The sequence below is a fragment of the Pleurodeles waltl genome, chromosome 4_2, assembly GCF_031143425.1.
Source record: "Pleurodeles waltl isolate 20211129_DDA chromosome 4_2, aPleWal1.hap1.20221129, whole genome shotgun sequence".
Lineage (NCBI taxonomy): Eukaryota > Metazoa > Chordata > Amphibia > Caudata > Salamandridae > Pleurodeles > Pleurodeles waltl.
In genome coordinates this window covers 917173958-917246046 of record NC_090443.1, presented here as the reverse complement: position 1 = coordinate 917246046, position 72089 = coordinate 917173958, and positions in this window count along the sequence as shown.

Sequence of the window (72089 nt, the reverse complement as noted above, 5' to 3'; positions counted from 1 at the left end):
GGCTGGTGAGGAGTAGCCTCCCCCAGCCTCTGGAAATGCTTTGATGGGCACAGATGGTGCCCATCTCTGCATAAGCCAGTCTACACCGGCTCAGGGATCCCCCAGCCCTGCTCTGGCCCGAAACTGGACAAAGGAAAGGGGAGTGACCACTCCCCTGACAAGTACCTCCCAGGGGAGGTACCCAGAGCTCCTCCAGTGTGTCCCAGACCTCTGCCATCTTGGATTCAGAGGTGTTGGGGCACAATGGACTGCTCTGAGTGGCCAGTGCCAGCAGGTGATGTCAGAGACCCCTCCTGATAGGTGCTTACCTCTTTCAGTAGCCAAGCCTCCTTTCTCAGTAGCCAAACCTCCTTTTCTGGCTATTTAGGATCTCTCCTCTGGGCTATTCCTCAGAAAACAAATGCAAGAGCTCACCAGAGTTCCTCTGCACTTCCCTCTTCGACTTCTGCCAAGGATCGACCGCTGACTGCTCCAGGATGCCTGCAAAACCGCAACAAAGTAGCAAGATGACTACCAGCAACATTGTAGCGCCTCATCCTGCCAGCTTTCTCGACTATTTCCTGGTGCTGCATGCTCTGAGGGTTGTCTGCCTTCACCCTGCACTGGAAGCCAAGAAGAAATCTCCCGTGGGTCGACGGAATCTTCCCCCTGCTAACGCAGGCACCAAACTTCTGCATCACCAGTCCTCTGGGTCCCCTCTCATCCTGACGAGCGTGGTCCCTGGAACACAGGAGCTGGGTCCACGTGTCTCAAACAGTCCAGTGGCCCTTCTGTCCAAATTTGGTGGAGGTAAGTCCTTGCCTCCCCATGCCAGACAGTAATCCTGTGCACTGCGTGATCTGCAGCTGCTCCGGCTTCTGTGCACTTTTCCAAGGAGTCCTTTGTGCACAGCCTAGCCTGGGTCCCCAGCACTCCGTCCTGCATTGCCCAACTCGCTGAGTTGGACTCCGATGTCGTGGGACTCTCCTTTGTGACTCTGAGTTGACCGCTGTCCTCAGATCTTCTAAGTGCCTGTTCTGGTAATTCTGCGGGTGCTGCCTGCTTCTGTGGGGGCTATCTGAGCTGCTGAGTGCCTCTTCTGTCTCCTCCTCTAAGGGGCGACATCCTGGTTCTTTCTGGTCCCCAGCAGCACCCAAAATCCTCAACCGCAACTCTTGCAGCTAGCAAGGCTTGATTGGGGTCTTTCTGCAAAGAAACAACTCTGCATCCTCCAGCACACCGTGGGACATCTTCTGACCAAAGGAGAAGTTCCTGACACCTTATGTTGTTGCAAAATCTTTGGCTTCTTCCACCCAGAGGCAGCCCTTTTGCACCTTCATCCGGGGTTTAGTGGGCTCCTGCCCCCCCGGACACTTGTGTGACTCATGGACTTGGTCCCCCTCCTTTACAGTTCCTCAGGTCCAGGAATCCATCTTCAGTGTTTTGCTGGTACTTGTGGTTCTTGCAGAATCCCCTATCACGACTATTCTGTCTTTCTGGGGTAGTAGGGTAAATTTACTCCTACTTTTCAGGGTCCTGGGGTGGGGTATCTTGGACACCGTTACTGTTTTCTTACAGTCCCAGCGACCCTCTACAACCTCCCATAGGTCTGGGGTCCATTTGTGATTCGCATTCCACTTTTGGAGTATATGGTTTGTGTTGCCCCTAGACCTATGTCTACCCATTGCATCCTATTGTGATTCAACATTGTTTGCACTACTTTTCTTACTGTTACTTACCTGTTTTGGGTTTGTGTACATTTAATTTGTGTATATTACTTACCTCCTAAGTGAGGGTATCCTCAGATACTTTTGGCATATTGTCACTAAATAAAGTACCTTTATTTTTAGTAACTCTGAGTGTTGTGTTTTCTTATGATATTGTGCTATATGATATAAGTGGTATAGTAGGAGCTTTGCATGTCTCCTAGTTCAGCCTAAGCTGGTTTGCCATAGCTACCTCTATCAGCCTAAGCTGCTAGAAACAGCTCTATTCTACTAATAAGGGATAACTGGACCTCGCACAAGGTGTAAGTACCACAAGGTACCCACTATAAGCCAGGCCAGCCTCCTACACTTAGGAATAGAATCCCTTGCCACCTGGATGTGAGAAAGCTGCCTAAAGCTCAACTCCGACAAGACTGAGCTCATCATCTTTGGAAAAGCCACCTCAGCTTGGGATGACACCTGGTGGCCCACATCCCTCAGCGCCACCACTGCACTGACTGAGTTTGCCCGCAACTTAGGAATCATCCTCGACTCCTCCCTATACATGACCCGACAGGTAAACTCTGTCACCTCCTCCTGGTGGCACACACTCCGCAAACTTTGGAAGATCTTCAGATGGATCCCAGCAGACTGTCACAGTATAGTCACTCACGCCTTAGTCACTAGCAAGCTTGACTATGGCAACACCCTCTACACCGGCACCTCAACTAGGAACATCAAAAAACTTCAACTCATCCAGAACGCTGCCACCAGACTCATTCTGCACCTCCCTCGCTGAGAACACATCTCCCAACACGTGAGGACCCTCACCTTGCTATCGGTCAAGAAGCAAATCACCTTCACGCTTCTCACCCACACGTACAAGCCCATACACAACACAGGACCAGCCTACCTGAACCACTGCATCTCCTTCCACACCCCCGTCAAATCCCTCTGCTCTGCCCAGATGGCCCTGGCCACTGTCCCTCGCATCTGCAAAACCACCGCCAGAGGACGATCTTTCACCTACACTGCAGCAAAGAGCTGGTACAACCTCCCCCTGCACCTCAGACAAAGCCTGTCACTCACCATATTCAGAAAGAACCTCAAGACGTGGCTCTTCGGATGAGGGCCCTCCCTTCCCCCCAGCACCTCAAGACCCTCACACGTGATTAGCCAAGCATTCCTGCCCTTTTCCTTTGAGGCAGGGCAGTGTACCAAGGTGACTTGCTGCACTGCCCTATGTCAGAAGCCCACAAATCTGGGCCTAAGACTTTGGTTTGCTCACAACCAAGGCCCAGATCTAAGAGGGCTTAGCACCATTCCAACACCACATTAGTATCATTTTGTTTATGCTAATGTGGCATTGGAATGCCAAAAAGGCGAAGCCATATTTGCAAAGTGGCACAATGCATGCATTGCGCCACTTTGTAATCCCTTGCGCCACATTATGCCTGCGCCAGGCATAATGTATGCAAGAGGGGTGTTCCCTCCTTAGGGGGGCCTGAAAAAATGGCACAAAGAAATCTAAAATATTTCTTTTCATAACTTTTTCTTGGATTTTTAACACCTGCTCAGAGCAGGCTTTAAAAGGAGGCATGCCATTGTTTTCAATGGGCCTCTGGGTGCTTTGCAGGATTAGCGACAAAACCTTTGACGCTAGTCCTGCAAAGCACTGAACTAGCGTAAAAAATTATGACTCTAGTTCCCTAATAACTGCCATGGTGCACCGTATTTTAAATATGGCACACACATGGCGACGCTAGGGGGCACTAAGGGGCACAAGAAAAGTGGCGCTACACTATTTCATAAATCTGCCCCTAAGAGCCTTTCCTAGAAATGGTATGGAGCAATCTTCAGGATTTCCTATAAACTTTGGATCCACAAGGAGTGTGAGGCTGAGTGGATGTGGAGGGTGATCCTTTAGAAATCAACATAAATTAAAATTTCTTCTGAGGGATGAGAAATGTCTTCAAATGGTGAGCTCACTGAAGTTGATAGGAGGGATGCTACTTGTATGGAGTGTAATGGTGAGTCTGAGGAGGGTCACACCCTCCAAAAGACGGTATGTTGGTATCTCAGATACTTGCAATGCACCTGTCCAACTCCCATTAACAAACATGCCGTAAGGCTGCCTCACAGATGCACAAAAACACCAGTCTGAGCAGGCGTGGGTAGTAAGCAAGTGATTCCTTGGGATGCGTGACACCTTTCCACATGCATCGACTCTCTGGCACCACACACACTGCAGTTTCATTTTAAATACTGTCCATATGAACTCATAAATTCCAGCATAGAAAATAAGAAGACGAGCTGAAGTAATGTTCCTGTGCCTTACCACTATCCTGCGAATTTTTCCAAAGCTAAAATCATGAAGCAAAAACAGCTCTTAAGCATCCACATTCTCCGAGCTCTAATGGACAATCCAGGTAGCTGCAGTGAGGTAGTACAAAACGATGGGCCCCGCCTGAAAAATGTGATGGGAGTCTTGGAGCTTCGCATATCTCGCAGGTTTTTATTGGTCCTGGGCAGAATGCAGGCTCCCTGAATGTCTAGGTGCCTCTGTAGGGCTGGGTCTGCGTTAGGGACCCTACATGGCTGTTGAAATGTGCAGCAAGCATGTTGGCCGTGGCTGGCAACTATGTTCGGTGGTATTCTTTGGATATAGCAAGTCCATATTTTCAAGACCCATAAATCACGGGTAAGGAGCTAGACTGATAAAGAGGGTGATTATTCAAAGGACCGGCAGTCAGAGCGAAAAAAAAAACCACAATCTGTTATGTCAAAGGGAAGCCAGGCCTGATTTACTCCAAGGCTTCCAAGTACTTCAAAGCGAGTCAAGTAGATGAAGAAATATATGGCAAGGCAAGCTTCAGCATTATCAGTGAAGCTAAGTAATGACGTGCCGTGTGTCACGGGCAAAGGGGATCTTAATGCTTGCGTAAATATTTCCCAAATGCCTGCTTGGCATATTGGCCTTGGACTGTAAATAACGCCCGCCTTGGCATTTATTTGAACGCTGCCTCCTCGCTGCGCCTTCCAGCAGATCTGGGTTACTGAGGGGTTGTTTGGAGTTTATCAGACAGAGTTGCACTCTGAGATGCAATAGAAATAAACTGTTTATGTCTTCAGCTGCTAGCGTGCCATGATGTCCGCAGCCCAGACTGCAGCTCGGCAGTAGCTTTTTATGGAGTACACGTCGAAACATCAAACCGAACTAAAGACAATAGAAAAACCCATGTTTACACAAATCTGCGGCCTTTTGTATTTAAAGACGTGATGAGATTTGAGACATAACTGTTTTCATTACGCTGGAGCCTTTTTAACCGATTTATAGAAAATAGATGAAAGTAAAAGAAAATATATATATTATATATCTTTTATAGCCTAAATGGCTGCATTCACAAGTGCAATTTGGCAAAAGAAATATCCTCTGAAATGGTGTACTTTATGGCTGCAGTAATTTCCGCTCTCCCTCCCCTCCGCCCCAACAAAAGCAAAATGATCAAAAGCAGCTGTAAGGAATCTCTTTAGTTCACAACCATGAAGTAATCTTACTGACTAGGCTCATTTTCTAGGATTGCATAAATAATGTTGTTTCTGTTTAAATAATTAGTGTCAGTTACCTAAATCTCCCAATCAGTACTTATAGAGCATGGCTATTATACCCTTGGGGTATCCAGGCCCAGAGGTCTCGCTGGTCTCAGACGAAAAGCCATGTCTTGTATCCTTTTGTGAAATCCGGGAGTGACAGTGATTTTGGCAGGTGGAGGAGTAGGTGGTTCCAGGACATGGGTGCGAGGTAGGAGAAGGAATGACCTCCACTGTATATTAGGTGAATGCGGGGAACGTGTGCAAGGGTGGAGGCAGATTGCAGTTGTCTGGCGGTTTGGTGGAAGTTCAGGTGGTGGTTAATCTATGCAGGATCCTGGTCGTTAGGGCCCTGCAGGCATGTGTCAGCATCTTGAAATGGCATCTCTTCTGGATGGAGAGCCAGTGGAGGTTCCTGACATGGGGGTGATGTGTGTCCATTTGCGGACACTGAGGATGATTCTGGACACTGCATTCTGTATGGTCTGGAGTTTCTTGAGGAGCTGGGTGGTGGTTCCGGCGTGGAGTGCATTTCCGTAGTCCAGCTAACTGGTGACGAGGGCTTGCATGACAGTTTTCCTAGTGTTAACAGGGATCGATCTGAATATTTTCCAAAGGTATGTAAGCAGAGATTTTAGCAGGTATGCTGAAGGTATGGAAACACACAGGTAAGACTGTTTTGACCTGGCACTAAAGCGTTTTACTCTATCTCAGGTGTAATTTCACCAACATTATGGGGCAGTGGATGTGATGTTGGATCAGCTTGACCTGGTGACATCAAAGGAAATGTATTGACCAGATAATTGAATGCCCATGCCATTGTAATTGTTTAAACAATTACATAGTATGCTAATGTTTGACAAAGCTAAAGGCACTGTTTTAAATGCTGAACAGTGATCATGTACAAATTACAGTAAGAGCAGCGCAGTTAAAAGGAGTTGCTAAAACCACCTGGGTGTAACAGGTACTGCTCCCATTTGGTGCCTTTGTGCTTCAGGGTTCAAATGGCATTGCACCGCATTAATCTGAAAATATCACATGTTGCAGGGTACTCATTTTACAACCTTAAACTCTGAGGTTATGGTTGTGATGGTGGTGGTAGCCTAGGCCACATTTTCCTGCATTCATTTGAGATATAGAGGTCCAGTGGGCTGAATGAACCATGGGCTGAGCCAGCCATGCCTCAGTAGAAGATTGTGTTGCACACTCAACTATAAAACCAAGTACAGGACACAAGATGGCTGCTGGTTACAGTTTTTATAAATACTAGTGCAAAGTGACCCCTTGTTTGTGGACTAAACCCTAATAAACACCAAGCACCAGTATTAATACTTAGCTAGAACTTGCCAGGGATTAAGGCAAAACTAGGGGACAAGGAGTGGGGGAAATGTGTCGATGATAATGGGTTCTGTCTCTTCTGAGACGTGGGCATTGGAAAATGTGTATAGGAATGGCTATTTAAGCTTTTTCTGTTCCAGCAAGAAGTTCTTCTGCAAGGGGACTCTCGGGAGGCTTATTAATCTGGTTGAATATTACATTGCAATTCACTAGTTTAGAGCTGTCATTTCCCTACCCTGGTATACAGGCTTGCTAAAACGCAAACTACCAGCACTCCAATTTTGTTAATCAACATTTACAATAGAAGTACGTGGAACCAGGAAAAATCGAGAGCTATCTTCCTACTAGACAAGGTATTGAGTTTGCACCCAGCCATCCACATTGTCATAATTGCAGGGGTTTCAGCCTAATATTTAAACCCAATAAAACAGCACAAGACCTGTTTGCAGAGTGTTAGACTTTTCATCCTTGGTGTGGTCTCCCTTAACTTTTTGCCTCTGTTCCCCAGGTTGTTGATGTGTGCTGGACTCTGATTTTGCAGTTTTTATTACTCTGGGCATTTTACCACTGCTAACCAGTGCTAAAGTGCAAGTGCTCCTGTTTAAAATGTGTATGTAATTGGTTCTCCATGATTGGCATATTTGTTTTACTGCTAAGTCCCTAGTAAAGTGCACCAGAGGTGCCCAGGGCCTGTAAAACAAATGTTACTAGTGGGCCTGCAGCACTGGTTGTGCCACCCACACAAGCAACCCTGTAATCATGTCTCCGACCTGCCACTGCAGTGTCTGTGTGTGTATATTTTTACACTGTAAATTCGACTTGGCAAGTGTACCTACTTGCCAGGCCTTAACTTTCCCTTTTATTACATGTAAGGCACCCCTAAGGTAGGCCCTAGGTAGCCCCAAGGGCAGGGTGCAGTGTATGGATAAGGTAGGACATATAGTAATGTGGTTTATATGTCCTGACAGTGAAATACTGCCAATTTCGTTTTTCACTGTTGCAAGGCCTGTCTCTCTCATAGGATAATATGGGGGCTACCTTTAAATATGATTAAAGCGTAGATTCCCCTAGAGAGTAGATGGACATGTGGAGTTTGGGGTCCCTGAACTCACAATTTAAAAATACATATTTTAGTAAAGTTGGTTTTGAGATTGTGGGCCTTATTTATACTTTTTGGTGCAAAACTGCACTAAGGCAGTTTTGCCCCAAAAAGTTTTGCACCGGCTTGCACCATTTTTTAGCACCAGCTGGGCACCATATTTATGGAATGGTGCAAGCCGGTGCAAAGGGTAGGCTAGCTTAAAAAAAAATAACGTTAGACAGTTTTGAGTCAAAATAAATGATTCTGACCAGATTAGCATCATTTATTGACACTAAGGGGCATATTTATACTCTGTTTGCACTGAATTAGCGTCATTTTTTTTACTCTAATTCAGTGCAAAACTAACTCCATATTTATACTTTGGTGCTAGACCCGTCTAGCGCCAAATTTATGGAGTTAAAGTCATTTTTTGGAAGTGGAAACCTACCTTGCCTTAATGAGATGTAAGGTAGGTGTTCCTGTGCAAAAAAATGACTCTATGGCCTTAACACCATATTTATACTCCCATGTAAAAATGGTGCAAGGGAGGGAGGTGGGGTCAAAAAATGGGGCAAAGCTTGCTTTGCCACATTTTTTAAGACCTGGGTCAGGGCAGGCCTTAGGGGACCTGTGGCACTATTTCCATGGTGGAACACCATGGAATAAGCCCAGAGGTGACCTCCCTAGGCCCTAGGGGCACCCCCACCCACACTAGAGGGACTGCGAGGATGGGGGACCTCATCCCAGGTAAGTAGAGGTAAGTGCATTTTATTTTTTAAAGTGCCATAGGGGGCCCTGAAATGGGCCCCCATACATGGAACAGGGTGCAATGGCCATGCCCAGGGGACCCCTGTCCTCTGTGCTGGCCATTGGGGTGGTGGACATGACTCCTGCCTTTTCTAAGGCAGGAGTCATGTGGCATGGTAGGTTTAGCAAAATAAAATGACGCTAATCTGGTTAGAGTCATTTTTTTTTACTCTAACCTGCCTAAAGCCATTTTTTGGTGCTAAACCCTCTTCTTCTATACTGCCAGCCCCACCCGACTAAAGTAATTTTTTAAAACTCTAGCCTACCCTTTGCACCGGCTTGCACCATTCCATAAATATGGTGCCCGGCTGGTGCACAGAAATGGTGCAAGCCAGTGCTAAACTTTTTGGTGCAAAACTGAGTTGGTGCAGTTTTGCAGCTAAAAGTATAAATAAGGGCCAATATTTTGTAAGTTCGCGCCACTTTTGCGTCATAAAATGACATTAATGCGGTGCAAAAAAAGTTTAAATCAGGGCCTTGGTGCTAGATGGGTCTAGCACCAAAGTATAAATATGGAGTTAGATTTGCACCGAATTAGAGTAAAAAAAAATGACGCTAATTCGGTGCAAACAGAGAATTAAAAATATGCCGCAGAGTATAAATATGCCCCTAAATATGGCGTTAAGGCCATAGAGTCATTTTTTGCACAGGAACGCCTACCTTGCATCTCATTAAGGCAAAGTAGGCCTCCACTTTCAAAAAATGACTTTAACTCCATAAATTTGGTGCTAGAGGGGTCTAGCACCAAAGTATAAATATGGAGTTAGTTTTGCACCGAATTAGAGTAAAAAAAATGACACTAATTCGGTGCAAACAGAGTATAAATATGCCCCTGTGTGTTTGAAAATGACACTTTTAGAAAGTGAGCATTTTCTTGCTTAAACCATTCTGTGACTCTGCCTTGTTTGTGGATTCCCTGTCTGGGTCAGTGTAGGAAAGTACCATCTTGCCTGGCATGTTACCCCCATATTTCACTGTATATATGTTGTTTTAGTTGTATGTATCACTGGGACCCTGCCAGCCAGGGCCCCAGTGCTCATAAGTGTGCCCTGTATGTGTTACCTGTGTTATGACTAACTGTCTCACTGAGGCTCTGCTAATCAGAACCTCAGTGGTTATGCTCTCTCATTTCTTTCAAATTGTCACTAACAGGCTAGTGACCAATTTTACCAATTTACATTGGCATACTGGAACACCCTTATAATTCCCTAGTATATGGTACTGAGGTACCCAGGGTATAGGGGTTCCAGGAGATCCCTATGGGCTGCAGCATTTCTTTTGCCACCCATAGGGAGCTCTGACAATTCTTACACAGGCCTGCCACTGCAGCCTGAGTGAAATAACGTCCACGTTATTTCACAGCCATTTTACACTGCACTTAAGTAACTTATAAGTCACCTATATGTCTAACCTTTACCTGGTAAAGGTTGGGTGCTAAGTTACTTAGTGTGTGGGCACCCTGGCACTAGCCAAGGTGCCCCCACATTGTTCAAGGCCAATTCCCCGGACTTTGTGAGTGCGGGGACACCATTACACGCGTGCACTACATATAGGTCACTACCTATGTGTAGCTTCACAATGGTAACTCCGAATATGGCCATGTAACATGTCTAAGATCATGGAATTGCCCCCTCTATGCCATCCTGGCATTGTTGGTACAATCCCATGATCCCACGGGTCTGTAGTACAGACCCGGGTACTGCCAAACTGCCTTTCCCGGGGTTTCAATGCAGCTGCTGCTGCTGCCAACCCCTCAGACAGGTTTCTGCCCTCCTGGGGTCCAGCCAGGCTTGGCCCAGGAAGGCAGAACAAAGGACTTCCTCAGAGAGAGGGTGTTACACCCTCTCCCTTTGGAAAATGGTGTAAAGGCAGGGGAGGAGTAGCCTCCCCCAGCCTCTGGAAATGCTTTCATGGGCACACATGGTGCCCATTTCTGCACAAGCCAGTCTACACCAGTTCAGGGATCCCTCAGCCCTGCTCTGGCGTGAAACTGGACAAAGGAAAGGGGAGTGACCACTCCCCTGACCTGCACCTCCCCTGGGAGGTGCCCAGAGCTCCTCCAGTGTGCTCCAGACCTCTGCCATCTTGGAAACAGAGGTGCTGCTGGCACACTGGACTGCTCTGAGTGGCCAGGGCCAGCAGGTGACGTCAGAGACTCCTTCTGATAGGCTCCTTCAGGTGTTGCTAGCCCATCTTCTCTCCTAAGTAGCCAAACCCTCTTTTCTGGCTATTTAGGGTCTCTGCTTTGGGGAATTCCTTAGATAACGAATGCAAGAGCTCATCAGAGTTCCTCTGCATCTCTCTCTTCACCTTCTGCCAAGGAATCGACTGCTGACCGCGCTGGAAGCCTGCAAAACTGCAACAAAGTAGCAAAGACGACTACTGCAACTCTGTAACGCTGATGCTGCCGCCTTCTCGACTGCTTTCCTGGTGGTGCATGCTGTGGGGGTAGTCTGCCTCCTCTCTGCACTGGAAGCTCCGAAGAAATCTCCCGTGGGTCGACGGAATCGTCCCCCTGCAACCGCAGGCACCAAAGAACTGCATCACCGGTCCCCTGGGTCTCTTCTCAGCACGACGAGCGAGGTCCCTTGAATCCAGCAACTCTGTCCAAGTGACTCCCACAGTCCAGTGACTCTTCAGTCCAAGTTTGGTGGAGGTAAGTCCTTGCCTTCCCACACCAGACTGCATTGCTGGGAATCGCGACTTTTGCAGCTACTCCGGCCTCTGTGCACTTCCGGTGGAAATCCTTTGTGCACAGCCAAGCCTGGGTCCACGGCACTCTAACCTGCATTGCACAGCCTCCTGAGTTGTCCTCTGGCGACGTGGGACTCCTTTGTGTAACTTCGGGTGAGCACTGTTTCACTCCTCTTTGTAGTGCCTGTTCTGGCAGTTCTGCGGGGGCTGCCTGCTTCTGAGAGGGCTCCTCATCCTGCTGGGCGTGCCCTCTGTCCCCTGACGCAATTGGCGACATCCTGGTCCCTCCTGGGCCAAAACAGCATCCAAAAACCCTAACCGCACGACTTGCAGCTAGCAAGGCTTGTTTGCGGTCTTTCTTCAGGAAAACACTTCTGCACGACTCTCCACGGCGTGGGGCATCCATCCTCCAAAGGGGAAGTTTCTAGCCCTTGTCATTCCTGCAGAATCCTCAGCTTCTACTGTCCAGTAGCAGCTTCTTTGCACCCACAGCTGGCATTTCCTGGGCATCTGCCCATCTCCGACTTGCTTGTGACTTTTGGACTTGGTCCCCTTGTTCCACAGGTACCCTCGTTTGGAAATCCATCGTTGTTGCATTGCTGGTTTGTGTCTTTCCTGCAGAATTCCCCTATCACGACTTCTGTGCTCTTTGGGGAACTTTAGTGCACTTTGCACTCACTTTTCAGGGTCTTGGGGTGGGCTATTTTTCTAACCCTCACTGTTTTCTTACAGTCCCAGTGACCCTCTACGAGGTCACATAGGTTTGGGGTCCATTCGTGGTTCGCATTCCACTTTTGGAGTATATGGTTTGTGTTGCTCCTATCCCTATGTGTCCCCATTGCATCCTATTGTAACTATACATTGGTTGCACTGTTTTCTAATACTATACTGCATATTTTTGGTATTGTGTACATATATCTTGTGTATATTTGCTATCCTCATACTGAGGGTACTCACTGAGATACTTTTGGCATATTGTCATAAAAATAAAGTACCTTTATTTTTAGTATATCTGTGTATTGTGTTTTCTTATGATATTGTGCATATGACACTAGTGGTACTGTAGGAGCTTCACTCGTCTCCTAGTTCAGCCTAAGCTGCTCTGCTAAGCTACCATTATCTATCAGCCTAAGCTGCTAGACACCCTATACACTAATAAGGGATACCTGGGCCTGGTGCAAGGTGTAAGTCCCCCTTGGCACTCACTACAAGCCAGTCCAGCCTCCTACAGTCAGTTTGACAGTTGGGTTGTTTTTCACCTCACACTAGACAGTGACACAAAGGGAGCTGGGGTGTAGCCTGCATTTCCTAATTAGCCATCTCTGCTAGGAGGGAGGGGTGGAGTGGTCCCTCTCATCTGAAAGGACTGTGCCTGTCTCTGACAATGCAGACTCCAACCCCCTGGTGTGTGTCTGAGGCCTTGCCTGGGCAAGGCAGGATTTCACAAGTAGGTGTGAGTCCCCTTTGAAGAAAGGTGACTTCAAAGACTAAAATGGGTATAAGAAGGGCACCCAAATCTACAGACTTTAGAAACACTTCTGGAACCAAGAGGAACCTCTGCCTGGAGAAGAGCTGATAGCTGAGGAAGAAGTGCTGCCCTGCCTGTGAATGTGCGTTGTGGAGCTTTCCTGCAGTGCTGCCTCTGCCAGAGTGAGAGGGCAAAGGCTGGACTTTGTGTGCCTTCCATCTTGTGAAGAAATCTCCAAGGGCTTGAGTTAGCGCTTGCCTCCTGTTGTTTGAAGTCTCAGGGACAGCAAAGACTTCTCTCTGCCAGCACCTGGAGTCTCTGGAGAGACTCCTGCTCTGACAAGTGGTGCCCTATCCAGTCCCTTGGCCCTTGAAAGGAAAGCTGGTGGAAATCCAAGGAAATCGACTTCGGACGACTCCGCACCGACGCCGCTGCTGAATCCGGTAACGCCGCCTGCACCCGACGCCGTGACCTTCGCTGGAACGCGACGCTCTTCACAGGCCCGACGCCGCTGCAGCCCCGCTGAAGTCCGCGACTCCGTGGAAGTCGCCGCATCACGTCGTGACCGACGCCGCTCGAAGTGCACGGATTCAACGTTTCGCACAGACGCCGTGATCCCCGACTTCGCGCATCGGCTTGTTTTCACTCTTCACCAAAGGTACTGTACTTGGGGGTCTACACGACTCCGTGTCCGGCGCCGCTGGTGTCGGCTTGTTGGGAACGACTCCGTCACAACGCTGTGTTAACATCTCATCGAAGCATTTTTGTTTCTAAGTGCTATTTTTAAGTTTAATCTTTAAAAATTCATAACTTGACTTGTGTATGTTGGATTTTTGTCGTTTTGGTCTCGTTTTGTTTAGATACATATTTCCTGTTTTTCTAAACTGGTGTTGTGTCATTTTGTAGTGTTTTCCATTAAGTTACTGTGTGTGTTGGTACAAATACTTTACACCTAGCACTCTGAAGTTAAGCCTACTGCTCTGCCAAGCTACCAAGGGGGTGAGCAGGGGTTAGCTGAGGGTGATTCTCTCTTACCCTGACTAGAGTGAGGGTCCTTGCTTGAACCGGGGGCTAACCTGACTGTCAACCAAAGACCCCATTTCTAACACAGAGCAATATGAGGTATGGAATATCCCTTAGTTAACGTCTCGCTCAAGGAATTATGGGCCAGATGTAGGAAAGTTTTGCGAGTCGCAAATGGCCCGAATCGCTATTTGCGACTGTGCAAAATCGTAAATGGGATGCAAAAACCCAATTTCCGACTTGCAAAAAGCGATGCGAGCCGTTAGCGACTCGCAAAATGTGCGACCCCATTTTGCGACCCGCAAATAGCAAATAGCAAGTCGCTATTTGCGAGTAGCAAACCATATGCAATTGCAACTCGCAAATTGCGACTAGTCGCAAAAAGCCCATTTTGCACTTGCAATTTACCACTAACTCAGAGCAGGTGGTAACCATAACCAAAGTATAAAAGGAGACCCCGAAGGCATCTGGGTTACTCAAGATGTCGGAGATATACCTGATAGCAGTGAGAAGGAGAGTCCACGCAGCCCAGCAGAGGAGGAGGAGGGCCACAGACAGGAGAAGATATATAGAACAAGGCAGACTCTTTTTCAGCAAACTGAGGAAGAGATATACGATAAATACCGAATTAGCAGCGCAGCCATACTAGAATTAACTGATTTACTAAAACCACAGCTAGAACACCAGACTCTGCGCGGCTGTGCCATCCCTACGCATGTGCAAGTGCTATGCTCACTGCACCTCTTGGCCTCAGGGAGCTATCAGGGGGTCATTGCTGTGGCAGGTGGGGTATCTCAAAGTGCAGTGTCAAGGTTCCTCAGGGCATTCCTAGATGCCATACTCACACACAGGTCTCACTTCATATACCTACCCAAGAATGAGGCAGAAATCAACAGCACCAAGCTGGACTTTTACCGGATTGCCAACTTTCCCCATGTCATAGGATGTGTAGATGGGACACATATTCAAATATGCCCCCCTGCAAACCTGGAACATCTTTTCCGCAACAGAAAGTGTACCCACTCACTCAATATTCAGGTTGTTTGTGATGCCCATTATGTCATCACTGACATTGTAGCTAAGTTTCCAGGCAGTACCCATGACTCCTACATTTTTAGGCACAGTGGGATACACCAAAGCCTGGAACGTGGGGAGTTTGGAGATGGATACCTCCTAGGTAGAGCTGCATACACCTCGTAGACATACAGACAGGTCACTGTGCACACCAACCAGGACTTTCTAACAGTGTAATGTTTGTGCCCAACAGGTGACAGTGCATATGCTCCACGGCCATGGATTATGACTCCATTCTTAACACCCAGCAATGAATGTGAGAGGCGATACAACAATGCACATAAGAGGACCAGGAACCTTATTGAACGCACCTTTGGATTACTGAAAGCAAGATTCAGATGCCTCCACCGCAGTGGAGGTGCCCTCCAGTATACCCCCATTACAGCATTCAAAATTGTTGTCGCATGCGACATCCTTCACAATATAGCCACCCGACGTGGGCTACCTCTCACCCCTGCAGACCCAGATCCTGAGGATGAAGAGCAAGAGCAACCACATCGCCATCATGGGGATCGGAGTATAGCTAATCAAGGCAGACTGAAAAGGGAACACATCGCAAACCAATACTTTGGAAGGTACGTGTCAACTCCAACCATACTCACCTATTGACCAAAAACTCCATTTGTTAAGTGGAACAAAAAACTGTTTAATTTGTGCAGAAATACAACTATTTACAAATAATAACTGTTCATGGTCATCTAAATGCAAACCATGCATGGGGCACATTGATGTCATGTGCCACATCATCAGGGACAGGGTTATGTCTATGTCCTACGGCGGCCCCTGCCAGCCTGGCTGGTCCCTGGTGGTTCTGCAGTGCTCTGCCTGGTACTCCCACTCCGGAGCACCCTAGTGTCACTGGCAGAGACACTGCTCACTGTAGAGCCCTCCTCGCTGTCCTGGGGTGTGTCCCCTGTGCCCCTGGACAGATGCAGTGCCTCCATTAAGTCAATCACGTGTGTGATACGGCCCAGGCCCCTAGCCACATCTCCAGCAAAATGGCCCATTTCGACCTGGAGGCCAACTGTCCTTCTCAACAGGCCAGTGGTGTTCACAGCCAGTCTGCCGATTGATGTGGCCATCCTGTCAAGCCTCTGTAGGAGCTGACGGTCCCTGCGCCGCCCACCCTCGCCCTGTGCCAGTAGTCCTGCCACCAGATCCCTCATGGACAGGGCTAGGTCCCCAGTGTTTGGGGCAATAACGTCAATTCTGGAATTTAGATGCTGCATGCTGGCCTCGTGGTTTCTGACAAAGCGGTGCAGCACACCACTAATCTGCCCTAATATATTGTTTTGCAGGCGCTGACCACGCAGCAGCTGTGCCTCACTGTTGGTGGTAGGTTGACGGCCGGACGCAGCCTGCAGCCCTGATCTCCTGTACCTGCGTCGCCTGCGCAGCGGTGGCTGCCCTGTGTGCTCAACTGTGGCACTCCTGCCTGTTGCCGGCGCAGCCTCCTGGAACACAGTTGCAGCAGGTGTGGACATAACAGGGATGGTGTTGGTCGTGCAGGTGGGAGTGGTGGCAGCTCCTGTGCTGTCCTCATGGGGCTGGCTGCTGTGGGTTGTGGTGGTGTCTTGTGGGAGACCTGTGGGACATGGGGAACACACTGTCAGTGTCTACTATCTGTTGCACACTTCCTTATAAACATTTGCCTATGAACTGCCTACTTGACTACATTTCCCATAATGCATCATTCTGGTGTTTGCAACCCTGAAATGGAGCTATCTCGGTTGAGCATGCCCCTGTGTACATGGTGGGTGGGGGTATGGCATTGAGAGGGGTACAGGCATATCACATGGTACTCACCGGTTGATGTAGTGGGCTCAGAGGTGTCCAGATCTCCAAATCCTGACACTGCCTCCTGCTCCAGGGTCTCCTCCACCCTTTCTTCCAGGGGTGTGGGTGGTGGTACTGATGATGGTCCCCCTCCTGTGCCTCCCATCTCCCGGAGCCTTTCAGCCACCCTCTCCTTGGTCCGGGAGCGGAGGTCATACCACTGTTTTTTAATCTCTTCCACACTCCTGTGGCTCACCCCCAGGGAGTTGATTTTTTCCTGGATCTCCTGCCAGAGTTGGCTTTTGGTGGCTTCTGGCACATTGAGGGCTGCCTTTCCAAATAGTTCATCATAGTGCTGACAGCATTCGTCTGTCAGCACCTCCAGCTCCAGAATTTTAGTTTTCTTTTTCTAGGAGTTTCTTCCATTGCAGCTGCTGTTCCTCCTGTGTGCAGTTCAGCAGTTTAAATGGGTGTGGTCCTCCCTCCTCCCAGGTGTATTAGTTAACTTCCTGGCTGTGATGTCATCATCATGTGCCAGGAAGTGTTTCCAGAGTGTTCTGCAGTGGTTTCTGGAGTGTTCTGCAGCACCTGCAATCAATTTACATGGTACTCGCATTTTGCGACACCCACTCGCAAATTGCGAGTTCGTTTTTTGCATGGACGCAAAAAGCGACCTCGCAAACAGCGGACTCGCTCTCTGCGTTGCGACTCCGGGTGCGAGTCGCAATTTCTACACTGACATTGTACCTGCATTTCTATTAGCGACACGCAATTTGCGAGTCGCACTTACTCGCAAATTGCGAGTCGCTAATTTTTTCGTACCTACATCTGGCCCTAAGTGTCTAGGGCTGCTCTGCATATGGTTGATGTCTCCCTTACTCTTGGATTAAATGCATGTCAAGGCTGTTCCAATTCATATTTAAACCCTTCCCCAAAATTCTGTAGGAGGCAATTGCATTATTTCTATAGATTAGATAGCTTTAGATTTGCTTATTTGGGGGACCATGGTGGACACAGTGGTACACCATAGAGTGGAGAGCGAATGCCCCCTTGATTTTAACAGCATGCAATCTCATGTCCTATATAATGTCAGAGGGACCGACTCTTAGAGCTAACAACTTGGCAGTGGTAAACAATAGTACGAATGCTACGTGGAACACACTTTGCTCCACTGAGGACGTGATCTCTACCATCTATGATAATGTGACTACCCACATGAATAAGATGTTTGATAATTGAGATCTTCCTGATTCCATCCTTGAAGACCATAGTTCTTTCTTTTTTCAAAGTAAAAAACATTTTACGAAGGATTCAGGCAGTCAAAAACCTCAAATCTCAAGAGTGGTTTTCTACCGCTTGAAGGGAGGCAATAACAATCTAATAACCACCTTAAACCAAGGCAATCGGACTGACATTAGGAAGTCTCTGGCAGCATGAAGGGAGACAATTAGATTGCACAAGACAAAGATCTTCCAGAGGCCTCATTTACAATAGGCTCAAAGACATTGTGGCATTTAGTTACCCAAGGTGCTAAAGTTCGAGTTAAAGATCCTGAATCATCCATACAGTCAAGGTAATGGAACAAACAGTTTAAATTGCTCTATTGTAATTCTGCTCAGTCACCTAAGGGTCAGTCTCCCACCCTTGATGGGCACACAGCAGCTCCACACTGTGACAGCGTGACATTTAGGGGCATATTTGCAAGCCCCTAGCACCACCGTAGTTTCACTTTTAGTAATGCTCCAGTGGCGCTGTGCACTGCACAATATTCACAAGGCAACCCTAAGCCACTTTTTATGGCTTAACCCCACCTTGTAAATATGGGCCCCTCCGGCCCAGCTTTCTGCATAAGAGGGGCTTGCAATGGTTATTGTTGTAGGCCTTCCACTGCAACACCCATTGCTTTTGACGCTGCCCCAGATTTACAAGGAATCATAAATCTGAGGCAGCGCCAAAAGCGAATACCACCCGAGGGGTGGCGTTCACATGGAGCAACGAGGCAAAATACTTTTATTTCTCCTCATTTTTGCTTTTTCTACGTGTGCTGCATTCTGCAGCACACATGGAAAGAGCAAAAGGCCATTCATGATTGTTTATGTGCAGGAAGGTGTCCCTCCTGAAGCACACATAGAGGTGCCAAATTGCCATTGTAGATTGTTTATGTGTAGGAAGGGACACCTTCTTGCACATAAACAATCATTCCCTTCAATGCAGACACCCTTGCACTACAGTGCAAGGATGCCTGCATTGGTGCTAGGCAGCTAAATTTAGCAGCAGCACTGGGGGAAACACAGAGGTGTGCCATATGTTTGTAAGTACAGAAGATCACTGCATTTCAGAACTGATGCAGCGCTGCTCTGCTAATTTTGGTGCAGCGCTGCGGTGCACCAGTTCTATGTAAATATGCCTCTTATTTTCTCCCTAAAAGACATATCAGCAGCAATCTGCTCCCAAAAGCAGAGAAAAGCCCCAGTGCTGGTCACAATCCCTTCCAATATGTTTTGTTCCAACCTTCCAATCTGGGTGCCATAAATTAATACTGTAGCAAATGTCATAGCCACAGGCACACTCATGCTATCTATTTTGAAAGGTGCAGAAATTGTGCCAATCTACAAAAAAGATTGCCCAAGTAACTGCTGCCATATTAGCTTGCTCATTAATTTTCAGAACATTTTGTGCAAACAAGTTCTGGGTCAATTTACATCTTGGATAGAGGACAACAAAGCCATTTCCCATATTCCAATAAGGATTTAGGCCAAATACTAGCTCCCTTCGACCAGACCTTCAGGCCTGCAAGAAAGTGGATGTTGGAGGTGGCAGACATTAGGTTGCCTCCATTGAATTATGAGCAACATTCAATTTGGTTCAAAGGGCAAAACTGTGGTAGGTTTTAGGTAATATGAAACTCCTGGATAACTTGTTGAATATAATTATAAATCTGCATGAAGGAACTTAACTCTAGAATTAGGTGGGACCCAAATGAGAAACTAATGTATAAGATTATTGTAGCCAAATGAGCTCATTAAGGCTGTGTCTTTGCCTATTATTTGGTATACTATGTTAACGGCTCCCCTTCTTTGACAAGCAAAAATATGTCAGTTCTGTTTTTGTCTGATGACACCTTGCTGCATTCCAAAACACGCTCTGGCCTCCATACACTTATCGATACGTTTTAGGTTTTTTTGTGACATCTATGGACTAGAGATGAACATTCAAATGACCAAGTTCATGTTTTTTTTCCACCAAAAAGAGATTGGGTGGCACTATTAGAGTAGACATCACTTCACTAGCAAAAATAACAGAATTTGATTACCTGGGGATTAGCTTGTCGAGTAACGAGTCTTGGAGATCTAAAAACCAAAAGAGACATTCACTAATCGACGACAGACCATCTGCTAATGTGAGGTTTACCAAAATAATTTCAACTTGTTTCCATTCAGTGTAGGTGAAACCACCTTTGTAAGGGTCAGTGCCACTAAATCAAACATCCTGCACCAACGCAGGCATCCTTGCACCATAGTGCAAGGGTGTCGTCGCTGAGGGGTGTGATTGTTTATGTTCAGGAAGGTGGCCCTTTCCTGCACATAAACAATCATCCACATAGAAAAAGCAAAATATGAGGATGAATAAAAGTACTCCTCCTCATTGCGTCATGCTAACACCACCCCTGGGGTGGTGTTAGTTTTCAGCGCTGCTACAGATTTACCCCTTCTTATAAATCCGGGGAAGCTTTAAAAGCAAAGGGTGTTGCAGTGGAACGCCTACAGCAACACCCATTGCACGCCCCTCTGACGGAGAAAACTGCATCGGAAGGGCCCATATTTACAAGGAGACATAAAGCCATAAAAAGTGGCATTACACCTCCTTGTAAATATGGAGAAGTGGTTAGCGCCAACGGAGCCTTGCAAAAAGAAATACTCCAGTGGAACAAGGGTCTTGTAAATCTGGTCCATAGTGAGCTCTCCGATTCTGCAGGCAGTAGTACCAAAGGTTTTCTCATGCATAAAAATGTATTTAAACTAGAGGACGCCTTGGATACATTAACCCGATTCAGGCACTTCGTTTTAGCTGCAGTTTTGATACAGTGTTCTTCCCCTGGCCACTTCCACGTCTTCTTGCCATTTGTGGACTGACAAGTCTTAGCTCTGTTGGGCCTGTTGCTCTACAGATACATTTGAGGTACATTTTCCATTTTTCTGCGGGGCAAATTCCAGATAAAGATCTAGGTGAGTCACACCAATGTGTTGGTCCTTGAGGTTGTCGGACCGCATCAATTCACTCAGAATATGCAAAAGTGACACTAGAGCGACTGTAGTGTTTGCAGTGGTCAAATTTACATGTTGGTGTGGTCGGTGTGCCAGAAGACCTCAGGCTCTTATAGATTTAAGTGTTAGGCTGCAGTGAAGGGTGTACCTATTTACTTACTATTGCTGTTGATGAATTAAATGCACGGTTGCTGCTAGAGGGTTACCGCTGCTTGGAATATTTTTTCCATTTTACTGTTATAGATCCTTTATTTGTTACCACTTTATTGATGGATATATTTTGCTTGCCGCCACTTTTAGAATTTGAACTTGTATATTAATTGATACATTTTAAGTTTTGTAATTGTCCATGAATTTCTAAGTTCGAACTGACAATAAGTGTGCATGTAGTTCCATGTCACATTGCTATGCAGCAACAGGTTTTCATCCAATACCATACTCCTCTAAGCACTCAAATTTTTTGGAAAATACAGTACAATGATGTAGAATACAATCCCGAACAGTTTTTTAATTTCTCAGCTATGATTTTTTTTTGGGTTGGAATGTTGGAGGGATAGCTCACTTAGGGCCAGAAGTATACTTTTATCCAATAGCGATTACCTAATTGCGATTTTTCGTGAATCGCAATTAGGTAATCACTATTGGAATGTATGAAACGCCAGGAGTTTCATACTGCGATTCGCAAGGGCTTGCAAATGGACCTACCTCATCAATACTCATGAGGTAGGTCGCAATTTGTGAGCCATGGAGAATGGCTACAATCACAGAGATGGTGGCCTGCTGAGCTCAGCAGACCACCATGTCTGTGATTGCTTTTCAATAAAGCAATTTTTTTTATTTTTTTTATGCAGACAGTTTTCCTTAAAGAAAACGGGATACATTTAAGAATGAAAAATTAAAAGTTTTCTTTTAAAAAACGTTTTTGAATGCATTCACAAAAGGGGAAGGGGTCACTTAGGGACCCCTTCCCTTTTGCGAATGGGTTACCACCAACTTGAAGAAGGTGGTAACTGCGATTGTTTTGAAACCGCATTCACAGTAACAAAACAATCATACATACCTCTGCGATTCGGTATTGGGAAAGGACGCCCTTGTACGCCCCTTCCTAAAACCGAATCAGTATGTAGTCGCAAATCCAATTTGCGAATCGGTAACAAGTTGCCGAGTCACAAATTGGACTTGTTACATACCAAAACCCATTTTTGCGATTGCAAATGGCCCGTTCGCCCAAAGGGGGCACATTACTGATGACCATTTCTGACACCCTTGTGGGCGAATTGACCTATTTATTTTAGGCCCACAAATAGACCCCAGGGATTTTTTTTTTTTCCCAATTTGTTTTTTTGTGTGCTTGGGGGCACCCACTTTGGCAATAGTCGCCCCCCAAAGAGGGCACAGAACTGTTGGCCATTTCTGCCGCCCTTGGGGGCAGATCGGCCCATTTTTTTTAGACCGATCTGCCCCCAAGGGGAGGCAGAAGCCACTTAGGCACCAGGGAAAATGTGTAAATTCTTGGTGGCGGGGTGTTTATCAACTGGCAAAGTATTTGTATTTGTGATTATAACAGTTTATTTCTTATTTTTGTTCTAGTTCAAAGCTTTTGCTTCCTTTGCTTTGGATCCCTGCGGTTTTGGCAGTAGTTGACCTGTGCTTTGCATAGTTGCATGTTTTAGGTCAGTAAAAGCAATTTACTACAAATGATTATTGTTGACATGCATGAATGACATGTTTGTAGGTGATGTACTAAATGCAGGATTGTGTGTGAAATTGTCCTTAGATTTGTGCACAAAGTGTGTTTTCTTATGTCTAATTTGCTTTTCTTTTTTTCTTTTTACAGGGATATCATTGGTGATTGCTGTGTCTGTGCAGAGTAGTTGCTGGTAAGTCTAGCTTTTTCAGGCAAGTGTTTAACAAAGGTCACCATTTGTATGTAGATAATGTCTACACTGGAGTGCAGTTGTTCAAGGAGTTGTTCAGAGTGGACACTGTTGCTTGTGGCACAATCTGTTCTAACCATAAAGGCTATCCAAGGGAGCTTGTCTGTAAAAAACCTGAGAGGGGACAGAGCAGTACCTTGCAGAATGATAAGCTGCTAGCTCTGAAATTTTCAGACAGGAAGGATGTGTACATGCTAACTACCATCTGTGATTAGAGTACTTCCCCTGTGACTGTTTGGGGTCAGGGTACCGAAGTGCACAAACCTGCATGCATTTTGAACTACAATATGCACATGGGTGGTGTTGATAGAGTAGATCAGAGGTTGGAGCCTTACACTGCTCTTCGTAAGTCTTACTTGTGGTATAAAAAGTTGGCCATACACTTATTTCAGTTGGCAACTTTTAATGATTTTATTGTGTTTGAGGATTGTTCACCTGAGTCAAGGATAAAATTAGTTAAATTTCAGGAGTCAGTGATAGAGATCCTTATTGTGGTGGAACAGGCAAGAGTTCCTAGAGTAGCAGTGGTGGAGGATGTGGCTAGATTGAAAGATCGCCACTTTCCTGATCACATTCCTCCCACTCCCATAAAAGACTTGCCCACTAAGAAATGTGGAGTCTGTGCCCAAAGACATATCCGGAGGGAGAGCAGGATGTACTGCCCCGATTGCCCTTCAAGGCCTGGGCTGTGTGTGGCCGGCTGTTTTAGGAGTTACCACACCAAAAAAAGTTTCTGGGAAATACCGTCAGCATAAACTGCCTGTTTTATATTTTCATATGCTCAGTTTCACATTTCTGTCATGTTTTCAGTTACAGCTTTTGTGTTTGTAGTTTTGTACTTATTTATAATAAGTTAGTGGTTTCTTTGTTGTTTAAAAACAAAAAGAAAGTGATTGCGGTGTGTGTGGGGTGGCATTTGGCTAGAGGTGTGCGTGGAGTGGCACTTGGCTGGCGGTGTGTGTGGAGGTGCGCTTTGCTGGGGGTGTGCGTGGAGTGGCGCCTGGCTGGCGGTGTATGTGTAGTGCTGCTTGGCTGGTGGTGTGCATGGGGTGGTGCTTGGCTGGCAGTGTGCGTGAAGTGGCGCTTGGCTGGCGGTGCCAGCCAAACATCAGTCAATATATTCACATCACCTATTGTGATTGCTGTATCAGGCATGTGGGTGTATGAAAGTGATGGGCCCTTGAGTGGCACGTCTGTCGATGAGAGTGTTGTAATGTGCTGGGCCCGTGGCTGGCGGCGTGAATGGTCTTGTGCATGTCATATATGAAAGGTGTGTGAATGGACTGTGAAGCGGTTGGTGCCTTGTCGTGGCTTTACAGCTCACGAGTTGTGAGTCATTGGTTCAGTTTTTTGGCCTTTCAGTTATTAACAGTGCATTTCATTTTTGTTAAATCTCTTGTTAATAAAATTTGATCTAGTGAACCATCACTCACCCTCGTGCCAAATCCAACCAGCATGTGTGGTAAAAATGACAAAACCTGCTCCGCTGTAATTAGGTGTCTCAGCACACCCGTGACACGCTAGGTGTCTCAGCTGGTACCCCGATGATGAAGCATGCCACCAACTTGGTTGGTGGGTGGAGGGTCTTTTTAACATAACCTAAGTGCATTTCTTTTCACAATTTTAGTGTTTGGAACATCACAGAAGTACGTGGACACATCAAAATGATCTATTACAAAACTACCTGTGTTTGGAGTGAAGGGGCACCTATTGTTTTGGTCCTGGGTGCGGCCTTCATCTAGGGAAACCTACCAAACCCAGATATTTTTTTAAACAAGAAACCCCAAGGAGTCTAGGGAGGTGTGGCTTGCATGGATTCCCCCAAACGTTTCTTACCCAGGCTCCTCTGCAAACCTCAAAATTTGCTTAAAAAAGCATTTTTCCTCACTTTTCTTTGTAGGATCACTGCTCCGGCACAAATTTCCTACCCCCCAGCATTCCCGCCAGCCTCCTAAGTGAAATGATACCTCACTTGTGTGGGTCCCCAATGCAGAGTCAGCCTAAAGATGTATAAAAGAAAAATATGTGCTTATCAACTCGCTGTGCTATCCCCTCAATCTCTACAGGTTTTAGGCCTTTTTCTGTTGCAGGCACCTGGACCACCCACACAACTGAGGTACCATTTTTATTGGGAGACTTCGGGGAATGCTGGGTGGAAGGACATTTGTGGCTCCTCTCAGATTCCAGAACTTTCTGTCCCCGAAATATGAGGAAAAAGTGTTTTTCCCCCCACATTTTGATGTTTGCAAAGGATTCTGGGTAACAGAACCTGGTGAGAGCCCTACAAGTCACCCCATCTTGGATTCCCCTAGGTGTCCAGTTTTCAAAAATGCACAGGTTTGGTAGGTTTCCCTAGGTGCCGGCTGAGCTAGAGGTCAAAACCCACAGGTAGGCACTTTGCAAAAACAGCTTTGTTTTTTGGGGGAAAATGTGATGTGGCCATGTTGTGTTTTGGGGCACTTCCTGTTGCGGGCACTAGACCCACCCACACAAGTGAGGTACCATGTTTATCAGGAGACTTGGGGGAACGCTGGGTGGAAGGAAATTTGGGGCTCCTCTCAGATTCCAGAACTTTCTGTCACTGAAACACGAGGAAAAGGTGTTTTTTATTTGCCAAATTTTGACGTTTGCAAGGGATTCTGGGTAACAGAACCTGGTGAGAGCCCCACAGGTCACCCCATCTTGGATTTCCCTAGATGTATAGGTTACAAAAATGCACAGGTTTGGTAGGTTTCCCTAGGTGCCGGCTGAGGTAGAAGCCAAAATCCACAGCTAGGCACTTTGCAAAAAACAGCTCTGTTTTCTTTGGGAAAATGTGATGTGTCCATGTTGTGTTTTGGGGCATTTCCTGTCACGGGCACGAGGCCTACCCACACAAGTGAGGTACCATATTTATCAGGAGACTTGGGGAAATGGTGGGTGGACATAAATTTGTGGCTCCTCTCAGATTCCAGAACTTTCTGTCACCGAAACTTGAGGAAAAAGTGTTTTTTTAGCCGAATTTTGAAGTTTGCAGAGGATTCTGGGTAACATAACCTTGTGAGAGCCCCACAGGTCACCCCATCCCGGATTCCCATATGTGTCTAGGTTTAAAAAATACACAGGTTTGGTAGGTTTCCCTAGGTGCCGGCTAAGCTAGAGGCCAAAATCTACCGCTAGGCACTTTGCAAAAAACATGTCAGATTTCGATGTAAAAATGTGATGTGTCCATGCTGCATTTCTGGTCGCAAGCATTAGGCCTATGCACGTAAGTGAGGTACCATTTTTATAGGGAGACTTAGGGGAACACAGAATAGCAAAACAAGTGTAATTGCCCCTTGTCTTTCTCTGCATTTCTTCCTTCCAAATGTAAGACAGTGTGTAAAAAAGATGTCTTTTTGAGAAATGCCCTGTAATTCACATGCTAGTATGGGGACCCCAAAATTCAGTGATGTGCAAATAACCACTGCTTCTCCACACCTTATCTTGTGCCCATTTTGGAAATACAAAGGTTTCCTTGATACCTATTGTCCAGTCTTTATATTTCACCAAATGAATTGCTGTATACCCGTATAGAATGAAAACCCATTGCAAGGTGCAGCTCATTTATTACATATACTTAGGGTTCTTGATGAACCTATAAGCCGTATATATTCCTGCAACCACAAGAGTCCAGCAGACATAACGGTATATTGCTTTAAAACATTTGACATCACAGGAAAAAGTTACAGAGTAAAACATTGAGAAAAATGGCTGTTAATTTTCACCTAAATTTCAATATTGTTTTATTTCTGCTGTTATTTTCTGTGGGAAAACCTTGTAGGATCTACACATGTGACCCCTTGCTGAATTCATAATTCTGTCTACTTTTCGGAAATGGTTAGCTTTCAGGGACCCAGCATTGGTTTCACACCCATTTCTGTCACTAACTGAAAGTACCCTGAAAGCGCAAAAAATAGTAAAAATGGTGTGTGTCCCAGTAAAATGCCAAAATTGTGTTGAAAAATTGGGTTTTCTGATTCAAGTCTGTCTGTTCCTGAAACCTGGGAAACTGGTGATTTGAGCACCACAAACCCTCTGTTGATGCCATTTTCAGGGGAAAAACAAAAGCCTTCTCCTGCAGCCCTTTTTCCCAATTTTTCTGAAAAAAACAAAACTTTTGCTGTATTTTGGCTAATTTCTTGGTCTCCTTCAGGGGAACCAACAAACTCTGGGTACCTCTAGAATCTCTAGGATGTGGGGAAAAAAAGGATGCAAATTTGGCGTGGGTCGCTTATGTGGACAAAAAGTTATGAGGATCTAAGCACGAACTGCTCCAAATAGCCAAAAAATGGCCTTGCACTTCAGGAGGAAAAGGCCTGGCAGCGAAGGTGTTACACTGCCATGTTGATCTGGCAAAGTAAATATTTTGCCAGCCCCAAACCTTCTTTTTACAGGCCCCAGGGGAAGGGTGCACTGCATTTAAAAAGTTGGACATTTTAAGTTTTACATGTCTTAGTAGTGAGAAACTCTTTCTTTACTGCAAGGCCTATCTCGTACTTAGGGTAACACTGGAGTTACCTTATTACACTTTATAAGCATAATTTCCAAAAGGGAAGAGATACCCTCCCCCCAAGATTTGGCTCTGGAATCACAATTTAAAATCCTAACAAATGGTGAAGTCGGATTTTAAGTTCCATTTCTGAAAATGCAACTTTTAGAAAGTTGGCATTTTCTTTCCTTAGCCAATTGGTGCCTGCAGCATGTCTCTGAAAATTTGTCCAGAGTGGATGACAGCTGGGCTTTGTGTATTCCTCCCTAGACAACCACACACAATGGGAGCTTAGATGTGACTTGATGGGGCTTGATGGGCCATCCTTGGCCACACTTACACCTAAATAGGCTGTGTCTTGCCCACACACAAATGGTTACATACTTGCCATAGTGAGTCTGTAGCCAGGGTAGGCCATCTCTGTGCTTCAAAATCAAGTCTTAGGAGTCTCCATCACATCAAAGGCACCAGTGGGTATAAGAAATTGACCTCAGACACCAACACTACAGTACACTTCTGGACTTGTGGATCCACGCCATACTCTGTAACCAGAATTTAAGGTGCTTTGGTTCAGCAGGCATAACTGGGACTCTGTAGTTGGCCCATGCTCCATCTCAGTCGGCCTTAACCTTTGACTTTTTCCTGGTCTGACATGACCAGATATCCCTGGCTGGTGCTTCTAGATTCTAAGCGCTATTTTATAGTTAAAAATTCATAGCTCTAGTTCTACTCATTGGATTGGATTTTTTGGCCTTGTTTTATTCATTAAATTAAGTTCTATTTATGTAACCTGGGATGGGATCCTTGTTGTGGGGTGTTTTTACTGTTTTATTGTTTGTGCAAATACTTTACACATTGCCCTCAAGTTAAGCCTTCCTGTTCTGTGCCAGGCTATCGGAGAGTGAGCAAATGTTAATTTGGGGTTCGCTTGTGCCTTTCCTTGACAAGGATTTTGGTTGCAGCTTGACCAGGGTTAACCACTCAGTCAAACAACAGCCCTACTTGTCATAGAAGGATAGAAAGAAAGAAAGGAAGAAACAAAGGAAGAAAGAAAGAATGAAAGAAAGAAGAAAGAAACAAAGAAACAAAGAATGCAAGAAAGAAGGAAAAGGGAAGAAAGCAGCTAAGAGAGAAAGAAAGCAAGACAGAAAGAAATAAGGAACAGAAGACAATAGAAAGCAAGAAAGAAAGAATAAAAGACTAGAAGAAAAGGAAAGGAAGAAAGAAGGCATACATAAAAAGGTAAATCAAGAAAGACGGAATAATGAAAAGAAAGGAAAAAGGAAAGCATGCAAGAAAGAAAGAAGAAAGAAAGAAATAAAGAAGAATGAATGAAAGAAAGAAAGTAAGAAAGAAAGAAAGTAAGAAAGAAAGAAAGAAGAATGAAAGAAACAAAGGAGTAAAGTTGGAAGTTAATTATCAAAGAAAGAGTTACACGTTGTTATACTTGGCATTGTTAGGATGGTCTTACCCCAGACCTTTTCTCTTTCGCCTCCTGTTTTTTGCTGTATCTTTTTGTTGTCCTTAGGACTCTGAGCAATTTACCACTGCTAACCAGTGCTAAACTTTTCCACTGAACATGGTAATGTTGGTGCATCCACAATTGGTATATTTAATTTACTTGTAAGTCCCATGTAAGGTGGTATACCAAATACCCAGGACACATAAATTAAATGCTACTATTGGGCCTGCAGCACTGATTGTGCCACCCAATCAAGTAGCCCTGTAAACATGTCTCAGGCCTGCTATTGCAGAGCCTGCTTGTGCAGTTTTACTGCCACTACGATTTGTCATTTAAAACCTCTTGACACGTTTTAAGCTCCTCTTTTATTATGTATGTCACCCCTAAGGTAGTCCCTAGGTAGTCCGTAGTTCAGGGTGCTATGACATGTACTTTTAAGTTTCACATGTCCTGATAATGAGAAACCCCACAGTTGTTTTTTATTACTGAGATAGCTACTCCTCTCACAGGGCAGCATTGGAAATTCCTTTATATACTTTTAAGCTGTAATTCCTGATCATAAAGGAGTAGTAACATTATGTTTCATATCGTTGGAATGGTAATAATAACTCCTGTTTACTCGTGAAGTCAGATTTATTATTGCTATTTTAGTAATTCCATTTGAAAAAGTGGTCTTTTATCTGCTCTTACGGCTCTGTGTGTCTGACAGCCTGTACCCAATACACATCTAGACTGGGCTGGGTGATTGCTACATGTGTGTATTCTCTCCATACAGCCACAACATAGGACTCTCAACTGCATCTGCATTAATCTACACACTAATGGGTCTTCCTGGGCAGGAAGGATGGGAAGGGCTCACATTTACACTTCAAAGGTAGTGACCTCAGCCCCACACAAAGGGTTGATTACCCCATTGATAGAATGGGGCCAGGTCTGGGATGAAAGGGGGCACTGTGCTCTTCAAGGAGCTACTTGTGAAGTCACCCCCACTTCAAAGGCACTTTTTGGTAAAGGTACTGGGGCTCTGACCCCTGAAATTAGATCACTGCTGGACTTGGGAAGAACCATGGCAGAGTAAAGACTGGTGTGCTGCAAAGATTACCACTCTGCCTGGGCTGACTGTTCCAAGGAACTGCTTCTCTCCTTTGCTGTGATGCCCTTCTGATCTCTGCCCTGCTGAGGATAAGGACTGGATCCATCCTACTGTCTCAGAATTACTCCAAGGGCTTGCTGGCTTCCCCAGTTGTCCTTCAGTTTCAAGGACTTCAAAGACTATCTGCAACTCTCCTGGTGGTGCTGGTCCCCGCCATCTGTGAGTCATACCCTTGCCTGAGGTGCCTCTCTTCAGTGCTGGTTCTCAGAAGTGGGTTCTGCAGCTGATTCCTGCAAAAACCGACTCATCACCTCAAGTGCATGTAAAATGTCACCACATCCCTCGATGCAGAGGCTGCTTGACAACATTGTAACCACAGTCTGCACAGCTTGATGGTGCTGCTCAGTGCAGCTCGATAATGACGCATTGTATTGACTTCCATGGAGCTCGACGATGACCCAGGACCCCCTTTGCGAGGCTGGACGGTGATGCAATGTAATCTCGAATTTGAACAAAGCTCCATCAAAGGTACTTTGTTAGCAGGACCGGTCTGGGTACTGTCTGGGTCCTACCTTTCATCGAAGTTAGCCTGAACTTTGGATTTGCAGTGGTCTCTCATGAATGACCTCAAGTAATCTTTTGACCGCTAATGACTTCGAAGCACTATTTCACATTTAGGGCCTCATTATGACCCTGGCGGCCGGCGGTAAACTGGTGGTAACACCACTACCAGGCGGGCGGTATTCCGCCAGCTATTATGACTGTGGTGCAATAGCCACGGCCATACCGCCGGCCCCTCCGCTATACCACCAGGCTTTCGCCTGGCGGTCATAATCCCCAGGGCAGTGGTGCAAGCACCGCTGCCATGGGGGTTATGAGTCCCCGACCGCCAGCCTGGCTATGGTGGTAAACACCGCCATGGAAAGGCTGGCAGTAAGGGGGACTTGGGGTGCCCCTGGGGGCCCCTGCACTGCCCATGCACTTGGCATGAGCAGTGGAGGGGCTCCCAGGCATAGCCCCGTCGCGCATTTCACTGCCGAAATGCGCGACGGGTGCTACTGTACCCGCTGCATATCAACATTGCTGCCGGCTCTATTCTGAGCGGGCAGCAATGTTGATGTGACTTTTCTGCTGGGCCAGCGGATGGTTTACTGTCCACTGGCCCAGCGGAAAACTCATAATAGGGAGCCAGAAATACCGCCGGCACTGGCGGTATTCTGGCTCCCGCAGCCTCGGCTGTCTTTTCAAAAGTTGGAATGAGGGCCTTAATCTTTAAAAAATAATATCTCAACTTCTACCAATTGAATTTTTGCTGTTTTGGGCTTGTTTTACTCAGATACATATTCTCTATTTTCTTAGCATGTGGGGAGTCTTATTGTGGTGTTTTCATTGTGTTACTGTGTTAGCCTCTTAAGTTAAGCCTGCCGGCTCTGTGCCAAGCTACCAGAGGGTGAGCACAGGTTAATTTAGGTTGTGTAACTGACTTACCATGACCAGGATTGTGGTTTCTTCTTGGACAGGGTGCACACCTCTGCCAAATAGAAATCCAATTCCTAACGCACATGCTGCAAATTAAACATGATAAAGGCTGGTTTTCTTCCTCTGCAAAGTATATGACAGAATCATTAGTGAAATTGAGTCCAGCATAAATGTGTTCTGAAGAGTAGTCTGCTTATGAATTCACCTGTCTAATATTGAAGCTTTTAATAATTTAATACAGAACAGTTTCAAATGCAAAATGTCCTAAGCTCAAAATACCAGCAGTTAGATAAAAACACTACAAAAGGAATTTACAACATCATTGGCACAGAATGGAATTGACTTGGTGCAGATGTGTTCCTTGTGAAAGAGCATAGTGCAGTCACTCAAAGAGAAGTTATCTAGTTGCTGAAAGAGGCTGATCCCCTGCCTCATGCTGCATGCTGTATGGTACAGTGGGCTGAAGCTAAATGTAAATGATACACTAACATTTCAATGGATTAAGAAAGCTATCTGAAAGCTCCTTTAAATATGTATATTTTAAATATGTGTTTTAAGAACCAAAAGGTCTTAGTTACTACCAGACCTAAAAAGCCCTGTCTTAATGAAATCCAACATGTGAGGTTCCATAAGGATGCAGGAGTCAACAAAGACTCCAATATGTTTTAACTTTATGGGTGACAGTTGGACCGGTGACCCATTTTCCTAGCCAAAGATTTTGCAAAGATCAGAAACTATTCTGTTAACCTTGTGCTGAAGCATGTTAGTTTAGGGTGGAGAAATTAATTTTCAGTGCTGCACCCAGTTATTTATGACAAGCCTGTAATATTTAAACTTGATTCCAGAGGTGAAATGCCTGGAAGACAAACTAAGCATCAATCAGTACCTTCTGCATAATTACACACTGTTAAACCAAAGGAGTAGGTTCAACATCCATTCATACATGGTAAAGCAAATGGGACAAGATATCATAGCATGAAGTGTCAAACAAATTTCTTTAAGGAGAGCGATTTATGATAGATAAATCTCTCACTGGGAATGAACAGCAACTATAAATACACCAAACAGCTGGCCAGATTTTCAACCTGCATTCAGTGTTCGACTGTGTCATATAGAACAGGCAATCAAACGCAGACCAAGACCAGAGATTGGATGCTGCCATGATCAAGTTCCATTCATTTGCCTTATAAGTAGACCATCCAAGTCACTGACCTCACATCCCTTTTTTGGCTAAAGTCAACCTGGCAATGTTCCAGTAAGTTCATTTTTACTTAGAAAATAAATGGTTGCAGCTAATATAAACATATACCTGTCCTCCCACAGCTTTTATGGGTATGATCAAAAACAACATCATAACTAACAGTAACTTATCTATAATTCTATGTAGTAATGATAGGTTGTGGGTATGAATTTGTTTCTGAAATGTATGATATAAAAGACTGTCCTGGTCAGAGAGACTCAATTCTTCTTCAATCCTTTAGGTTTTCTGGCCTTTGCCATATATGCTATTCTTATTTTTTTCTATAGCACTGGTTTCATTGCAGGATGATTTGCTGCCACCAGGTTTTTTAAACATAAAAATGTGGACAAATACATTTTAAAGGTAATCCTAATTGATCATGCACATGCCTCCAAGAGCACAATCTAAGGTTTTCTTTCATCTAATAAACCACATTTTTATCTCTTCACCTCACACTAGTAGCCTTCAAACTGCTTGTGATTCATTTGCTTATGATAATGATATTGCAATAATCAGTCCACCATCTGCTTTAACATTGGCACCATCCACTATATCAGGTGATATTTAAAGAGGAGATAAGCCCTGTGTCCAGCATAAGGACAATGAATGTCCTTAGCGGATAAGGGGAGGCTTCTATCTGTGTGTCAGTGTCTTGTCTACTCTTTTCTTGCCTGAGTCTGCCATGCCAGGAATCATGGACCTAGGCAGGAGAAGTGAATGTGAAAAGGCCTTTTTAATACTCAGAAGCAAGAGACCATGTGGTGGATGGGATACCAGGCAAACTTTTCTAAGAGTGGAACCCGAGGAGGCACCACCTTTGGAAACAGAGTGATTCCCTGTTACTGATGAGGGTGTGATGGGAAAGGGGTGGTTGTACAGAGAAAGAACCACTGCTGTCATCAAACCAAAAAGTGGAATCAGAACTATGGCTCTTCCCCACAGCACAGATCTACTGGGCACTACTTTCAAAAGAGGTCTTGAAATAAAGTCTCTTCTCCACCAAATTCTAAATGATCGCATTACTCTCTGTCTATGCATAGCAAATTGTGAATTGTTTTCAATTAACCACTACAAAATGTGGGACTTTGTGGTCAAAACTGTCTGCATTCCTTTAGTGTTTTTTTTCATGGCTGTTGAATTTTGAAAGTTTCAGCATTAATGCAATTTTCCCTAGAAGTGCTTTTTCATCTATGTCACTGTCTTAGTGATCTGATCTTCCTGTGTATTACAGCATTCTCCACCATTCATGCTTATTACACCAGCAAAGCCTAGCCACTAACCACTATCTTCCTTTAAAATATGCAATAAGAATATAACTTCAGACATTAGATGCACATGCACCACATATGCAGCAGCTTTACATTTTTCTAAACCACTGCTGTCATTAAACCAAATCGGACTCAGAACTGTGGCACTCTTCAAAGCTTAGATCTGCATGGCACCAGTTTCCTCAGCAGTCTTCACATACATTCTTTCCTCCATGAAATTCTAAATGATCACATTTCTCTCTGTCTATTAGCAAGAAAAGAAAGATGCCAGCCTATGGTCATCTCTTAGGCATTAGCATCCATTGCCAAATGCTGAAGAAGTGTACTGTGGGCCACTCTGGATAACACGTTTTGTTGCCCAAGGAGTGGCATATGTGTCTTTATTTCTGATAAACCTAGGGGCTAAATTATGGGGAATTGGCATAGGGCAGCACCACAAGTCTTATTACTGCACAGCCCTACACCAATGTGAAAGGACAGGATAGCTCCATATTTATGGAATATGGTGTTTCCCTGCCCTTTCCTGCATGCTGGCACACAATTTTCTGCCTAGCACCAATTCAGACACCCTTGCATCATGGTGCAGGGGTAGCTATGTTGCATGCTGGATTGTTTTTGTGTAGGAAGGGTACCTCCTGCACAAAAACAATCCAAAGAGGTGATTTCCTCTTTCTATGTGTGCTGAAGAATGCATCACAGATAGAAAGACGAAAAAAGAATGAAAAATACAAATATTTTTACCTGTTACGCCTCCCCTCAGGAGGCATAAAGATTTGGCGCTTCCCCAGATTTACATAATTAAGTAAATCTGTGGTAGTGTGAAAATCCATGAGTTTTACATAGGAAACCCCACTGCAACGGTCATGGAATCCCTCCCAGGTGAGGGAGGCAACCAGAGGACTCGTACTGCTTTATCGTACTCCATATCTATGAAGCCATTCAAATCCACATAAAGTGGATTCCCATGACCTCATAGATAAGTTTGAGAGATTTGTGCCACCGGAGCATCACAAAAAGTCAAAGTTTGAGGCCTCAGTCTGCGGGTCTCCTCCTCAGGCCAGATTGCGATGTGACAGTGGTGGCTTGGCTCAGCATGATGCCCCGGTCAACTCCTGGGGGTCTTAATGATGGAAAAATGCTCCAGAGCCCTGAAATTCAGGCTGGGTTGTGGTTTCACTTTGCAGGCTTGAAAGCCAGTGAGGCAGATCTGTCTTTAATTAAAATTACATCAGATACCACAGCAGTTCACCCATAGGTCCCTTAACTTCACTGGGGTCTCTAAACCTGCATTCTCTAGGGACTTACAGACAGGTTGTCAGAGCCCATTATAATTGCGCCTAATTACCATATACCTTTTAATCAGAGCACTGGGCCTGGTTAGCAGGGTCTAGGGCACAATCAGAGTCATAAAACACCAGTATCAGTCAAAAATGTGGGCAAAAAGTGATGTAAAAAAAACTGTTTTCTCACAGTAAGAAAATGCCAACTTTCTAAATGACATTTTCAGACTTACAATGTAAAATCTGACCTCACCATAAGTTGTCCAGAGACATTGAACTCCAACTTTCTATCTTTTCCCAATTGGAAGTTACACTTAAAGGTTGCTTTGAGTTAACCCCAATGTTAACCTATGAGAGAGATAAGTCTTGCAGTAGTGAGAAACATATGTAAAAGTTTTTCACTTCCAGGGCATGTTAAACTTAAAAGTACATGTCCATCTTTTTAAATACACTGCACCATGCCATTGGGGCTAACCAGGGCCTACCTCTGGGGTAACATATGTGTAATAAACGTGAAGGTTTGGGCTTGGCAAGTGGGCACAGTGGCCAGGCAGTTTAAACTGCACATACAGTGGCAGGCCTGTGGCATGTAAAAAGGGATACTGTATTCGGTGGCACAATCAGTGCAGCAGGATCATCAGTAGTATTTAAATTACAGGCCCTAGTATTATGTACTGCACTTTACTAGGGACTTACAAGTTAATTAAAAATGTCAGTTGTGGATAAGCCTATAAGTCCATGTTTTAGACTACAGAGCACCTGCACTTCAGCACTGGTTATCAGTGCTAAAGTGCTCAGAATCTTTAAACCAGCAACAATGAAGTTAGGAAAACAGGAGGTTAGGGGGAAACACACCAAGGATGCCAGGCCTAACAATAATAACAAGTGTTTGAGGTCCCACATTTCTCCTGATTAAAAGAGTAAACAACTTGTGTCAGTGGGCTAATTGCTTGCGACCGGAAGGACACCCAAATGCAGAATGGAGAAATCAAGACTTTTCCTTCATATTTCAGTCTTTCCAGTTATGTTGGTAGTTGGGGTACTTGAGTCCAGGGTATTCAGCCTCCCAGGGAAACCTACCAAAGCCAGATATTTCTGAATACTAGGCACCTAGGGATATCTAGGGGGGTCTGGCTTATGTGGAACCCACAACCTGTTTTTTACCCAGAATGCACTGGAATCTTAAAACTTTGGCTAAAATTACAGATTTTCCTCATATTTCTGAGGGGAAAAGTTTGCGAATCTTTGGGGATAGACAAAAGTCAAACTACCCACCGTTCTCAAGCTTATATCAATAAGAACTTAGCTGTGTGGCTGGGCAAATCACGCACTACAAGAAAAGCACCCACAAACTACATGGAGAGATCAAGCATTTTCCTTGGGCTTTCACTTTTACTTGTGATGTGGATAGCTGCAGTATTTTGGCACTGGGCCGTCGGGTACCCAGTGAAAGTTACATACTCCAAGCATTTCTGAAAACTAGACACCCAGGGAAGGCCAGGGTCATCTGTCTTATGTGAATCACACCCCTTTTTCTTATCTTGAACATGCTGCAAATATCAGACTTCGGCTAATATTACACATTTTTCTCACGTTTCTGACAGGCAAAGTTCTAGAATACACAAGGATCCACAAAAGTCCTACCACCCAATATTCCTTCATCCCTCCAATGAAAATGGCATCCTTCTTGTGTTGCTGGCCAATCAGCAGCAACAGGCAAGGCCCCTATTGCAACATGGAGACATCATAATTTTTCCTGTGAATTTCAATTGTTCTCAAGTGTTGTTTGCAGTGGTATTTGGGCCCTGGGACTGTCCAGTACCAAGGGAAACTTACCAACCTCAGACATTTCTCAAAACTAGACACCTGAGGGTGTCCAAAGTTCTTTGTTTTATGTGGATTCCACTACTTTTTCTAATTTGGAATGCCCTGCAAACTTCAAACTGTGGCTACAATTCCAGAGTTTTCCTCCTGTTTCCAACAGAGGCAACTGGAAATCTGTAGGGATCCACAAAAATGGTGTCACCCAGTTCACCCAATGCTTCATCACCATTAGGACTATGTGATATATTCCAATCTGCCAGCAGAATTGGTGGAATATTGGGCAAATTCCTCCAATAGCCACACGGTGGAGCTGTTTCTCATGTGTGGCGCAAAAATAACAAGTTGCTGAGCGCATGCAAGATTTGGCATCAAATAGCGTGATTTTCAGCTCCTCGGGGGCACCAGGTGAGATTCCTCTAGTGCTGGCGGTTGCAACAGTTCATGCTCACAAAGCTGCTACTTGAGCAGAAAATCTATTTGAGCAGCAGCAAAATCAAGTTGAGATGCTTTGCTCTCTGGCATGCCACATGGTGCCATTGACACTGATTCTTCAGTGTGGAACGAGCTCCAGGCTTTAAATCACAGCTTCAGCAGTGGAAAGTGTCTATTTCCACCCATTTGAAGAACTCTGCAGAATCTTGCAGAGTTTTTTTGCAACTCTGCTGAATTCTGTGGAGTAAAACTCCCAAGTGTAATCACCATCTGATCATCCCACCTTTTGCTGGTCATCTTCCTCTTGTTGGGTATGAGCCATGAGCATAGCAGGTTTCTAAGCAGAAATGTATGTGTGATAGGAGAAGTGTGTTTGAAGTATGACCGATCTGAGCAGTGGTTAGTGTAGAGATCAGTGTGCTACTCTCACCATGACCATCTGCCTCCTATCTATGCAAGATGCACATTAAAATAAGTCTAGGCTAAGCTTTAACTATCTTTTGATGTCCCTGTTGCACTCTGAGTACTGATTAATATTGTACGGGTGATCATGCTAACTCTACTAACTCCTCCCCATGGCTGGTTGCTTTGGCTTAGGAAGACTTGTCTTTCTTGCACCTTTTGCCCACTCATTGTGTTTGCCTGGTGCCTTCCTATTTGGTAACATGACTCCTGACCACAGTGTGTCTGCCATGTGACTGCCAAACATACAGCCTACAACAACCAAATCAAATCCTTCCACGGTGTGGCAGTAAGTTGGGGGCTTTAGAAGATGTCTTTTTGGCCCATTCCCCGGACAGTTTAGCATAGTTACTTTTGAAAATTCTAGGACAGATTCCCTAAAAAGTATTTCCAGAAAGATTTAGCAGCTTAGCCTTTGGCGGGCAGGGTACTACATCAAAATGTGATGGCTGCTCTTGTATCGCAAACAGAATATTTGCCATTATATGACAGCGTATAAGGATAGCAAGCAGACCACAAGCATGACTAATGTGTTGCATATGAATGTCTTCAATCAAGACACAGTTTCTAAAACCCAACTTAGGACGAAAAAAGAAAAACAGCATGGATTTTGGTAATTCTTTGGGTGAGAAATCTTTGAAAGATTTTCCATTTTAGATGGAACAATTTGAAAGGATGCATAGACAAACCAAACAATGGACCATGAAAGTTATGTTTATATGGGCATCTTTTTCAAGTGACATGCTAAATCTTAATGTGACTGGTCCCTTTTGTTTCCAGAACCTCACTCTTATGTGGTATAAAGTGAAGTTGATGGCACACACCAGGGCAGAAAGGTCAGTAGTAACAATCTCCTGCCTCATTCAGTGCTGAGTACTAACTATGTATTTATGATGTGTTTGACTCTTCTTATCTGTTGCAGGAATGCTGTCTGCAAAGTGTCAACCCTCCAGCTTTGCAAAGTACACCATAATAGATGAAGTAGAGGCTAGTAAACAGTAGAATGCTTCAAAAGCAGAGAGACTATTAATGACCAATTTAAATTCAACGAAGGACACCTGTCTTCTCACAAAAAAATGAAAATACAATACAGTGCAAGTGAGACTAGGGTACAAAAATATTCAAGGTAAAAGCACTGGAAAAATACATAAAATGCTGTTGGGTTTCTGTGGAAACATTTTAAATATGTTGGTGATTTTATCATTAAAATAATTTCAACAAATAGTTGCATATTTTTTGGGATGGTCTGATATTGTTACTATCAGCCTGAAGACAGGCCATACCTTTGTATAACAGAAAACTCTCTCTGGTAGGATTCCTAGAATTTGGAATGCATTTTTGAAAACTAGGCAGCTTCAGAATTTTTGGCCTGTTTACAATAAAAGTTAATTCGTTTTTTTAATATTAGTATGTCCACTAAGTTGTAGTTTTTTTCTCAATTTTTCCAGAGGGTAGGATGAGCTGCAGAAGAGGTCGTCATTTTGTGCAAATCATATCACAATATATTTCAAAACCTAATCTGACGTAAACAAAAGAGCATTCTAGAACAGTGGATCCCAACCTGTGGTCCGGGGACCCCTGGGGGTCCGCGAAGCCTTCTCAGGGGGTCCGCGAGAGCCTAGGAAATTAAAAGATATTTACAAATATTGACAAATTAGGTCCCCAGCTTCCAGTAATGACTCAGGTGGGGGTCCCCGGATTCCCATGACGATTCAGTGGGGGTCCCTGGGTTCCATTAATGTTAAAGTGGGGGTCCACAGAAATCAAAAGGTTGGGAACCACTGTTCTAGAACTCTTATTGTTTCTGATTGATAGTGATGCAGGACTGGATAAAGGTAATTGTTCTTTCCTCAACAGTGGTTGGCCCCTTTAAAATTTAGAGATGTGAATTTGTTTCTTGAGTTGAGAAAGGGGTAGTGTAGGTTTGTGGTTTATGCTGTTGTGGATGTTTTCTTGTTTTGAGGAAACCAGCAAAACATTTTGCAACATGAAAAAAGACTGAGTAAATGGCAAATTCAGAACTAAGCCCTCATTGTACTCCTAAGACTGATGCATCTCCTACATCAAGTGCCATACATTTTTGTAATATCAAAGTAGTTCAATTATTAAATAACACAAAATTATATTTTCTCAAAGCAAGATATGGAACAATATACATCCTTGTACAAGCCAGGAGGATTATTCAGCAATTAGTTTCTCTGTGTTGTATCTAATGTCTCTTTTGTGGACTACCCACAAAAGCAATCCAGTCCTGTCAATCATCAATGACAGCTGAGCGTAAGAATGAAAACTGAGACATTAAGCCATTCAGTTCTTTCAGGAAATGACAAAGTCCTTTTCAAATTTAGTTTCTATTGCTCATTGCAAAGCTTATGGCAGACTCTAATATTGAATTAGTTGCCTTTTGTTGTCACCACTCAGTCACCAGGCCAAAATGGCTGTGTCCTTGATAATCTGTACTCTAATACTTTTTTGTTTATTTACATCTCCTGGCAAACCAAAAGTAACACAAACTAGTACTGTACTTTATTTATGACAGACTTTGCATTTTGAGATATATGTCATCAACAAAGGGCAATGCTTCTGGATCAATATCATACAACATTGATGTTACAAGGCCAGGACTATTCTTGTACTCTTCTAGTAGCCGACAAAAATGACAGTGCGGGTTGAACGTGGAGAAAGCAGCCAAATCTTTGCTTTCATGCACTATATTTTGTCAGAAAAATGCGTTGGAAATTACTAGATTTATTTTGTATTTTGCACTGACAATATTGTCCATTAAAGTCATACTGTGTGAGTTTTATATTACAAATGGGCGTGTATGACTGTTTAAGTGTCTGTAAACTAAGACAAGGCAGTAGGAATGGTCTGGTATAGCTACCGGGAATAAACAGTAACTCATAGGAGATACACAGGGTTCAATTACCCCCTGGTACTCGAGCTGTGACAGAAATCCCCTCACAGGTATTTTTGCTTCATATTTTACTGGGTATTGTTGTTGCGGTTACAGGCCTGACCTTATGAGTATAATGTGATAAAACGAATCCTTATCCCAGCCTACGTGGTTGCAGTAAAGTTCTGGGACTTGTGCAAGAGCACATTCTGTGGCATACACTTGTTTAATCTCTTCAGGAACAAGAACGGAGAAAGACTGTAGTATCACACCTTCCCCCATTGGGATTGTTTTAACAAATTCCAGTGGCCAATCGCTTTCAGCCAAGATAATATCATAGCTAAGTGCTAAATTTTCTCAGAAAATTTCTTCAATTGTCAGCATTATGTCAGCCTCAATTTGTATGTTTAATTTGTACAGTGTGTCTGGAGGGATGACAATGTAGTAATTAGTTACTTTCACATCAAGAAACTGTTGAAGATTCTGGTGGACTATCATGACCTCTACCATGCTATCCAGCAGAGTCACTGTTCTGAAGGAAAGTTCTCAATATATGTGGTCTATTTAGCCAAAATTTCTGGAACCTTCTTCTTTTAAATTGGGGGTTTTGTTGAGGAAGTGTCTCTTCATTTTTTATGATGATGTCAGTTGAGCATTGTGAGTCCTTTTTCAGTTTCACCTACACTTCCTGTCTGCGCTCTGACCACGCTGCCCTCTCAGACCCTTTGTCAGATGAGTCCTGAGAGGAACGAGAAGGGCATGTCTCAGTATACTGATACCTGTCAGGCTGCTTTATTGTATCATGGCTACATAAATTATAACATTTACCCAGGTCCCCGGTTGCAGAGATCTAACCGGTGATGTTGTTTTTTCTTTATTTCTTAGTTTCTCCCAGCATTTTGTAGAAGATTCTGGTGCTTGTTTGGTTTTGTCCTTGTCAGGACTACCTTTAACCCCTACGGTGCCTTGGACGAGGTCATCTTGTCCTGCACCTGGGAACTGGGGGGACCGCTAGCGCTTCCCCCATGGGCCCCCCACCCACACCCCCTGGTCGTGTATGGAAGGGGAATCCCTTCCCCTTCCTCCCCCGAAACCCCCCTGTGACTTGTCACAGAGGCCTCCTCCTTCGCGCTGGAAGCTCAGCTTTCAGCGAGCTCGGAAGAGAAATGCTTTGCATTTCTCTTCCGATCACGTGGAGGAGGCCCAGAGAGGCTTCAAATGTATTTCCTTCCCTTTGAAGTCTCTCTCAGCGTTTCAAAAGCCGGATAATAAAGCAATCCGGCTTTTGAAACGCCCACTAGACACCAGGGATTTTATTTTTATTTGGATATTGGCATAAGGGAGCTACCCCTTGGGCAAACCTCTAGGCACCAGGGATCATTTTGTTTTTTTTTAGAGGTGGGGAACAACCCCTTAGGCAAGGGTCGCTCCCCTAGGGGACAAATTACATTTGAGCCATTTCTGCCCCCCTTGGGGGCGGATTGGCCTATTTTTATGAGGCCGATCTGCCCCCAAGGCGGACAGAAACCACTAGACACCAAGGAGTTATTTTTTTCTTCGTGAATTTCACGCAAGGGGAGCGACCCCTTAGGCAAGTGTCGTTCCCCAGGGGGGCACATTTATTTTAGGCCATTTCTGCCCCCCTGGGGGCAGATCGGCCTATTGTTATTAGGCCGATCTGCCCCCAGGGGGGGCAGAAACCTCTAGGCACCAGGGCAAAAAAAGTTTTGTGTTTTTTTTTTTTTTTTTTTTTAGAGATGGGGAGCGACCCATTAGGCAAGGGTTGCTTCCCTCCGGGGCAACTTGTATTTAGACCATTTCTGCCCCCTTGGGGGCAGATGGACCGATTTTAGGTCAGTTAGGCACCAGGGATTTTCTTTTTACACCAATGTCACGAAAGGGGAGCGGCCCCGCAGGCAAGGGTGCGTCCTGGTTGGGTGTCAAACTTATTTTAGCCCATTTCTGCCCCCCCTGGGGGCAGATCGGCCTATTGTTATTAGGCCGATGTGCCCCCAGGGGGGGCAGAAACCTCTAGGCGCCAGGGCAAATTTGTTTGTTTTGTTTTTCTTTTGTTTGTTTGTTTTTTTAGAGATGGGGAGCGACCCATTAGGCAAGGGTCGCTCCCCTGGGGGGCAAATTGTATTTAGACCATTTCTGCCCCCCTTGGGGGCAGATCAGCCAATTTTAGGTCAATCTGCCCCCAAGGGGGCAGAAACCACTAGGCACTGGGGATTTTTGTTTTTTGCGTCAATGTCACGCAAGGGGAGCGACCCCGTAGGCAAGGGTCGCTCCCGGGGGGAGTTGGGGGGGGCAAATTTATTTTAGGCCATTTCTGCCCCCCTGGGGGCAGATCGGCCTATTGTTATTAGGCCGATCTGCCCCTAGGGGGGGCAGAAACCTCCAGGCGCCAGGGCAATTTTTATTTCTTTTTCAGAGATGGGGAGCGACCCATTGTACCAGCTGAGCTAGAGGCCAAAATCCACAGGTAGGCCCTTTGTAAAAAACACCTCTGTTTTCTGTGAAAAAATGTGATGTGTCCACGTTGTGTTTTGGGCCATTTCCTTTCGTGGGCACTAGGCCTATCCACACAAGTGAGGTATCATTTTTATCGGGAGACTTGGGGGAACACTGGGTGGAAGGAAATTTGTGGCTCCTCTCAGATTCCAGAACTTTCTGTCACCGAAATGTGAGGAAAACGTGATTTTTTTGCCAAATTTTGAGGTTTGCAAAGGATTCTGGGTAACATAACCTGGTCAGAGCCCCACAAGTCACCCCATCTTGGATTCACCTAGGTCTCTAGTTTTATAATATGCACAGGTTTGGTAGGTTTCCCTAGGTGCCGGCTGAGCTAGAGAGCCAAAATCTACAGGTAGGCACTTTGCAAAAAACACCTCTGTTTTCTGTCAAAAAATGGGATGTGTCCACGTTGTGTTTTGGGGCATTTCCTGTCGCGGGCGCTAGGCCTACCCACACAAGTGAGGTATCATTTTTATCGGGAGACTTGGGGGAACATAGAATAGCAAAACAAGTGTTATTGCCCCTTGTCTTTCTCTACATTTTTTCCTTCCAAATATAAGAGACTTTGTAAAAAAGACGTCTATTTGAGAACTGCCCTGTAATTCACATGCTAGTATGGGCACCACGGAATTTAGAGATGCACAAATAACCACTGCTCCTCAACACCTTATCTTGTGCCCATTTTGGAAATACAAAGGTTTTCTTGAATTAATTAGAAATTAATTAATTGCTGTATACCCGGTATAGAATGAAAACCCACTGCCGGGTGCAGCTCATTTATTGGCTCTGGGTACCTAGGGTTCTTGTTGAACCTACAAGCCCTATATATCCCCGCAACCAGAAGAGTCCAGCAGATGTAACGGTATATTGCTTTAAAAAATCTGACATTGCAGGAAAAAGTTACAGAGTAAAACGTAGAGAAAAATTGCTGTTTTTTTCACCTCAATTTTAATATTTTTTTTTTTCAGTTGTTATTTTCTGTAGGAAACCCTTGTAGGATCTACACAAATTACCTCTTGCTGAATTCATAATTACGTCTACTTTTCAGAAATGTTTAGGTTTCTGGGATCCAGCATTGGTTTCATGCCCATTTCTGTCACTGACTGAAAGGAGGCTGAAAGCACAAAAAATCGTAAAAATGGGGTATGTCCCAGTAAAATGCCAAAATTATGTTGAAAAATTTGGTTTTCTGATTCAAGTCTGCCTGTTCCTATAAGCTGAGAAGCAGGTGGTTTTAGCACTGCAAACCCTTTGTTGATGCCATTTTCAGGGAAAAAACCACAAGCCTTCTTCTGCAGCCCCATTTTCCCATTTTTTTGAAAAAAATGAAATTTTCACTGTATTTTGGCTAATTTCTTGGCCTCCTTCAGGGGAACCCACAAAGTCCGGGTACCTCTAGAATCCCTAGGATGTTGGAAAAAAAGGACGCAAATTTGGCTTGGCTAGCTTATGTGGACAAAAAGTTATGAGGGCCTAAGTGCGAACTGCCCCAAATAGTCAAAAAAAGGCCTGGCACAGGAGGGGGAAAAGGCCTGGCAGCGAAGGGGTTAAGCTGTGCTTATTTGGTCTGGCCCCCAAAATATTGTGGCCTATAGATGTATAGGTGTCAGCAATACCTTTTGGTAGTTTGCGCTCCTGGTCTGCAATCTCGACCTGCACAAGGCACTTGTGAAATGAAATTGCTGCTGCTTCCCCTTTATCATTGCTCAAAATAATTGAGGAAACTGTGGCAAAGTTGCATATTAATTTCATCTCCAAATCCAGGGAAGGGGCAGCTCTGTACTCATTTTGGATCTTTTTCAGCACTTCAGGCAAAACAGCAAGTGATTGTGTACCATGTGCTTTAGTATATACTGCAGCAAAGACTGTACCTCAAGTTGCACAAACTTCTATATTGGGTAAAATCTGAAGTGGAAAGCACATTATACAAATTCTATGTTTTTCCTGGGGTCCCGTATAGGGAAACATTGCTTCAAGCTTGGTTTTTTGTGCAATCCAAAACAGAATTTACTCCCGTCTGATGGATATTTTACCAACAATAGGATTGATAGCTAAAGGGCTAATTGCATACACAGATAACTGTGCCTGAATAGCTTTAACAGCCGTTACTGGGGCAGTTGTTATTTTATGCACAGCCAACTGCGTTAGATGCGCATATATTGTCTCACTAGATCATTATCTAATTTGTGTATTTCAGCCACATTTATTTGTTGCATATTGTCTAATGGTGCATAGCTTGCTAGGACTGGCAATGTAGCCCGTTCATTGCTGAGGGGACCCAGTCTAATGTTTTGTAATATATGTTATAGTGCACCTCAGAACCAACTTTGGTATTAATTGTATTTCTAGATCATTGTGAGCTCTGTACTGGCCTGGTAAGGCAGCTTTAGTGCATGTATGGAATGTGTTTGTATTAGCATTGACTGCAGGAAAAGTTACCCATGAGTAAAATATTTCAGTTTTATTAGTTTTGTGGGCCTCCACCATGAAGGTAACATCTCCACCCCCATTAGGTAGCCTATATATTGTTAAATGTGCTGTAAGAGCAGGTCTGCTATTAGCAGGGATAGTTATTACATTTGCCATTTTAGTGAATGGAATTGACAGGGAATAGACTACAGTGGGGTATCCTTTTAAATTTTCAAGCTTGAAAAATCTACAGACAAATATAGGTGGTTCCTATGATGCTGAGGAGGATTTAATCCCTAACACCACAGACATGTTTGTTTAAGGTGAATACAGGACCTTGTGTGCACATAAGAACTACTCAGCAGACCTGTTAAGTAAGTACCTGACCTATGAATGTTGGTAGTGCCAAGGTAGGATGGCATATTGGAGCAGCAGAACTTCAGTATGAGAGAACTGAGTCCATCCACACCATCAGAAACTGTTGAACCAATTCCTAGCTAGCTCACATTGCCTCACCTGAACCCCCCCAACCTTACCATGGCAACAGATGATTACAGCAACCTCAATCTGACTCCCAAGGAAGTCATGGATACAGATTTTTCCTCTTTCATTGTTTAATCATGGATGTCCAGGGTAAGCACTAAAAAGATACAGATAAATGATTTCAAACATTTATTGAACTAATTGTATTCTTGCATAGAGAGAATGAGCTGCTATAGCTAAGCAGATGAAGCAAAGTATTGTACCAGTGTTAGTAACATGGTGTAAAAAATTATCAATCCAACCATGGTGATCTTAGATTTGTGTCTTCCTACCTAGCTCTATTTACAATCTGGGAGCATAGCGGACGTACCCTGTTCCTGTTCCTGATTTAATGGGATAGCCTAAAAACCCCATAGCTGGAGAGTTGAGTCAGGCTGTTAATCTAGAGTGAAGTTGACAATCCTTCTCTGAAAGGTGAAAGATCATTGCCAGCAGAGCTGCATGATGAACACAGGAATCATTCCAGAACAGTAGTGGTTGGAGTGATCCTCTAACCCCTCTGAGTCACTGCATCATTTATATAATCATAAGCCACACTGTGGTAGAGGCACAGCTCTGATGCAATGATATGTCAAGATGTTGGAAGCTGTCTCCAAGTGGGCAACACAAGCACTATGATATCTTGTACTATGTTCTATGTACAGATTACATGTCGGGAAAGGCTAACTTAAAACAAGCAGCATGTTCAATGTATACTTGGAATAATATTGTGCAGTCATAAAGTGTGTAAAATGTCATTGCTAAAAATGTGATGGCAGCTAAAACATGTAAAATGTGAACCTAAGCTAAAATGAAGCTAAAACGGAGAACCAAGCAGACCCAATAAGGCCTCACAACACACTCCACACTATGTCACTCCACTCTATGTCACACAATGCCACTCTACTGCAAGCCACACAATGCAGCCCTCCACTATACACAATGCCACTCCACTCCACTCAATGCCACTTCACTTTACAAGATAATTTCTAACTTCCATACTGGATTCCATCCAGCAAGAAGCACTGAATCAACGTTTATCTCTATCTGAGATGACAGTGAAAACGCAACAGACAGGAACAGAGTTGCTGCCCTTTTTCTCTTTTTCCAAGCAGCCTATCTCCATGAAAGTCACTTGGAGAGGGACTATTGTCATTGTCAGCTTCATCACAAATATCATGGATATGCTCAGCTACACACTACCACCGAGCCCATTATGTGGTTCATACAGTATGTAGAATCCTGACCTTGACAAAATATTGGCAACTGACCTCATTTATTTGGTGCTTGGAGAGTGGTTTCTGAAATTTCTTGAGACCTTATCTCCAAAACTGAAAGTTTGAATATAGACATAGTTCTCATTGAACATTGTGCCATAGCTGCAATTTGAAGTGATGGGATTGGTTGCTAAGGCACTGAAGGAGAAAAGGAGAGGACTGTGCAGTGTATCCATTTCACAACAGACATGCGGACTAACTGTGAAGTTACGGTCTGTATGTGCATGATTAAATATTGGATCTCCTTCAAGTTGGGTAAGCAAAAGCTATTACACAATGCCACCAGTACTGATGTTTTTAAAGGTGTTTGTTAGCATGCATCTATTAGACACATCCCAAACAAGTTGAGAGACACCCTATTGGCCCTGGAGGGGGTGACAGTATGAGGTACAGTGAAGGAGGCCCTAATCAGGAAGTTTTGTCTTACCCCAGAGAAGTACAGACAGAAGTTCATGCACAGTCAAAAGCAATCGTAAAAGACCTGGCTCGGTTATGTGGATTCCTTTTGCAAGGCACTGGATGGTTGGGTGAAGGGCAGTGAGGTAAATGATTACCAGGGGATGTATAACATAATTGCAAATGAGCACATGTTCAGTCTTTGTTTTCCAGATCTGCATCAACACCTTGTTACAAGTGACCCCAGTTAGCTTTCTAATGAAGTGGACCACTGGGTCAGCACCAGGATCCACAAGAAGGTATCTGGGTGGGTCATCACAAGAGTAGGTAGGGTATTCACCAGAAGAAGGGTGAGGGATAAAAAAAGCAGTTCTCTAATAGGACCCAAACTAGTTCTGTGGGTCAGGGCTCTCTTCCCCCTACTGAGAAGTAAAATAATGGGTTCACTCTGGGCCTTCTACAACAGGCAGAGACCCAGGGAGCAGGTGAGTCCTATGGCAACAACCAGATTTACTGGGAGAGTGGTCTCCATTATAGTGAGCCTAGGGGTTCCAAGACTGGTGCAAAAGCCTTCAAACATGGCTCACGCCTGCCACTGCAGAGCCTATGTGTGCAGTTTTAAACTGCCAGGCCCAAACCTTCCTTTTTAATACATATACGTCAACCCTAAGGTGGGCCCTGGACAGCTCCAAAGGCAGGGTTCAGTGTATTGAAAATGTTGGACATGTACTTTTAAGTTATACCTATTATTCAGGTAGGGAAAAGCTCCTGAATGTGTTTTTCATTACTGCAAGGTCTCTCTCTCCTGTGGGCTAACATTGGGATTACCTTATTTGGTGTCTCTGGACTTAAGGCGAAGTTGGATTTTAAATTGTATTTCTGAAAATGCCCACTTAAAAGTTGGAACTTTCTTACTTTAAATCATCTAGTGCCTTCTGGCTGTCTCTGAGTATACGCCCGGGTGGGTAACAGCTCTGCTCTTGTGCATTTCCTTCAGACAGCCACACACAAAGGGAGCTTGGGTGTAACTGTCTGTCCATCTGCATGTCCATGGGCCATCCAGTGCAGGATGGGAGGGAGGAGCAGACACACACCTCTATGGGTTGTTTCCTGAGCCCACACAAAGGGCTAAAAAACGCCCTGTGTCTGAAGCAAGAACAGGAAGGGCAAGGACTCTGTGCACTTCAAAGGCCTCTCTTTGAAGTCTCCCCCATTTCAAATGCACCACTGGGTATAAGATCTGGACTTCTGATCCCACCAAAACAGTGCACTGCTGGGACATTCTGCCAGGAAGGACTGCTGTGCTGCTTAAGGGACTGCCTCTCTGCTAGACTTTGCTGGATTTTGCTGGACTCCTGCTGTGCCTACCCTGTTGCCTGCTGCCCTCCTTGCCAGGGAATGAGAAGGACTGGACCTCCATCTCTATATCCCCAGAACCAAAGTGACTCCAAGGGCTTGCTGCCTTGCTTCTTGTTATGAAGTTGCAGGGACATCAAAGATTTCACTTCACCCTGCAATAGCACCTGGGCTTTGCTTGCTGCAAGTCTTGCTCTGCCAAGCGGTGCCAATCCAGTCCTGGACCCTTGAAAGTAGATATAAAGTGCTGCAACTATAAAATTCATGTATCTCTGCCATTGCATTTGTCGGTACAGGAGCATCTCCCCTTGACACCACTGCATCGTCACTGAATCCGAGGACAAAGACATCACATCATCGGCTGCGTGACTCGAGGACAATGCATCCCCTTCATTGCAAAGGGGTTCATCGATACAATGCTTTTCGAGGACATCGCATCGACAACTGTGCGGCTCAATGATAATGCATCTTTTCGGTCCAACAGAGACTTTGCAAATTCCTTGATTTTAAAGTTGCCATGGATGATGAGAAAATCCAGGTGTTATTTCTGATTATTGGGACTCAAAAACAATGATTTCAATACTATCTGACCTTAAATATTATACTATGTTTGAAAGCAAGGATATGTACATGATTTCTGCTATTTATGGTGAAATGTTTTGTTACCATCAGTATGCCCACCGTTACCTACATAGAGCTAGGACTCCACATACAGTTTTTAACTAAACACAATGGCATCATTGCCCAAAACTACCAGTGGGTAGTTCAAATACATACTCAGACAAATGTAAAATTTTTGGGGGGCATAATATCTCAGATCCAGCTTGCAATTATTATGAAATTACCCCTGCAAAAGTGATGAAAAATATGCTGACCCACACAAAATTGAGATATTCAAATTAATTAATTTCTCAACTAGCAATTAAAGGTTGTTGGAAAGAAACAATTGATTTAAGGTCATTTTAGGGTACAAAACATTGGCGAGTGCAGGGCATAGATGCCTTAATTATTTAAAGCCTGTCTAATTCCAATGCAGATGATTTTTCTGATTGGTACAGTGTAGCAAACTACTTGCTTGGGTCTAGCCAAAATTAAAGAAATTAATGTGCCTAGTATTCCATCAATCGCAAATGTTCACAATTGGCAACAAGTTGCAGATTACACTGAAGAACAACTAAATGGTGTGCTACAGAATATACATTTAATTCTACAATTTCACGTCCAAAAGGGTGGTTATTGTTGCCAGTGGACACAAATCGTTTTCTTGCACATTTATCAAACATTTATTAAACTTCTCACAGGTTTTTAAATTAAGCAGACCAGACCCTCGTTATGTCCAGACCCAGCACTTGGTGGTCACCATTTATAGCATGGGAATGTTATACCAGCAATGGTTACAACTTTCCACTTTATCTGTAGTAAAATACCACCTCTCTCTCCTCTCGGCTGAATGGATTTACAGGATTTCTCTTAGGTCACCACATTCAAAACGTTTTCATGATGCCATCTATAATGAAATTTGGAAGTTTCCTCAAATGGAAGCTGCTGCTCCTTTAGGCCAAATTGATCAGGCTAATTTGGAAAACGAATTGGCTGTTGTTGATAATGGAATGAATTCATTGTCAACTTGTATCCACACATTAAATAACATTGTATCATCAGTGATTGATATTATACAGAAGTTCATGTCTTTTTTACAACACGAGCAAAGTCAGCTTAGATCTATTGTGCAGCTGATTTGGATGCTACAAGTTTTGGAAGCACGTGAATACAAAATAACTATTTTAGCCTTTTAAACAGGTGATCAACAAATAAAGGCAAAGAAAGATTCTAGTGACACAATGATGATTTATGACAAATTTGAAAAATTGCCTTTCATAGTAGCTGAAACTCCATCAGCAGCATGGATAATTCTTTGAGTTATCACACTTCCATTTTCAATGTTTTCCTTTATATCATGTTTGAAACATTTTTCAGTAGGCAGATATGAAGCTTTAGGGGAGAGTTTTATTCACTAGGTGTGGGAATTACCCTTAGATCACAAATGTGTTTGTGGAGAAAAAGAGGTTCTTCTCAGCAGAAATCAATGTGAAGCTATTCTAAGCCACACCATGACTTGTAAACAGGTGACATTTCATGAGGCATGTTATGATTCTGTGACCAATCTGGTGTGTTACTTGAAGGGAGTACCAGTTTCCTTGACCTGCCCAGTACTTCAGTTACTTTCAAATTAAGGTTATTTGATGTTGAATGATCAAGGCTGTTCTGGGATGAAAGCAGCTGTCCCCTATGTAATTTTGGTCTCTCAAATAATACCTGCTGTAGTAATGTGCTCTTACCTCAGGGACATGAGATTAGGGTAGCCAGCTTGTGACCTTTAATTTTGAGCTTTAATGTTAATTTTTACAATTGAACAGACTAAAGGCCTTGTTGTTTCAGAAAAACTTAGCACGTATATTTGCCCGTGAAACATTTAAATCTCAGATTGCAAAGTTGTCCTCTGAAATACAGTGGCTACTGAGCACGAGCTTTCCTCAACTCTTTGGTGAACTTGTGCATTGTATATTTAAATTGGGTTTGGCTTTGCCAGCATGTTCCAGACTGTTTTCGGAGTGACACCATCTTTTATACACTCTTTGTTTTCAAGTATATTTGGAGGCATATCACCTTTGCTATTCCTGCTTGGTGGTATTTTGATACTACTTCTGTTGCTTCGCAATAGATGTTCCACCTCATGGCCAAATGTGATGGAACTGTCACAGATCCAGCTGTGTCATGAACACATGATACTATTCTTTGGAGTGCCTATGCTGGAGGAACTTAATGAAAACTGGTCCATGTCTTTTCTACCACTGTGGTTCCACTGTGTGCAGCTTGTGGTCCACTGCCTTTGTCACCCTTTCGAGGGAGCACTCAACATCTGTCTTCCAACACAATTGGTACAATCTATGGAAATGGATCTCCGGGTGTGCCTGTTGAGGGTTCATTTTTAATGCTGTCCCATTAAACTGCCATTGCTTTAGGATGCTTTCAATGAGCCATTGCTGGCGGGCTCTACTGGCGGTAGCAGCGCCCCATCTCGTTCCCTGCCGGAAGACCCCAGGGATGCTGGTAAGTTAGGCTTCCGACAGTGGAGGGGAATGGGGGGTGCGGGAGGGTGATATGTGTGTGTGGGGGGGTTGTGTGCATGAATGTGTGAGTGTGTGCATGAATGTGACTGTGTGTGTAGTGTTGTTTGCGTGGGTGTATGCATGTGTGAGAATGCGTGTATGAATGAAAATGTGAATGCGTGTCTGCGTGTCAGCGTGAATGTGTGTACAGATGTGTGCAAAAATGAATGGATGCATGCATGAATGAATGTGTGTGTGCCTGTGTGAGTGAGTGTGTGTATGCATGGTGCGTGTCTACGGGTGTGTGTGTATGGGGGGTGGGGGATTGGAAGGGGGGAGCATGGATGGAGAGGGGGTGGGGGGCATCTGGGGAGTGTTGGGGGGTGGGTGAGCCTCCTACTGCCATGGTTTTGTGGCATTGCGAACACCACGAAAACCATGGTGGTAGGCAGGGTCAAAATGCCACCGGCGTAACAATAGCAGCCGCCGGGCTGGAGATTGTTATCTCTGGCCCAACGGCTGCTACTGCCATGGCGGTAGGAATGGTAAATTGGCGAGTTGGCTGCAGCCAACCTGTCAGTGTCATAATGTGGAGGTATGTACCGGCAGTCTGTTGGTGGTACTACTGCCAAATTATCACCTACCCCCAGAGTCATAATGACCCCCTTTATGTCTTAATTCTTTTAAAGTCGTGTTTGCTTTACTTGTTGGAGTGAACATTTTATTCCTTTTAGTATAGTTTTTCTCTTCACTGCCAAGGGATGGGTGTCATGAGGCCTTCTTAGGCCCACTGTGGTTCTTCAGTTTGGCAAATCTTTTGGCTTAGGTTCATATTTTACATTTTACAAGTTTTAGCTGCCATCTCATTTTTAGCAATGACATTTTACACACTTTATGCCTGTACAATATTATTTAGAGAATGCTTTGTGCATGCTGCCTGTTTTTAGTTAGCCTTTCTCGATATCTTATCTGTGCACTATGTTCAAGGTTGGGAACATAGTACGAGATATCCTAGTGCTTTTGGTGCCCGCTCAGGCACAACTTCTAACATCTAGATATATCATTGCATTAGAGCTGTGCCTCTACCACAATGTGGATTTGATTTTATAAATGATGCATTGACCCAGAGGGGTCCGAGGAGCACTCCAGCCAGTACTGTACAATTCCTGTTTTTAATATGCAGCTCTGCTGACACTGATCTTTCACATTTCAGACAAGGATTCGCAACTTCACTCTGGACCGACACCCTCGCTCAGCCCTCCATGTATGACAGTCTTAGGCTATACCACTAGATTGGGCACAGGCAGAGAGTATACCTGCTATGCTCTCAGATTGTAGACAGAGTTAGGTAGGAAGATATACATCTAAGTTCACAATGGTTGGACTGTTCATTCTTTTCACCATGTTAGTAACGCTGGCTGAAATGTTTTGTTTCATCTGCTTAATTATCACAGCTCATTCTCTGTCTGCAAGAATGCAATTATTTCAATAAATGTTTGAAAACCTTTACTCAAATCTTTTGTGTGTTTACCCTGGGCATGCACGAGTAAACAACAAAAGGGGTAAGATCTGTTTCCATGACTCCCTTGAAAGTCAGAGTGTCATTTTTGAGGCTGCTTTAAACATCTGTTACCCTGGTAAGGTTGGGGGTTCAGGTGAGAAACTGTCGGATAGTTAGGAACTGGTTCAACAGTTTATGATGGTGTGGATAGACTCAGTGCTCTTGTCCTGAAGATCCTCCCACCCAATGGTAGCCCTACCTTTTCTAGTATCAACCAAATAACAAATGAAAAGGCATTGTGTGGCGAGGTGTAGAGTGTGATTGTGTAGTGTGGAGTGGCATTGTGTGGCTTACATTGGAGTGGAGTGGCATCGTATGGACTTGAGTGGCATTGTGCAGAGTGGATTGGCATAGAGTGGAGTGGAATGACATTCTGTGGAGTGGAGTTGCATTGAGTAGTGTGTAATGGAATTGTGACATGGAGTGGAGTGCATTGTGACATGGAGTGAAATGGCATTGTGTGCAGTTGAGTGGACTGTTATTGTGTGGAGTGGCATTGTGTGGTGTGGAAAAGAGTGGCATTGTGTGGAGTAGAATGGAATTGTATAGTGAGATATGGACTGGGACTGTGTAGAGTGGAGTGGCATTGTGTGGACTGGAATGGAATTGCATGGAGTGGATTGCCAGGTTGTGGAGTGGAATGACATTGTGTGGAGTGGAGTGGCATTGAGTGGTGTGGAGTGGAATTGTGACATGGAGTGGAGTGGTGGTGTGACGTGGAGTGCAATGGCACTGTGTGTGGTCGAGTGGAGTATCTGTGTGTTGTGTGTAGAAGTATTGTGTGGCATGGAGTGGCATTGTGTGGAGTGGTGTGGCAGTGTGCAGAGTGGAATGGAGTGGCATTATGTGGCATGGAGCGGAGTGTCATTTTGTTGAGTGGAGTGGCATTGCATGGCATGGTGTGGGCATGGAATAGCAACAATGGGAGTGTCATTGTGTGGCATAAATTGGCATTATGTGAAGTGGTGTTGCATTGCGGCAGTAGAATGGAGAGAAGAGGCACTGTGTACCATTAAGTGGAGTGGCATTGTGTGGAGTGGAATTGTGTGGACTATGTGGCACTGGGTGGGGTGGCAGTGAGTGGAGTGGAATAGCATTGTGTGGGGTGGAGTTAAGTAGCATTGTGTGGCATGGAGTGGCATTCTGTGGAGTGGCAATGTATAGTGTCGATTGGCAATGTGAGGAGAGGAGTGGCATTTTGTGTCATGTAATGGAGCTGTGTTGCATTGAGTGTCAATGTGTGGCATGGAGTGGAGTGGCATTATGTGGAGTGAAGTGGCATTTTATGGTATGGAACTTTTCCAGAGTTGCCACTAAACTGCCCTTTAGCACTTCAAATCCTCATCGTAAATCAATGTAATTACAATGCAATATGTTCCTAATAATCCCAACTATAATCTATGTAAACATCTGATGCCTTTGTTCCGATGTAGGACCTTTTTAGTATATACAACACTTCTAGGCAAACTGGTTTGCCTACAAATAGATATGTTTTAGACTTTGAGGGGGTAGTGGCTGAGGTAGCAGTATAGTTTTGGTTGAGGATACAGGAAATTGAGCCAGGGGGTGGCAAACTGTGAAGCAGAAAACTTTAAAAGCTTTTTCCAAATAGGTATAGCAGATGTGCTCAATACTCAATCATGATACAGAATGATAGTGAGCAGCAATTAACTTGTAGTGAGACAAGGAGGAGAAAAAAACGATTGTCAGAGTTTTAAACCAAAGATATTCCAGGGTTGAAAATTGGGGAGCTCTATGATGACTTATTCTCTCAATATCAATACATGAGAGACAGGGAGGATTAGGAAAGGTCCAGTGTGCACTCTCCCTAAACAATTGGTATGAAAATAAGTGAGCACACTGTTCCTAAATTACAAGTAAAGCGAAGATATAGGGCACTTCTAGCTTTAGAAGCTAAAACCCTCACACATCCATTGGATGTCATGCTTGATCCTCAGGTTTGTTCCTCGTTGGGCTGGCGGTGCAATGCCCAATGGGCCCCTGTAAGGGGCTCTATGCAGGAGATCTTTTAGGAGTGCGTGCCATTAAGGGGAGTAGGAAAGAATTCAGACCTACTAAGTGAGAAAGAGAGCTAGAAAAAAAAACTAAAATTGGCTTGGGAGCCTCCCTACAACCAGTTTATTGTGAATGGTGGGTCTCGGTCAAGGTTAAAAACAAGTAGAGTGTCTGGGAAATTATGTTCCCCTACTCTAACAAAACACACGTGGGGCAAAGGACATTGACTTCAACCCTCCTTATTAGGTCGACATGTTTCACGCCTCAGTCGTCACTAAGGATCAATGGCGTTTCATCAGGACAGAAAAAAAACCTTAGCTACTCAAAAAAACAGCATTCTTCCCATGATGTATGTGCCTTAATATAGGAGGGTAAGCTCCTGAGCATGTGCCTTTTGGTTTTGTTCAAGGGGTTCTTTGATGGCTGTGTATAGCATTGGAGGCATTGTCACTTGCAGAATGTTAGCATGCCATCACGTTTGATAATATTCATATATGGTTTGTATTTTTAAGTTAAATTCTGTTGTGGTTTCTCTCCTTTGTTTTCTTTTCTCTTTTCAGGTCTCTCGCCAAGTGTGGCATTTTTTGCGTAGCTGTTCATGTAAGTTTCATTTTTGTTTTTTGAGTAGCTAAGGTTTTTTTTCGGTCCTGATGAAAAGCCATTGATCCTTAGTGACGCCTGAGGCGTGAAACATGTCGACCTAATAAGTAGGGCTCAATTTCAGTTCTCACGTACTGTAAGCAAACAACAGTCTACCCTCTCCTGAAAAACCCACTGTCCATTCTAATTATTGGTTTATCTTTCTTTTACCTACAAAATTATAAAATCTGTGGTATATTCACGACTTTCTAATTTTCTAGCATAACAATGATACATTTTTTGCAGGTTTACCAGCAAACATGGCCCAGTTTTAAACATCTAAAACCCTCTGGAAATTGCGGGCTAAAGCCAATTTACCAGGGTGTCAAGCAGTCTGTAACCCATGCATCATCCCTCGTATACTTGTGGATGGTACATATAGGAAAATGATCAGTCTGGTGAAACTACAGGATTCTATTTACTACTAATTTCCAGAGCCTTTTTCCCACATGGATGAACAAACACAAGAAATCAACACCATGGCCCTCATTGCAACCTTGGCAGTAAATGCCGCCTAGCGCCGTGCTGACAGCCGCCAAGAGACCGTGAGAGCGGCGGTATACCGCTACGGGTATTATGACCCACACAGAGAAATCCTCCACTATACAGACACCCACACAAGTCCGCCACCTAAAGGTCAGTGATAAATTAGAGGTACCAAAACCCACACTGTTACGCCAACAGGAATATGCCCACAGTATCAGGACCCACGAATCACCGCGGCGGTCTTTCAACCGCAGTAAACCATTAGCGGTACACACCGCCATGCTCAAAACACCACCACATTGGACAATTCAAAATACACACACCTGACACACATACACACACCGCACCCACACACTCAGACCACTATAAAACACACACCCACATTACCCACAACCCTTTCAAAAGACAAAAGCGACAGAGAGAGACACAAGCCAGGGTCACCCACTCAATCTGAGCCACAGAACACCATCACCCATACACCATCCAGGCACCTCACAGCACACACCACAACACATCACCCCACACATCACCCCACACATCCTCACACACATCACCCACACCACATCCATGGCACCCCAAAGACACCCCAGGTTTTCAGAGGAGGCGCTAGGGGTCATGGTGGAGGAAACCATCCAGTTAGAGCCACAGCTATTCGGATCACTGGTGCAGCAGACGTCCATTGCTAGGAAGATGGAGCTATGGTGGAGAATCGTGGACAGGGTCAACACTGTGGGACAGCACCCCAGAACAAGGGATCACATCAGGAAGAGGTGGAACGACCTATGGCGGAAGGTTGCAAGACACCAGGTAGCTGTACAGAGGACTGGCGGTGGACCCCCACCTCCTCCCCCACAACTAACAACATGGGAGGAGCAAGTCTTGGCAATAATGCATCCTGAGGGCCTCGCAGGAGAAGCAGGAGGACTGGACTCTGGTAAGTCATGTCTTTATTACTATATCCCCCACCCTACCTGCATGCCATCACAAACTCCTACCCCTACCCTCACCCCCATCACTCCACCACCTCACATATACCACACTATCACAACCCACCCATCCCAAAACCAAGCCCTGCATGTAACACCAATCCATGGACCCCCATCACAGACATGCATGGACACCCCTCACCACAGCATGCCCATTAGACAGAATCACCTAGCCCACGAAATCACCATGCACAAAAGGCAAAGCTGACAGGGCAATCACAACCATACAGGGAAACACACCCATGCACAAGAAGGCACATGCAGATACAATAACTCTGCATTTCCATCCCCACAGGACCCCTACTCAACCTCACAGGAGAGGAGTTGCCAGCAACATCCAGTCCCCCCCAGAGGAGGCCTACAGTGATGACAGCAGCTCTGCACGCCTGGATCACGATGACCAACCTGGCCCATCAGGGACCTCCGGACAGTCGGTTACCCTACCACAGTCCCAACCCACCACAAACCCTCCCCCCTCAGGACACACAAGCACAGCACCCACCCAGGGGGCCCATGCCACTGTCCCCAGGACAGGTCAATCAGCAGTGTGTCCGCCACTACAGGGACCACAGGAAACCCCACAAACACAGGACGATCAGGGATCTGGGGTCAGTGGCAGTGGGCACACGGTTCAGGGGACAGAGGCACAGGACAACAGGGAAGCTGGGAGGACTGCTGTGTGACAGGGGGGAGAACAGGCCCAGGGAACCGACTCTTCAGGAGGCACTCACCAACATCCTGGGAGCATACCGCCATTCCCAGGAGACCAGGGGCCAGATACTGTACAAGTTCCGGGAGACCCAGTTGCTGCAGGAGGGACAGTACCTGGGGATCAGGGAGGACATAAAAAACAACTACACCATCCTGGTCACCATTGCAGGGGTGCTGGCTGACGTGGGCAACACCATGAGGGAGGCAGTGGCACAACAAAGGGCCCCTGACACACCAAAGAATAGCCCTCCACCTCCGCTGGCGCTAGTGGACAGGAGGCCCCGTGACAGGACCAACAGGCCATCAGCACCCCACCCCCTTCAGAAGGAGAACCACCACACAAACAGTCCATGCGCTCCAGGCAGAAGCCAGAGAAAATTGCCAAGACCCCCGCCAGGAAATAGGACTATCCTGATTGTCACCCTTCTGTCCCACTCTGTCACCCTGTTCACCTTCATCTGACATTACTCCACTTCCTATGCCCCCTTGGACAATGCACCTGTGATACCAAGAAACTGGACACTAACTCGACGTTCCTACACCATCACTCCAGCCCATTGCACATCCCCCTCTACGTATGAGCAGTCAAATAAACACCCTTGGAACAAATACAAATCTTGAGTCTGTCAAATGATTGAAATATGTATTAGTACAACATTCTGAAAACATTGCAAGTCATATGCACACTTATATAAACATTGGCATGACCTTTAGTGGGCAGCAGTAAACATACCAGGAGCCAGAGTGGGCCACAGAGATCTGAAATTAGAGATGCCAAAGGGTACAGTATGTGGCCATAGACATAGGTAAATCAGGCTGCCATGTACAATGTCCAACACAAAATTGAAAAGTAAAGTGAAGTTACAGTGTCTTACCTGTGTGTCACTGGACGTACTGCAGTATGATGTTACTTCTGTTGTCCACAATCTCCTTCCTCTGCCTCCTCTTCCTCACTGTCCACAGGCTCCACCGCTGCCACAAGACCATCTCCAGTCTCATCCTCCTGCAGAAAAGGCACCTGGTGTCTCAAGGCCAGGTTGTGCAACACACAACGATGACCTGGCACACCTTCTTGGGTGAGTAGTACAGGGATCCACCTGTCAGATGGAGACACCGGAACGTGGCCTTTAGGAGGCCGAAAGTCCTCTCAATAATCCTCCTTGTTCACCCATGTGCCTCATTGTAACGTTCCTCTGCCCTTGTCCCGGCATTCCTCACTGGGGTCAGTAGACATGAGGGGTTGGGGTAACGAGAGTCACCTGCAAATATCGAGGGACAACTGTCAGACACACACTAACCCTTAGGGACAACCCCATACCCAGACACCAACATATACTGGGTGGGGACCTTGGGCTCACCTAGTAGCCACACCCGGTGCCTCTGGAGTTGGCCCATCACATAAGGGATGCTGCTATTCCGCAAGATAAAGGCATCATGAACAGAGCCAGGATACTTTGCATTCACATGAGAGATGTACTGGTCCGCCAAACACACCATCTGCATATTCATAGAGTGATAGCTTTTTCTATTCCTGAACACTTGTTCATTTCTCTGGGGGGAACACAAATGCTACATATGTACCATCTATGGCACCAATGATGTTGGGGATATGTCCCAGGGCATAAAAGTCAGCTTTCACTGTGGCCAGATCCTCCACCTGGGGGAATACAATGTAGCTGTGCATGTATTTAAGCAGGGTTGACAACACTCTGGTCAACACGTTGGAGAAATTGGTTGCGACATCCCTGATGCCATGGCCACTGTTGTTTGGAAGGAACCACTTGCCAGGAAATGGAGCACTGACAGGACCTGCTCTAGAGGGGGGATACCTGTGGGCTGGCGGACAGCTGACGTCAGGTCTGGCTCCAATTGGGCACACAGTTCTTGGATTGTGGCCCAATCAAGTCTGTATGTTGGTATAATGTGTCTGTCCTCCATTGTCACAAGGCCCACCAGGGGTCTGTACACAGGAGGATGTCTCCATCTCATATTCATCCTAAGCGGTTGAAGCCTAGGGAGGAAAACGGTGAGCAGAGGGTCATGATCACACATCTAGTGCAATAATGATGCATTTCTTCCTTTACAGAACCAGTATGTGAATCCGAGAGTCAGTTGCTGTGCCAATGTCTGCTGTGACGCAGTTAGGTGCCATGGCATGTGCCCCCCTAAAATGGCGGCTGCCTGACCTGTGAGGAGGGACAAGTGGAAATTAGGTCATTCCGCTGGCGTTGTGCGCCGTTGCAGTAGGCAGTCGACGACCGCCGTGCAACTTCGCATTGGTTATCATTGGGCCCTATGGGCTCCAGGAACCAATGCCAATGTACGCCAGCAGAGACTGTTCGCACCTCCGCGGACGTGACCGCCATTTTCTATCTCTTCACTCACTTGCTACCTGACCTTCAACAGGAGAGGACCTACACTGCAAGTGCTGCTGTGACCTGTGTCTGGAAGTGACAATGGCTCATGTTTCTGGGGAAGGGACCCTGCCTTCACTGCGGAGGAGTTGTAGAGACTGGTGGATGGGGTCCTCCAGACAAAGAGGTGAGTACACTGTGAGCATGAAGCATGGGCCATGAATGTATGGAGTACTGTCTATGTAAGCCACATGTGGGGGGGCTGAGGCATCCTGGCCAGGTTGCTGCATGTATGGTGGTCAATGTATGTGCGTCAGGGGATGGGAGGGATGTGGTGGGCCATGAGTATGATGGTCCGGACGGTTAACTAATTCCCTTTTCTGCTGTCTTTTTCCTGCAGGTCAGCACCCATCAGAAAAAGGGTATTTGGTGTTCCATCGCCAAGGAGGTGCGGACCCTGGCGGTCTTTGACAGGTGGAGTACCCACTGCCGCAAACGGTGGGAGAAACTGAGCCATTGGACAAGGAAGACAGCGGAGGCCCAGTTGGGGCTGGCCTCCCAACGAGGATGGGGTGCCCATCGTACTCTGACCCCCCTGATGTTCCGCATCCTGGCAGTGGCCTATCCGGAGTTGGATGGGCACTTGAGGGCATCACAGCAGCCACAAGGGTGTGAGTACAAAATCTGATTCAGTACTTTGCGCGTGTTATTCTTTTACCTGGGTGGGGATGTGGACTGTGGGTGCCCCTAGGCCAAGGCGAACATGGCAGGATAGGTCCCTTGTTGGGCAGGCTCTGAAGCACTCCAAACCCTATAATGTTAGTGGGCATGTACTACTGGTCAGGGCCCTGTTTGTTTTAGGTGTGAAGCTGATGGTGTTAGGCATTAAACCCCATGGGATGGTGGCTGGCATTGTCACTGGAATAGTGCATAGGGCTGTTCCCTGCGAGTTGTGTACGCCAACGGTAGTTTTGTTGCTGGCATTGACCAAGTGTATCCTCTGTCTCTCCCCCCTTTTGGTTTTGTCACCCTGTCCTTGTGTGCATTAGCATCATCTGATGGAGAAGCAGAGGCACCGGCGACGGAGGGAGCTGCATCCCACATGGGCCTGGAGGCCGAATCCACTGACGGTGAGGGCACCAGTGGGATAGAGGGCGAGGGGAGCACCACAACGGGGACAGGAGGGGACACCACAGACAGTGACTCCGCCTCCGATGGAAGCTCCCTGGTGGTGTCAGACACCTCTGTGCCCACCCCAACAACAGGTACAGCCTCCACCCCCATACCAGCACCGCCCTCCCAGCAACCCCTCAGCGTGTTTCCCGTGCCCGCTCACCCAGGAGGATGGGCATCTTTTTCGCCCCAGGCACCTCAGGCCCTGCCCCAGTCAGCCCTACTGCCCTCAGTGAGGAGGCTATTGACCTCTTGAGATCCCTCAGTGTTGGGCAGTCAACTATTCTGAATGCCATCCAGGGTAATGAGAGGCATTTGCAACAAACAAATGCATACCTGGAGGGCATTCACTCGTGCGTGGGGGCTTAACAGAGAGCATTTCAGGCTCTGGCCTCCGCACTGATGGCAGCCATTGTCCCTGTCTCCAGCCTCCCCCCTCCAACTTCCTCTACCCAGTCCCAATCCCCTCAACCCCAGCCTATCCCAAGCACACCTGCAGACCAGCATTCACCCAAATCAACACACAGAATTGGCTAAGGCGAACACAAGCACCACACGGCATCTCACAGGCACTCACACAAACACCATCCCCATGCAGACACACCAGCATCCACTGCCTCCATTGTGTCGCCCTCTTCCTCCTCGTCCACCTCCCTCCCAGCAGCGTCTCCACTCAGACCTGCATGCACTACATCCTCATCCACTACCTCCATCACCAGCACGCCCATTACAACTCACCCCTCACTGGCAGTCACCACCGCCACAGCCATGCACACATCCCCTGTGTCCTCTCCCCGTGTGTCTGTGACCCCTCCTCCCAAGGTACACAAACGCAAGCACCCACCCACCCAACAGCCATCCACCTCACAACAGCTTCCAGCCTATGCACCTGCATCCAAACTCAGCAAGCACCTCCTACAACCACTCCCTCCACTCCCAGACCTTCTCCCTCCTCCCGCCCCAGTGTCCCTAAGAAGATTTTCCTTGCAAACATTGACCTCTTCCCTACCCCTACCCCCTTCCTTCCCCTCGTGCCAGGGTGGCCAAAACCCAGCCCAGCACCTCAGCCTCCAAGTCCACGTCCGCTGTGGTTCCTGCAGCTGTCAGAGGATCAATGGAGGCACCCGTCCGCCCAGCCAGTGTGCCACCAACCCCTGACAGGGCAAAATCTATTTCACCATCTGGCAAGGTGAAGAAAGGGACAGCATCCAGCAAGGGGAAGGAGCCACAACCACCCAGCAAGGACACCTCAAAGACTCCAGCTGCCAGACCCAAGGTGACACCACCATCTGCCAAGGTGAGGAATGGGCACAAAACACCAGGCAAGGCACTTCAGCCATCCGAGGCTGCAGGTGAAGGGCTAGTGGCTACCAGCACAACCACCAGCACCGCCACCTGCACCGTGGCCAGTACCGCCAGCAGCCCTGCCACCTGCACCACCGCAAACACCACTACTGTCAGCAGCAGCAGACCCAGTGGGCAGCCCTCTGAGGCTGCAGGAGAAGGGCTTTTAGCCTCCCCCCACCACTGACAGCACCGGCACCTGCACCGCGGCCAGCAGCACCACCTGCACTGCTGCAAGCACCGCCGCAAGCCCCGCCACCTGCACCGCTGACAGTGGCACCACTGGCAGCAGCAGCAGCCCCAGTGGGCAGCCATCCGAGGCTGCAGGAGAGGGGCTGGACCCTCCTTCCACCACTGGCAGCACCCCCAGCGGCACCGGCACTAGCACCACAGTGCAGACGTAGCCGCCACTGGATGGACTCTAGCCCTGCCTTCATGGACTATCATGCATCCTGGTCACTGCAAATCTTGTGGCTCAGACACTCAGATGAATGACTGTGAACTGCCACACCCCAAGTGTTGCATCACTGGGCACCAAGCCCCCTCTAGAACCAGTGGAAAAAGGCATCCACTCACCCTATCCTTGGCAGGATGAAGCACACTGGGCACAAAGCCCCCTCCAGAACCAGTGGAGAAAGGCATCCACTCACCCTATCCTTGGCAGGATGAAGCACACTGGGCACAAAGCCCCCGCCAGTACCAGTGGAGAAAAGCATCCACCCACCCTATCCTTGGCAGTATGAAGCACACTGGGCACAAAACCCCCTCCAGAACCAGTGGAGAAAGGCATCGACTTGAGAGACTGTGGGTTTGCACTCCCCAGAACCAGGCAGTGGGCAAACCACCCACTTGAGAGACTGTGGCTTTGCACTCCCCAGGACCAGGCAGTGGGCAAACCACCCACTTGGGAGACTTGAGAGACTGTGGCTTTGCACTCCCCAGGACCAAGCAGTGGGCAAACCACCCACTTGGGAGACTTGAGAGACTGTGGCTTTGCACTCCCCAGGACCAGGCAGTGGGCAAACCACCCACTTGTGAGACTTGCGAGACTGTGGGCTTGCATTCCCCAGGACATCGCTGTGGGCATGGAGCCCCCTCCAGGAGCAGTGGCGTTGTCCCATCTTCTAGCTGAGGCGCCCCCCACCTGAGGTGCCTGTGTGTTTTCGACCTGATGCCCCTGCAGTGTTCTCTCCATATTGAGGCAGGAGTCAAGTGTGGGCTTGGCCTATGGGTTTTGGCCCAGTGGCCCACAGACATTTTGAGTGGACAATGTACCGCCTTATGTACATATTGTATATATTGTAAATACTGTTTTTGAATTTGTAACATATATATGACTATTTCTAATATGACACTCATTTGACTCAATTACTTTTGTCCTGCATTCTTCCAGAGGGTTACGGGGTGTATATGTAATGTTGATGCATGTATTTGTGTGTATGGTGTTGGAGGTGAGGGTGGGGGTGTTGCGTGTTGCGTGTGTGTGTGTGTCACTCCCTTTCCCCCCTCTCCTGTGTGCTATCTGCAGTACTCACCGTGGTCGTTGCCGCCGCCGTTCGTACTCTTGGTAGATGAGAAGATACACTAACATCGGTAACACCTGTAGTTCGGGCTCCATGGCGTCCCAGTTCTTCGTTGACTGTCGAGAGGCGAGTGGTTTCCCTTCTGTGTACTGTTTCCGCCGTGCTTTTAATGGCGTTGGCACCACCCCATAAAAGCTGGTGGCTGGGCGGGTTGTAATGTGGTGGGCAGTACATTGACTCCCGCCTGTCTGTTGGCGGTTACCACCGCGTTGTTTGTTGCTACTGCTGTGGAGTTCGAAGTATTTAAATGGCTGTCTATGTTGGCGGTTTCCGTCGTGGTCGTGATTCCATTTTTTTAACCGCCGGCCTGTTTGGCGGTATTACCGCCGCTTTAACACCGACCACCAGGGTTGTAATGAGGGCCTATATATTTAAAAAGCCCTTATTAAAAATGAAAGCCCTAATCTACTGCAGACTATACAAACAGATGTTCCTATAAAACCAAATATAATGGTTCTAATGAAAAACGTGCTTAAACAATGTATTAAAAGGAAGTGCAATATTTTAGGTGTTATTCATTAACCCAAAGCACTGAATTATGAACACAACTTATGGTTCCACAGGCTACTTTTTTAGCCTTCAGCTAAACCTTAGCACCAAAGTGCCCCATGAGTTTCCCAGCATCCAACATACATACCTTTGAAGGATATTAATGTTTTTTTTCAATCAGCTTCTGTCCTTTGAGAAGGTCATAGCGTGGCTCTATTATGGAGTTCTGACGGTGAAAAGAACACTGTCCACCAACCCATGGCCTTCAGCTAGGATGTTTGCACCATGCAATATGCTCGAAGCTGCCAAGGAAAGCTGAAGGTTTCTATTAGAAGCTGCTTTCGTATCAGACTTAAGTATCCTTTTCTTGTCATTATAAAACTGCCAGGCCTTGTAATTAATTATGTAAAATGCAAGAACTAGCATACTTCTGCTGCACATTTACTGAAATGTACTTCATATTATAAGTGATGTAGATACATGGTATATGAGCCATTAGGGCACTATCAACTCATGATAGACATTAAATAATACATATGTGTACATAATTCAAAATAAATCAAATGTTTATAAAGGAGAAATGTGCACACAATTACAGGAGTAAATGAGATGCAATGGGGCCCAGAATCAAATAATGGATTAAAAAGTAAAACTGGCTCAAGACGGCGATATGGGCAAGTGGCAGCAACTATTGGTCCCCTTTCTCATGTTTTACTGAGATAACTTAATTCTGAAACTGATGGCACATACAAATATGAAACTTTCAAACCTGTAGCATTGAAGAGCGAATCCATAGGTGGAGGCAATAGTGTTTGACAAGTCATACTTACATCATAGATACCTGGGGATGTAGGAACAAAGTGCACTGATACTGGAACCCACCAATTGTAGATGATGGTGATGCAAGGACATGACTAAAGATTGAAGTTACAGAAGCCGAGGGGAGAGTGGCATTAGGTGATGCATCAAAGGGGAGCAGAAGGTGAAACGTCAACAATAGGACTGATTTGCGAAGTGACACTAAACACATCCAAGAATGGTGAGAGTGGCACAAATGTCAGTTGCAGCACGTGTCAGCACAGGTAATGACTCAAAAGAAGCAGCTTTAACAATGGTCAATTGTATTGCAAAAACACCGGATGATCGTTCATTAGTTAAATTAACTCCTGGCAAACTGCAAAAAGCACAGATGGTTGTTCCAGAGGAATGTTCAAGATGACAGTCTGAAAACAGTTATAGTGTTGAAATATACACTCAATTTAGAAGTCAGTCTCCTCCCAGATAGAAAGTAACAGCTTTACAACACTGATGTTGAGTTGGGTAACCTGTGGTGGTGTTCATGTTGATTGCTTTAGCAAAACAAAAATGAAGAAAATGCACACCATGATGAGAAAAATCATTGATAACTTTGAAAACAAATGACCAAAAAAGGCAGAAATGGTCCCAAATGTAGATTTAGATGCAGCCAATAAGCCTGAACTCATAATTCTAAAAACATACACAATGCCAGTTATGTTTGAAGCATGCAACACCGTGTGAAGCAGGTCAGCATACTGAGTCTGTAACTGATTGAGCAAAAGCTGTTGTATTTACACGGCAGAGTAGTTGTTTGAAAAGCGAATGTTTCGGTTGTAGAGGTCAATGATACCCCTTTTTGTGTTAGAATTACAACAACCTTATTTAATTTATCAAAGCACATATTTGATATATCGATTTTCATCCATGAAATGCTACCAGAAACCTTTACTGGAGGTGGATGCAGTGTAATTCTGCAAAAGTTCACTATTTTCTGAACAGAAAAGAGATACACGTAACCTTGGACTAACCCACAGCAAGAATTGTTTGTTCGAATTACATAGTTTCCATTGTTTAACAAAGTATGGTGGGAGGAATGAAGGAAGCAGGCGCCACAAGGCTATTACACGGGCCTTGGATAGTGATATCCTCGCAAAGGAGTGCGCTTACATAAAGATGTGCTAATGAAAGTATAATTGCCATTAACCAAGCAATGGACTTCAAAAGGAAAGTGTCCAGCATGTTCCAAAAATGTGTTATGCATATGGTCATACCATCCAAAACGTGCATTTCTGACAGCCATAGGAACGAATTGCAGTGATAGTCAAAGAAATTACTCCATGGAAAAGCCACTTTAACCGTGGACCAACAGAAATTGAAAAAAGTGCATTCTCTGTTTGATCAATTGAAAAAAGGTGATGTAAAACCTATTCCTTATAGACACACATGTGTTTTGTTAGAGTAGGGGAACATCATTTCCCAGACACTCTACTTGTTTTTAACCTTGACCGAGACCCACCATTCACAATAAACTGGTTGTAGGTTGGCTCCCAAGGCAATTTTTTTTTTTCTAGCTCTCAGTCTCACTTAGTAGGTCTGAATTCTTTTCTACTCGCCTTGATGGCACGTACTCCTAAAAGATCTCTGGCATAGAGCCCCTTACAGGGGCCCGTTGGGCATTGCAGCGCCAGCTCGACGAGGAGCAAACCTGTGGATGAAGCATGACATCCAATGGATGTGTGAGAGTTTTAGCTTCTAAAGCTAGAAGTGCCCTATATCTTCTCTTTACTTGTAATTTAGGAACAGTGTGCTCACTTATTTTCAGACTGACTTATTCTCTCAGATATTGAAGGGGAGAACGGCTAAGAGGGAAGTAGTAACATAGAGAAGGGGCTGGTAGAAGAGGGAAGAAGCACCACCAAGAAGGGGTTAGGAGGTCAAGAAGAAATAGTACCTCAATCACAGCGCAAGCAGCAGATGGCCACTAATTAGGATGAATCAATCTGCGCTTGGCTCATGCTCCACAAAAAGAAGAGAAAATGAAGAAAGGCACTGCTGGCCAATTAAGAGGCACCAGAGAAGACTTAAAATGATGCCAGTGAATGCTCAGCAGTGGGACTGCTCTATGCCTTTACAGTAAACAATAACCCTCTTTGTGACAGCACATGCACTGCTGGCAGGCGAGACCTAAAAAGATAGGAGGAGTCATTTGTTTTACAAAAAACATTTACTTCCACCCCTACCTTGTGAGTTATTTCCCTTTTATGTTCCCATGCCTCCTTCTCCTTCGCCTTCACCCTGGGCTCTCCCATCTGCTTTCCCCTTCCCATCTGACTTGTTTGTTGTCATTTGCTATTGTTATTTTTTAACACCCAAATCTTTCTCCTCTGTTCAGACTAGTAGGTTAGAAAAGTTGGGTGTCTTTTATAAAAACAGAGGGGCATATTTAAGAGCCCCTAGTGCCACTGAAGCATCAATTTTAGTGATGTTCCGGCAGTGCTTTGCATTGCACTGTATTTACAAGGTGGCGTTAAGTCACTTTTTGTGGCTTAACATCACCTTGTAAATACAGCCCCTGTAGTTTAGCCATTTTTAATGTAGCTTTATGCACGTTAGCTTAACGTATAAGGCCTCTGTGCACTTTGCCCTAGATGTATTTTATTCAACCTCGCACTGTTATTTTACAATAACCAGTTTCACGGTCTTGTTTTTATTTCATTCTATCACACTGTTTAGCTTACTTCAGTACTGTGTTCTCAAACAATACATTCTTGCTCGCTCTGTGCTTCAGTCAAGGCTACAGTCTGGTACATTGCCGCTACACGTGGTAGAAGTTTAGTCTCTAGTGTTCGTAGAAAGTACACATCCTTACATAGGGACATTTCTTAGAACATCTGAGTGTTAGTTATAAAAACACTTTCTAGTCCTAGTACACGTTAAAGGGAGATTCCGCCCAGGAACCTACAACTAGACGCTGACTGCCCCGTTGCAGATGCTGATGCAGATTACAGGCCTTTGCTCAGGTATGAGAGTTGATGTCCTCCCGGGGGAAACTGAAAGGCAGGCTTAGAGCTTCACATGCTGTGCTCAAATTATAATTTAGAGAGAACATAATCTAGTTACACTATGATAGCCTTATTCTTGTGCTTCACTCTCCTAGTTACTATTTTAATCCTACTGTGTTGTATAGTTCTGGTTATTGCAGCTCACGCTTTGCTGTCTAAAATGCAGTTGTTTTATTAAACCAATCTTTAAAACTTAAACTGCCTTTGTCATTTATATATGAGACCGTACTGTGTATGAGAGAGCCGGTTGTGACCTGAGTGACCACGACTTCCCTGGGAAGTACTAAGATGTCATGCGCTCGGCTGCCCAAATGTCTCTTCCCCTCGGGAGAGATGAGGCACTGCTAGTTAGCCGGAGCGAAACCGAATTTGGGGTGACAAGGGTCCTTCACCGTGGGTCAGACTTAGTCCCCCACATTGCGAACAATCTTGCCGCCCAAAAATCCAGTAGTCTCATTAGGATAATGGGAGCCTACGCGACACCCCTTCACACGCAGCACTTTGCATGGAAGGGTCGTGCAGTGGGTGTTGTTGTGGGCATGCCGCAGCAACACCCATTGCATCTTGACGCTGCCCCAGATTTATGAGTTTCTGTAAACCTGAGTGAGTGCCAAAATCTAATGCACCACAGGGGTGGCGTTAGCAGGGCACAGCAAGGAAACATGTTTTCATTTCTCCTCGTTTTTTCTCTTTCTATGTGTGCTGCATTCTGCATTACGCATAGAAAGAGCAAATCTCCATTTAAGAATGTTTTTGTGCAGGAAGGTATTCCTTCCTGCACAAAAAAATCTCCCTCTCAAAGCAGCCATCCTTGCACAATGGTGCAATGGTTGCGGCATTGGTGCATGGCAGCAACTTCAGTGTTGGCGCAGGGGGAAACACAGAGGTGTGCCATATTCTTTTAAATATGGTGCATCCCTGCGTTGTGAAAATGATGGTGCATGATGCTGCCAAATTTGGAGCAGTGACGCTTCCTGTCATTTTCCCTTATATCAGGCCCAGAATTATTTTAATAACATAGGCCCTTATTACCACCCTGGCGGTCGATGATAAAGTGGTGGTAATACCGCCAACAGGCCAGCGGTAATTAGTGGCAAATTATAACCAAGGGGGTGAGAACTCAGATAGACAGCTACTTTACCACACCGACCGCCAGGGCGGATACAACAGCCACCACGGCAGTAGCCGCCTACAGCCAGATGGAAGTCAATGTTCCGCCCACTATGTTAAGACCCTGGAATCCACCACCTTTTCCGGGGCAGTACAACAACATCAAAAGCCTGGCGGAAACACTGCACAGAAGGGAAAGGACTCACCATTGGAGACACAGGGAAGAACCACGCCGCCATGGAGCCCGAACTTCAAATAAATCGGATGATGTTCTACGTCCTGACCCACCATGAACACCAACAACAGCGAAGACGACCACGGTGAGTACAGCTGCCTCGCACACAGGGGAGCGAGGGAGAAAAAAGAGAGTGACACACTCACGCACAACACCCCCCCAAAACCATACACACAATCAGCTGCAGTAATGAAACATAGTTACCACATATCCCTGTGGAATAATGCAAGGACTACAGAATTGTGCAAAAGTAAGTGTAACAATAACACAGTAGAAATACGAAAATGCAATGTAATGGCATATACATATGTACAGTTCAAGGAACACTGCCCAGTCCGTACTGTGCGTGGGCCACAGGGCCACAGGCTAATGTCCAAGGCCCCACTTGTCACCTGCACCAACATGGAGAGAACACTGCAGGGAGATCAGTTGGTAAATAGGCATGCACCTCAGGGGAATGGGGAACGGGTGGGCATCTCAGCCGGCAGATGAAACAAGACCACTTGTTCTGGAGGGGGCAACATGCCCTATGCTTGGTCCTGGGGAGTGCAAGGTCACAGTCTCTCAGGTGGGTGACTTGCCCACTGGTTCTGGAGGGAGGATCGTGCCCTATGCCTCTGATCCTGGGGAGGCTAGAGTTGGTGGGTGAATTGTCCACTGGTTCTGGAGGGGTCATCGTGCCCTGTGCTTCTGACACTGGGGAGGCTGGGTTTGGTGGGTGACTTGCCCACTGGTTCTGGAGGGGGCATTGTGCCCTGTGCTTCTGATCCTGGGGAGGCCGGGGTTGGTGGGTGACTTGCCCACAGGTTCTGGAGGGGGCATCGTGCCCTGTGCTTTTGATCCTGGGGAGGCAGGGGTTAGTGGGTGACTTGCCCACTGGTTCTGGAGGGGGCATCTTGCCCTGTGCTTCCTATGATGGGGAGGCTGGGGTTGGTGGGTGACTTGCCCATTGGTTCTAGAGGGAGCATCGTGCCCTGTGCTTCTGATCCTGGGTAGACTGGGGTTGGTGGGTGACTTGTCCACTGGTTCTGGAGGGGGCATTGTGCCCTGTGCTTCTGATCCTGGGGAGGCAGGGGTTGGTGGGCGATTTGCCCACTGGTTCTGGAGGGGGCATCGTGCCCTGTGCTTCCTATGATGGGGAGGCTGGGGTTGGTGGGTGGCTTGTCCATTGGTTCTAGAGGGAGCATCGTGCCCTGTGCTTCTGATCCTGGGGAGACTGGGGTTGGTGGGTGACTTGCCCACTGGTTGTGGAGGGGGCATTGTGCCCTGT